The sequence below is a fragment of the Rhyacophila brunnea genome, unplaced genomic scaffold, assembly GCF_057557595.1.
Source record: "Rhyacophila brunnea isolate RB1 unplaced genomic scaffold, BYU_Rbru_1.0 scaffold_2, whole genome shotgun sequence".
In the NCBI taxonomy this organism is placed as follows: domain Eukaryota; kingdom Metazoa; phylum Arthropoda; class Insecta; order Trichoptera; family Rhyacophilidae; genus Rhyacophila; species Rhyacophila brunnea.
The window spans coordinates 42,108,721-42,180,809 of record NW_028232859.1 but is presented as its reverse complement, the minus strand read 5'-3'; the positions used below and the strand labels follow the sequence as shown (position 1 = coordinate 42,180,809).

General features: G+C 33.7%; 2 protein-coding genes across 2 annotated transcripts; one reads left to right on the top strand and one right to left on the bottom strand.

Moving 5' to 3' along the window:
• Positions 1-14,903: 14,903 nt before the first annotated feature.
• Positions 14,904-28,381, bottom strand: Tap42 (immunoglobulin binding protein Tap42). The gene is made up of 7 exons (XM_085946741.1): positions 28,232-28,381; positions 27,855-28,063; positions 26,014-26,140; positions 24,970-25,195; positions 24,421-24,586; positions 24,223-24,319; positions 14,904-16,327 (listed from the first exon to the last, which is right to left on the bottom strand). The coding sequence occupies exons 1-7, from the start codon at positions 28,352-28,354 to the stop codon at positions 16,217-16,219; spliced, it is 1,059 nt and encodes a 352-aa protein (XP_085802867.1). The 5' UTR covers positions 28,355-28,381; the 3' UTR covers positions 14,904-16,216.
• Positions 28,382-33,657: 5,276 nt separating this feature from the next.
• Positions 33,658-49,034, top strand: LOC147072336 (uncharacterized). The gene is made up of 3 exons (XM_085946473.1): positions 33,658-33,842; positions 41,447-41,935; positions 46,657-49,034. The coding sequence occupies exons 2-3, from the start codon at positions 41,538-41,540 to the stop codon at positions 48,515-48,517; spliced, it is 2,259 nt and encodes a 752-aa protein (XP_085802599.1). The 5' UTR covers positions 33,658-33,842; positions 41,447-41,537; the 3' UTR covers positions 48,518-49,034.
• The last annotated feature ends 23,055 nt before the right edge of the window (positions 49,035-72,089 follow it).

Below are 72,089 nucleotides of genomic sequence, written 5' to 3'. Positions count from 1 at the left end.
TACTAATAATTACAAGATAAAAAGAACTTTATATACCTACAACGTTTTAAAATTTTCTGTTGAATTATTATTATGCTCAACATGCTCAAACTTGTACTTGATATGAAGTAAATAAAAAACAAACAAATATAGAATACTGAAATGTCACTTTGATATTTCATATTGATTTCCATAGTAACGCACGTATATATTATTAATAATTTAGTTGCTAGGACCACCACCTTAGCAACCAATAATAGTCTTTTACTTTTTACGGATTTTTCTGAAATAACTTTCCATACAAAACAGAATTAACTGAAAATTAATTCAATTCTGCTTAAAGATGGCTAAAAGTATTAAAAGAATGCATTGGCATCGTGTTATGATATATTCTAAAAGTTTCAGAGTGTCTAGCTAGTCGGGAAGTTAGTTAAAAATCTATTGCAAGATTTGTACTGGACAAACAACCACCGGACAAACAAGAATACGAGCTAATAAAAATGTTATACTTAATAAAATGAGGATAAGTTTGTTGGTTTACGTTTAATTTAATATTTATTATTATTATTGACGTTGATTATACTTGTGATGAGAACATCTCCAATAAAATGCGTAAAACTAATTTTACGACTAATTTCGAATGAATTAATAAAATTGCTCATGGTTCAAAAAATTAAAAACTCTTGAAGTTTCAGTAATTTGTTGAAATTGATGGGCTCTGCCTACGCGTTATTAATGAGTCGCATAATGTGATTTTTTTAATTCTCGTAATTTTTCATAACCGATGACCTACGTGGGATATGTGAACAAATACCGTTGCCATTGAAGATGGAAAAAAACACGTTGACATTGGAGGATGTCAACAGAATTCCGACAATCACTAAAGAGGCGTTGTTTTGATTTTGTTCAATAAATTAGAGAAACTAAATATTGACAATATTATCGTATGATAATCAATAAAATTAATAATATCAATATATAACTATTTTGTATTTTTTTTAATGTGGCAAAGACACCATAAAATACACTACGGCTACGCCAACGAATCAATACCAAGTGCTAGAACGTACTGGTCGGCGGGCGGCGGCGCGGTGGCGTCTTGCGAAACTCAAACGTATAACCGTGTGTGAAATGTTTGTAGACAATGTCTTTTTTGGAGCATATCACACACGGTTATACGTTTGAGTTTCGCAAGACGCCGCCGCGCCGTTGCCCGCCCGTCACTGTGGCCAAGCGCTAAGGTTGTAATATTATAATAATTTTCGAAATATTTTCCAGTTTGCATTGCGTTGCGCTGTTTCCACCAAATATTTTTATTTACAAAACTCTATGTAGGTACTATACGTAATTATTAACTTTAGGTTTGTTTTAAGTAATATCATGATGGTTTCTTCACATAAAATTGCGTTCTTGTAAATTCATTAGTGTGTTTTTTTATTTACATTTCAATATTAACGCAATTCTTTTGTTTGTGCGTATTGATACAAATTAACGAAATAAATTACTAAATCCACAATCAATAATTCTGTAATCGCAATGGATAGAATTAGGAAGAGAAATATCATCTAACTTGTACCTATGTACTAATAAGAGTAATAATGGCTCAAATAGACTCTATGACAATCGGTCATATATATGCCGAAAAACCCATTTCTCATGTTGGCGTCCTGTGTCACAGAGTGTAAATACGATGTCATAGACTGTCACATATATATCAAACGATCTATGACAGCCTTCATTGTCATAGTTTTTCGGCTCAGTGTAAACACCTCGATAATTTTGTGACACTCGTTCCTTGTCACGCTTCTGTCATAGATTTTTTTGACATATATTCGCTTATGTGTAAACGGAATGGCATAGATTTGATCACATACACTAAAACGCTCTTGACATAATGTGCCCGATCGTTATAGAGTGTATTAGGTCCTTAAAGCTGTAACTTTGATTAGTGAGACGAACAAGGAATGCTATGCACAACAAAACAAAGAATTCCACGAATCATGTAATAGTGAAATAAGTATCATTGATTGACTCTGCGTGTCTGGAAGGATAAAGGATATATAGTCGGTAGTGTTAGTAGAAGTAGTGTTAAATCCGCCTAACCTATTTCGCCACCTTTTTTTTCGCACCAAAGATCGCATACCCAGTTTTAATAATAACACGTAATCCAAACGTTTTGTTAGGTACTTCAATCAATATAATTATATGTCATATCTAGTGTGAAAAGCAAAATACTGGTTTTAACTAAAGTGAAAAAAAAACCCTCCAATATAAACCCTTCATCAGTATGTTACAAATTTTTGACGTTATTTTGAAAATTAAACTGAAACTTAATGGCGCAGTTAATACACCGATACATCGGGGATGAATTTCATGCAGTCTATTGAAACCGCAAAGGGAGTAATTAATGATGACAGGCTTGAACAAAATATAAAAAAGGTAGTGCCATAATAAAATGGACCAACGTTCGCCTGGTATCCAAAATGTTCTGCAGGTTTCTGGTCCCGGAATCCTGCCCCCCCCCTCCCCTTGTGTGCGCCACCGTTGCGAGGAGTTAGTTACGCCACTGGGAATCGAAAAGAGGAAGTTATGAGGCCGTTCACTTTCCAGATGGACCATGGAGTTTGGTACGACGGAGATTATTGGCACCGTAATTTCAGGGATCATCATCCTCGGTAAAGAAGCAAAAAATGACAAGTATGAAGTGACAATAATTAATAGTTAGCCATAATAATTGGTGTGGGTATCTTATTGTATATATTGTGGTCATACCCGTTTCCTTATATAGAAGATAGCAATAGTGTTAGTAATAGGTATTACATGCAAGGTTAAAACGAGACTAGGTAGTATTATTTTTAATTATACCACCCTTTCGAAGCTGTTATGTTTTATGGACCAGACAAGTTGGTGTATCTTCCTACTGCCGAAAATTATATTGTTTCCGGGCACAATCAATAATAAAATTGACTGTACGGGTTGACGAATCCCAGAATATTGGCTGATCCCAGTGACGACAACACTGAATGCAGATGACATGGATTTATTTGAATACATAAGTACTAACATGCATTTCATTCTTGGGGATATTATTGGTGATGTATTATTCTTTTTAGCAATTTAATTTTTGGTTAAAGCTGAACTAAAATATTAGGAGACCACACAGAACAGATAATAAATAGAAAACCGATAGGCAATATTCAATACGCCGCATGGTGAAGCAAGCTTTTGAATGTGTGAGTGTCCTACGAAAATGAAGCACGTGCAATAGTGTGTGCAGTGGCGCACCCAGGATTTAATATTGGGGGGGCCAAGGAGAAGAATGTAAATTTGTCTCATAGACTCTTTTTCTTCATCACAGCATAATTTCTCGTTTATCGGTCTTTTGTCTATTGCACTCGGTGTACCTATACCATTGTCCCCACATCCTGAAACGGGCCCTCAGGCTAGGATATTTGGCGGGCCCCCTACCTACCGCTAAGATTAAATGCAGTGTGAAACACTACATTAGGGTTTTTCAAATTGTGTTTTAGTTCAAATTAAGGGTACTTATACAGTGAATTATTGGCGATTTTTAATACATCTACTTTAATAATGGAGCTGTCGAGTATCGACACATAATAATCAAAAAATATGTTGCACAATTATATAAGTAATTGAAAATATTTATGGCCATGAAGTGTAATAGCGCCGCAGGTGACTTTTTTACTATTGAAGCTAATTTATGATGTGTGTTTATCTCACTTATCTGTTCAACCCGACACGCCGGGCCCCCCACAGCCCGGGCCCCCTGGCTAGAGCCCTGTCAGCCCTCCCCAGCCATGACCTACACCACTCCAGAATTCGGGTGGACACCGAGAATTTTTTGACAGTTCCCTTAGGTATTGGGTTTCTATAAAAACCTGACATCAGTGTTTCGAAATTTTTGTGCTAGAAATTAAAATCTAAAAAAAAATTCTAAAAAGGGTGCTGGAGAATTATTACAAATCATTTTTTTGCCGTGTTTTATTGGCTTTCGATGTCAATGTTTAAAATCATTCTGATAATTTTCATGTTTGGGGGGTGCCAGGGCCCCTTGCCCCCACTTGCGCCACTGGTGTAAACCACTTCGGAATTCGGGAGGACATCGAGAATTTTTTGACATTTCCATTAGAGATTGAGTTTCTAAGGAAACCCGACATTAGTGTTTCGAAATTTTTGTGTTAGAAATTACAATCTAAGAAATTTTTCTAATGAGGGTGCTGGAGAGTTTTAAATCATTTTTTGCCGTGTTTTTATTTGTCTAATCTATTGGCTTTCAATTTCAATGTTTTGGGGGGGGGGGAAGGCCCCTTGCCCCCCCCTTGGGTGCGCCACTGAGTGTGTGTAATACACCAACATTAAATGAGCGTAAATGCATAAACCGAGAGCAGTTTTTAGTATTCGACGTAAAACGTATTCTTAACACGTGTGTAAGTTTAACCCGGATTCTTCCTTACTCGAGTCGGTTACCTGCTATCGCCTTACCCGTTGTGTATTTCAGTTCCCATTATTTCTGAGTTCCCTGGGAGACCACAATGACGCTATCTTCCTTATACGATCCTACTCATAACAAAGGCAGTGGGTATATACATACGTACAGCGCTCGAAATGGAAAATTTTACGAACTGGAGCACCCACCAATTTTACGAAAACATTAAGAGCGTACATAAATGAAACGGCAAATAATTTTCAACAGGATGTGGAAGGAAATTTCGGCTGCGTTGCAAGTCGGGGAGCGATAGTCGACCTGTTCGCACGTCAATTTGTTTTGTGATGGCGTCGGAGGAATATATTCTTAAATCGTGTAAAGATGACTAAAAAACGTTCCGCATGTAGGTACTTGAAAAAGAAAACATGTCAATGAATATACTATTATTATTACGAATATAATAATAAACATAACATTAAAAGGACTGTCATTTCCCTCCATTTTGGTAAGTGAATAACATGCTGTCACTTTTATATTGTTGTATGGTTTTTCGTCTAGATTTTAGGACTTGGAGGTGAACAAATAACACACCGGAATTGTTTTGGAAACGGCAAGGCATATTTAAGTTTATATTATATAATAGTTACATTTTTAATAATTTATTTTACGGAGGACAAAATGCGTGTGTTTACTGTTTGGCTGTTGGCAGCATATTTCCCGTCATCTTGTGTTTCGCTTTCAACAAGAAGCATTGTCGAAAAACGGCGACGTTGCAATATTTTTCAACGGTCATAATCTACAGCATTGCCGGCTCTATTATTATTATTTATTTTCGTAATCAGCGCTTTACTATTTGTTGGATTTGATACCGACTCGGGCCTCTCCAGATACATATAGACATCCCCAAATGGGGACCATACGGGGGTGTAACAGGACGCATATTGGATTTTTATGACAAAATATATTTCGTTCGGCTCGCGTCATTTGCACAATCCGCGCATCGCCTAGTCACGATCTTTTTAGACTATGCCTCAGCTTAAGTATAGCCTGAACATATTTATCTAATTTTATATTAAGATATGTTAGATATAAAAAATAAGTGTGTTAGATTTATTGTTATGACATATTATCTAGCACAGATGGTCAAATTATTTGTTCCAGGAGACGGAGCGATAATTTTGGGGACTTCTTGAACCGGAGCGGCGCTCCGGTACATTTCGAGCCCTGCATACGTATTTTTTTTATTATCACGTTAAATTTCATAAAAAAATATTCTAAGGTAGGTATTTAGTTTAGATTATAAAATAATTGACTACCGCTTTTCGAGCCATGTAGAAAATAATTATTATTTATTTTATTTTATTAGTTTATTTACATACTCGGCATTATAAATTATTATTTTATATCTACTAGTGACATCTGTAGTATGAATATAGAATTTCTAATGCATAATAACTTCTGTTTTACCGACCACACACTTTAAAATTAGTGTTGCCAAGCATACTATAATTTTGATTTCGCAAGTGTAAAATTTATACCAAATATTTAAAATTGTTAGGAAAGCCCTCAATCAAATTATCAACCAAAATAAAAGTACCTATAGTACGACAACATCTTTTTGGCTACGTGTTAAAACTGTGAACTAACATGCTCCATCCATTTTTACCCGGAATTCCATTATAAACTAACAAGCTCCTCCCATTTAGTAGACAGCAGCGCCTAGAAGCGTAGCCAAGAAGATGTTGTCGTACAATACCCAGTAATCCGAGTGAACGAACAGGAACAGACGGTAGATGAACATCTAAAGCAGGGGTTCCCAACCTTTTTGTACTCTAGAGCACATTCTAAAATATCGGTAGGGTGGCGGGCACCACCTATTTTTAATCGACAAACTCCTTCCATAACTTCTCATTTTCCCATAATTTATTTTCTTATATCATAATTTATTAATAAATAATAAACAAAAATGTTTCAAAATAATAAAACTATTATTCAAATTGCATACACACAGAGAAATGTATTTACAAAACGTAAACAAAAAACACAAATACAAAGAAAACATTTTATAAAAAAATAGAATATCAATATGTCAATGTGATCTTTGGCATTGCATATCATTGGCCAGTGCCTCATAATTAGGAGAGTATGACGATAATCCTGTTAGCAAACAATCATAAAGATGTTCATCGGTGAGTCGAGATCTATATCTTGATTTTATTAAGTTCATGTTTGAAAACAATGATTCGCATAAATATGTCGAACCGAAAAATGATTCAATTTTATATGCCGCTTTTTTCAAAAATGGGAACTTTTCTCTGTCCACTGTATTCCAAAAGTCCTCTGATATTAAGGATTTAAGCGAAATATCATTCTTAAGCTCCAAAATTTCTAACTCTAGTTCTTCTGTCTTACCTTGGACAAAATCTGCAATACATGCGGCCATTTCCATTACATTTATTTGGCAAGTAAAAGGATTGATACAGAAGGAAACAATTGGCTCGATATCTGTAAACTGCAAAAATCTCTCTTCAAATTGTTTTTTTAACACTTGAAGATGCTTAATAAATAATGCCCTGTTTAATTCATTGTTACCTAGCATTTTATTCATATGTGGGAAATGCACGAGAGAACTGATCTGCAGATGTGATATCAACAAATGCAATTTAGCTTTAAACGACTTTACAGAGCTTATCATTTCAGCTATGTTTTTGTCTTTCCCCTGCAACTCCAAATTTAAAGAATTCAATTTTTCCATGATGTCTGTGAGAAATCCCAAATCAATCAGCCAGCGAGAGTCAGCTAGTTCATCATAATTTTCCTTTTTATCGTTTATAAATGTTTTTATTTCTTCAACTAAACTCACAAATCTTGTAAGAACCTTTCCTTTACTGAGCCAACGTACTTCAGTATGCAGAATAAGATGATGTTTTTTATCTTCAGTTTCTTCTAACAGGGCCTTGAAAAGTTGGTGTTGCAAAGGAGTTGCTCGAATAGAATTGATTATTTTTGTAACTATTTTCATAACGTGTTCAAATGGCAATATTTTACAACACAGAGCTTCCTGGTGGATAATACAGTGGTAGGACATGAAGTTTGAAAATGATTCATCCTTCTTGCAGAGGGCAATAAATCCTTTGTTTTTACCTACCATTCATTGCTGGTGCCCCATCGGTGGTTATCGCAGACAGCTTGTGCAAAGGCATATTTATTGACTTGGCGTATGTTCTGAATGTATTATAAATATCCTCACCCCTTGTCTGTCCTTTCATAGGTAATATTTGCAACATATCCTCTTTTACTGTGAAGTTACTAAATACCATTCTCACCATAGCTGCTAACTGTGCGGTGTCTGATATATCTGTTGACTCGTCAAATTGTAGCGAGAACCAGTCACATATTTCCAAGGCAGTCTTTAACTGAGTTTGTATGTTTGTTGAAATTGCATGTATTCTTCTTGTGACGGTGTTATTTGACAACTGTAAGTCTTGTATTGCTGAGACAATCTCACGTTTGTTAGAAAATCCATCAAACAAGCAATCGGCACCAGTCAAAAATAGTTTTTTAAACAACTCACCATCAATGAAAGGTTTCTTCATTTTTGCGAGCATGTGAGAAATTTTGAAAGAAGCAATGGTGGCCTTTTTAGAATTTTCCATATGACTCCCAGTCAGTGTTAAAATTATAGGTTCGTTGTCTTTTACTCGGTCCACTCATTTTAAAACTATATAGAAGGAATATCAAAACTCCTAATTCGTGTTTCGTCAGACGAAGATGTCTACTAGCTAACTGTCGCGACCCGAACGGGGCAGCAATCGCAATCACAATGACAACAACGCGGTTCCAGGTGGGGAATGCTATTTGCACATCACTCCTACACGCCAAAACCCGAACTGAGCCGATGATCGCCGAAGCAATCGGGACCAAGGCCTTGATACACCCCTGTTACAGGCGGGCTTCTCCCGGTGTAAAATAATCATTTAGTAGCTCAAGTCGAAACGTAACCCTGACCTCTAGAAACGGCTTCATAAAACATCTAATCTGATTCCTTGCTCAACCACGTAAGTATTTTTTTTTTTAATTTAAAAAGTAAAAATGATGATGGATGAAAGAGATAATTTTAAGACTAAATATAAGGATTCAAAAATAATAAATTTTGCCGCGCTTGTCGGCAACGTCCAAATTTCTGCGCGCCTGCGCCGAGGTGGTCCTCGTGATTCGTCAAATCCAAAATCATGCGATAAAATTTGGCCAATCACGAGAGTCCTTTTTGTAGAATGGCGTGGGTACGCGAAGTTGAGAAAAAGAAAAAAAATTAGTAAGCGTCCCCTTTCCGATAGGATAGGACCTGCGAAACTTATTGTTAAAACAAAATATGTAAACGTTTAAAGAAAATGTAAAATATAAGAAGACCACGTTACGAGCACGAAAGACCGTGTTTTATTTACACTCCAACCGTTTGAATTTCTCTTTTTTGTGAATCCGGGGTTCGATGGACTCCTGAGCTAGCCGCTGGAACCCCGGGGATCTCAGCCTGAACAAAAACAATGCATAAGTGCGAGTGAGAAAGTATTCGGTACCCTTATAATCTCTGCAACACGCGCTAGAGTAAGATAAAAGGTTTACAGATCTGGGAGATGTTTTGCTACGGTGTAGACGGCAAATCTTCGTTTATATTTAACTAAGCGTCGTAACTAAGCGTAGAAAAGATGGTTCTGTGTGTTGTATTAAAATATGGTAGCCGTACTGATAACCAAGAAGACGGTATTACGTTTCATAGGTAAGTTGATACATGTTCGTGATAATTTATTTGTATATTATTATATATTTTAATATCAGTGACCTAGTGTTTCTTTAAAATAACTTAAATTATGGATATCTTTACCTAATGGTTGCATTTTGAGCGCTTAAAAATACTATATAACATAAAAAAATAGAAAATTATATTTTAATTCTGAGCGTCTAGTGCGAGCACTTTGGATGACCACTAGCGAAATGGTCTATGGTCTCGAACATTTGTAGACGAATGCGTTCGCTCGCCCACAAACCAAACGCACGGCACGCGGCTTCATTTAGCAATGCAACGGGTGGCGTCTAGATGTATCTATAGTCTATGATCGGGACGGTACGAGCATGTGACTACTGTCACATGCTCGACATGGGATATACCTACGACAAATATTATCCTGAACCGTAAAAAATATGTGATGAAGTGTTTAAATATTGTAAATTTACAACATACCATTGTTTGAATTATTTACCAACTCAACATTCACAAAATTTATTTACTTATTGATACTTATATAATTTTACTCATAAATAATACTTACATAAATTTAATATAGCCTCAAATCTTGATACACAACCTTTACAATGAAAAATAAATATACACTCCAATATAAATAAAGTTTTATGAATATAAATTAACAGTGTAGAACAGGGGGGGGGGGGGGCAAACTGCGGCCCACTGGGTATTTTTTTGCGGCCCGCCATTATTAATTGTACTTCTGATTACGAATAACTTTTTTACAATTTTTTAAAAAATATTGACAATAGATTAAAATTTGAAGAATTTGTTGTTTCGTAAATGTATTATCTCAGTACGTCTTCCTTGCGTCTCGTCTCACACTATGTAACCACTATGTTCTACGTTGAACATCGATTGGGATTGAATGGAAAGAAATTTCGGATTGTAATCTCGCTCTCGATGTAGATATTGTATGTAGATCAATAGATATTGATAGTGTACCGACAGAGCTACAACTTGAGATTATTGATCTGCAGTGTGACTGATTTAAGAGAATTGCATCATCGTGAAGAAATCTCCAAATTTTACAATGCCCTTAATTAAGACAAATTTGACCAACTTAAAGATTATGCAAGGAAAATGTTCGTTATTTTTGGATCAACCTAATTCTTTACGATCAAATATCTCCGATGCCCATTTAGAAGCAGTTTTGAGAATATCCACTACAAAATTAACACCTGAATTTAAAAAATGTTCAAAAATGTACAACAGTTTCATTCTTCTCATTAATTTTTTTGTAATGTTTATTTTTCGTGATAATAAATAGTGTATACCTAAAAATGGTATTTTACTTGCGGCCCGCCACTCATTTTGAATTTGCCCCTCCATCCAAAAAGTTTGCTCCCCCTTGGTGTAGAATGTTAGTCTCCAGAAATTTGTTTATAAATATATATTTTTATGGGGAATATATCTTCGCACAGTTGAATAGACTGTTTTCACAAAGCGCTGACAACATTTAAAAAGATGTTCGTCACATCGGAAATGGATGATATTCACAAATCAACTACAACTCTCAAATGATCGATTTGCACTAAGGAAAAAGTAGTCTTCACGTATCAATATACTATTGTAACTAATTAACTGTAAACGAATACTACACTAAGAAAAATAGGTTTAATGATTTTAAAAAATATTTTGGCAAAACATAAGTATGTATTAGGTACCTACTTTCAGATTCAAATAATACTATAAGTACCTATTTAAAAAGTGACGTTAATTAAAACTTAGGTAATTGTGCAGGCCGTCATGAGCTTTTATGATTTTTTTTTACGAAAACAGTTTATTCCATGTAGACAATTATAATAAATATATTCTTCTGTCGGCGCATAGGTTTTGCGATCCAATAATTATTGTTAATTTAAAATTTGACATGCTCATACATTTTGATGCATCATTATCACAAACTAAGATTATATTAGGTAATATTAGGTTGGGGTAGGTTAGGTTAGGTTGGGTTAAGTTAGATTAGGTTAGGTTAGGTTTGGTTCAAAAAAGAAAGTTATATATTCTCATGACAGCATCTGCGGCACATTTACCAAAACATATATCGATGAACCGAAAAAGATATACCTAGGTGGTGTTATTTGGTTGTAGATTTACATCAAGTAATATATGAACGATAGCAGCATGAATATATACCTATTTATATTACTGCATTTAACATTAATTATATTGACACATAAGCATCATTTTTGCGATTGCCTTCTAATCTGATAAATTGTATTGCCGCTACAATTATTACTTTGACATTTGTGAATTTCTATCTTTTCTTTGTGCGCTTTATTATTTTTCGGTGAAAAATACACTCTGATCTGTTTTCCCATACGCGCCTAAAGAAGTATAACTTCAAAAATGACATTTATTTTTATAAAATACATAAAATTTGATAACTATGTTATGTACTATCTTCAGAAAATTGTTGAGCGCTTCGGTTTGTTTGTTGAGTGCTGGTATTATAACTTATAATGGTTGAAGATTTTGTTTATGTTGACTTTTGCATTACATACATCGGAGTGTGCTACAATAAAATATGGAAAAGGAGTGACATCAAAATAGACCAAAGTCGCCTAGTCAAATCTATGATATTCTTTATCATTCTTTATGGTGGTCATACTCGCGGCTTATCAAAGATCCCCCACATCACCATATTACCTCGAGTGCACTCTACCATGGTGTGGAGTTTGTCGAGGGCTTTCCATATTTCGTATCCGAGACTGGCTGTGGGGAGGAAATACCCTGCTCCTTAACCATGTCAAGAGTCAATGTTACGATTATTTTATTTTCAATATAAGAAATTGTTATAATCTCCCACAAATATTGCAAGTTGATCAATTCTCCCATATTTAACTAAAGCATCTTTTTGAATACTGAATATACACTTAGGAATATTAAATTAAGAACATAGATATTAGAAAAATAGGTTAGACCAAGAGGGACTCGAACCTCATATCTTTCCACTGTCCCGGTGACTGTTCTATCTACTGTGTTATTGGTCTGCTTGTCGTTATTTGGTGCGTTGCTTGAGGCAAATCAATAGACAGTGAAAAGATGTGAGGTCCACTTAGTCTTCCAGGATTTTTTATAATAGGTACATATGTTTTCTAAGACATTATATAAAAATTATATACCTATTAAGAAAATGTGATCTATATTGATATTATTGTAACAGAGTAAAAAGTCGAATGTATGAAATTATTTTCCATGAAAATAATGGTGAAATGAGAATGATTCAGAAAACTCCATAAAAACAAAATGTCGCCCAATGAGTGCGTATTGGAGAAAGTTTATATTTTATCAAAATATAAACTTTCTACATCATCTTCTACCTACACTCTACAGGGATTTTATGGGAACCTAATACATTCGCCTAGTTGCCCTAGTATGAGAATATCATTATTCATTATTTAAATTTAGTAAGAATGCGAAAATTCTAAAAGGAATTACCATTACCATGTAGGTACTACGAGAGTAGTCCCAGAAGTACCCGACCTAACAAAGAAAAACCAAAAAATTTGGGAAAAAATATTTTTATTTCTCTACGTAGTCTCCATTTAGGTCGATACACTTTTCCCAGCAATGTTCAATAGCTTCGATACCCTGTTTATAGTGAGAATCGTCGAGCTCGTCAAAATAGCCATCAACCGCAGACTCCACCTCTTCATTGTTGGCAAATCTTTTTACCACCGAGCCATTTTTTCAAGTTTGGAAACAGAAAATAATCCGAGGGGACTAAATCTGGCAAATAGGGTGGGTGAGGAAGCAATTCGAACTTTAACTCATTGATTTTGGCCATCGCGATAACGGATGTGTGAACTGATGAATTGTCCTGATGAAACGAAACTTTCTTTTTCGCCAAATGCTGCTGTTTTTTCTTGATTTCATCACTCAAACGCTACAATAAGTTTGCATAATACATGCTGTTGATTGATTTTCCTTTCTGGAGATAATCAATGAAAATTACCCCACGCGCATCCCAAAAAACTGACATCATGACCTTGCCTGCAGATGGAACTGTCTTCACCTTCTTTGGAGCCGATTCTCCCCTTTCAGTCGATTGTTTTGACTATTCTTTCGTCTCAGGTATGAAGGGGTCATACCCATGTTTCATCCATGGTTATGAATAGACGCAAAAACTCTGCTTTATTGCTGTGAAACTTCGCCAAACACTCGATTGAAACATCCTCACGATGCTGTTTTTGTTCCATTGTGAGTAATCGCGGCACCCAGAACACACAGAAAGCTGTGCACCTTGCGCACAGCTTTCTCATCTCCCAATTTTCAGTCAATATGTGATGTACAGTTCTTTTTGAAATGCCTACCATGTCTACTCGCTCGCGCAATTTCAGTCGACGTTCATCCAATACCATTTTGTGGATTTTCGTCACCATTTCTGGCGTGGTTACCTCATTTGGTCGACCACTGCGATGTTGGTCTTGGCAGCTCGTTTAAACCCAGCCACCCAATATGTTACTATTGTAAACAAAGTAGCCGACATCCCCATAGTAGAATCTAGCGCCGCTTTGATATTGGTTGGACTGAAGCTTTTCAAATGAAAGTTTTGTATCACATAACTATGACCAATTTTTTCCATGTTTACAAATTCACTGAGCGTTCACTGTAGATGGCTGACAAATAATTACTGAACAACGTAGCGTCGTCAAACTTAGGCTTTATAAGGTTGGTACTTTCCATCATGGTCATTATTTTCAAACAATAACTGCTATCTATACATCAGGTCGGGTACTTCTGGGACTGCCGGTATTAAAAAATATTCAAAAACAATTTTCTTTAATTGATTATAAAGCGATATATATATATATAAGTTTATGAGTGCCTAATAGATTTTCTAGTGCATCGATAAGAATGTAGTGAATATTTGAAAACATTATGATTATTTTTTCACAAACAATCTACCTGCAAGGGGTCTATGAGAGCCCAATACATTTTTTTTAAATATCCAATATCTATATTATTTTAAGCTTAGTAAAATAGCTGAAAATTCTAGAAAGCATTGGCATTTTTCATAAACAATCTACCTGCAGGGTCTTATGAGAGCCGGATACATATATTTTTTTTAAATATGCAATATCTCTATTATTTTTAGCTTAGTAAAATAGGTGAAATTCTAGAAGGCATTGCCATTTTTCATAAACAATCTACCTGCAGGGTCTTACGAGAGCCTAATACATTTTTTTTAAAATATGCAATATCAATATTATTTTAAGCTTAGTAATAAATAGGTGAAAATTCCAGGAGGCATTGCCATTTTTCATAAACAATCTACCTGCAGGGGTCTTATGAGAGCCTAATACGTTTTTTTTTTTTTTTAATATTGTCGTTGATTCTACAATACTTGCATGAGTACAGAACCATATTGACCAGGAGACAAATAAAACTGTTTTAAATTATGTGTTACATGTCACACGCCAAAAATACACTCTGATTTGATTTTATAAATGCGCCTAAAGAAGTATAACTTCAAAAATCATTTTATTTCAAGTCACATCAAGGGTTTGTAATACATACTTGTTTGTCGCAAGTAGTTTTGCTGTTCCTCATACAAAAATAAAGTTGGAATGAATGACTAAAAAATTTCAGAAATCGGTCGGGTGCGAGTGCTGGAAATATATTAAATGTAGAAAAATATAATATATTGCAATGAAAAACCATACCTTTAGTAAATTTATCTTTATTGTGTACAATAAGAAAACATAAATAATAACAGAAACAACAAAACATTCCCTTACCCATTTTTTTTTTTAATAAAATTGACAGCAGATCGAGTGACTGGGTACATAAAAAATAATTAAAACAATATATAAAGGCAAAGACATACAGTGCTGGAAGTTACTGCTTTGATATGGATACTAGGATCCTCTTTGCATAGATAATGCAATGCACAATCAGCGCCGTGTGTCTTAGCACCAAAATGTTTGTTACTAAGAAAGTTTATTTCGCATGTAACTAGATTCAATGATATTCATGAACTAACAATTTATATTAAATTAAATAATACTGTGACACTGAATTTTGTGTTTGTCTGTTATGTTGAAACTATTGCAAATGGCACTCGGTGAAGATGTATGTCTTGTGCTATTATTTGTGAATAAGACTACATACTACCAATATAAAAAAAAACACAATGCGGCCTAGCAGATATAAATTCGACACAACCACGGATCATCAATTTAATTAGTTAACACTGACAAAACACATCATGTTACTTTATCTACTGACATAAGATACAGAGTTGACTGGAATAAAAATGGTTTTTGTTGGCAACTAAATTAGTATCGACATGGCATGTCTGTTGGTTTTGGTGAGAGTTACCGTTGCCTTCCATTTCCATAGGTCAATAGCATGACGTGCAAATTTAATAACATCCTTTTCATCAAGAGATTGAAAAGTATCAATTATAAACATTAATACAACGATACATGCACTAGACATCAATTTGATTGATAAATGCACTAGCCAGCCATCTAGCCAGTTCGAATGTGTAACAGTTATTCGAAATTGATGTGTTGACTATAGATTGAATTGCGTATGTGTGCAACATCAGGAGAGAATTTTTTCTGGCATTTTTTGGATTCAGATTATAATATGGAGGTTGCGTAAATTTTCTGCGGACCGCCTATAATTTATTAAAGTTGGGGCGGGGCAATCGTGAAAACAAAAATAACAATATGTGAACAAAGAAAAAGCAGTACGAAGTACACATTTATTGAGCAGCCATAATGATAAAGAATATGAATATGCATATCGGCAATTTCAAGAATATTATTGATATTATTAACGGAAATAATTCAATTCTTTATATTATATTATTACTATAATCCTACATTAGAGTGATTAATAAAGGGAATACGATGAACCAAAAACGCGAAGCTTGTTGATAAATTAAGTAAGCTATTGAAATAAACATAGTACAAATAAAACAAGATTCATATCACATGTAACTTTCTGGAAAGAAATAATAACACAGACTAGCTTCTGTTGTGTCGGTTTCCCCATCCTCGCTTGTGATCATCCTTGTATTCATCCATAGCACGAGCTCTCTGCAGGGCTTGTTCGTCATCTTGCTCTACCTTTTCTTCCTGTAATTTATTAAGAAACCAATAAGAAAAGGTGTGAAGAGTATACAGGTAATTCACATTCATCGCAACACAGCCAAGTTCGAATTCGTTATTTTTTGTCCTGCACTTATTTTGACAGTAAGTTGTCGACAAATTTTACACAAGTGCAGACAGGCGAAGTAGGGTAGGGTAAACTATGTAGATTCTTTCTTGCAGCGTAGAACAAAATGAATGTTATTTTTTCAGTTTATTGCAATGTTATAACGTGTGTTTTTTTTAGAGGTATAGAACTTTAAGCTGGCAGCACTTTTTTAATTGGCGGCCATTTTGTCAGCTGTTAAGTGATTTATGTTTAGTTTGGTTTGGCATTTCAACATGAATAGACTGACGCCTGAATAACGCTTCCAAATTGTGAAAATTTATTTTAAAACAAGATTGCCGTTGATCCCGATTTTCATAAGCGAATTTTGTTTAGCGATGAAGCTCACTTTTGGTTGAATGGATACGTCAATAAACAAAACTGCCATATTTGGAGTGATGATAATCCTCAAGTGTATGTTGAGACACCGTTACATCCAGAAAAATTGACTGTTTGGTGTGCTTTATGGGCTGGTGGAATAATTGGTCCGTACTTCTTTAAAAACGATGCTGGCCAGAACGTTACAGTCAATGGTGACCGCTATAGAGCCATGATTACTGACTTTTTCGTTCTTCAATTGAACAACCATGATGTGCAGGAGCTGTGGTTTCAACAAGACGGCGCAACATGTCATACAGCTCGTGCCACAATTGATTTATTGAAGGAAACGTTTGGTAACCGCATAGTTTCACGTTTCGGACCCGTGAATTGGCCTCCAAGATCGTGCGATTTAACGCCGCTTGACTATTTTCTGTGGGGATATGTGAAGTCGCTAGTCTACGCCGATAAGCCCGAAACGATTGACCACTTGGAGGACAACATTCGCCGCGTTATTGCCGATATACGGCCACAAATGTTGGAAAAAGTCATCGAAAATTGGACCTCCAGATTAGACTACGTCCGAGCCAGCCGTGGCGGTCATATGCCAGAAGTCATATTTAAATTATAATGCCAGAAGAGCATCTTTCGAATAAAGTAAATTTCATGTCAATATAAAAAGTCATCTTTGTTTTAATCCATTTCAAAGTTCTATACCTCTAAAAAAAACACCCTTTATTAATTTTATTTTATGTATGACTTTTATTTTGTTTAGCATTTTCATATTTTGAATTGTTTAGTTTATCAAATCCCTAGTTGATCCCAAAATTTCACTTATTGCGACTGTGTCCAAAACGTATCTCTCGTGAACTGCAAATTAAATTTTCTCACAAAATTCATAAAGGTCAAATCCTGCATTTGGCAAATTCACATGTGATCTTTTCAATTTTGGATCCAGAGTATGGACACAATAGGACGAGAGAATATTATGTACAATGTACATAGTTCTTAATTTACATAATTTAATAATGATGAGACCAATTCCAACGGCTTGGAATAACTTGTCAATAGGTATATTTTATATGAATATGTTGTTAAGCTGGTGCTACAGACCACTCAGGTCCATACCGTCTGCACACCCATCCTCCAGGAATCTCTATCCTGAGTTCTCTCTCTTCAGTCAGGCACTGTCTATCTGCGTCCCTCTTGACGTTATCCACTCATATACTCCGGGGCCACCCAGGGGCCGAGTACCTACAGGGGTTCCTTCATAAACTTTATGGAGAGCTCTAGATCTATCGCATTTGACGTGACCGGATCATCTGAGTATTTGCACCCTCAAGATATTGACTATTAATTTATTTATTTAGAAAAAGAGTATTACGGCATTACAGCGATTGGCCAATGTGCCATAATACATAATAAATACAAAATTATAAAAATATCTGAATTACAAATAACAACTAATATAACAAGAAAGTAGAAAAGACAGCATGTGTTTATGTAAATATTAAAGAAACAAGATAATATATACAATTATAAATTTAACCTATTTAACACATCCACAAACATTATATAGTTAATAAAAAATAAATCAACCTTTATGGTGCCATCAACTAAGTTAATCGCACGATACATAGCATCATGAAACATAACATCTGTCCTGCGACGAGGTATCTTGAAGACCGTAGAGTTACGAGTGATATTGGTGGGAACATGAAAATTAAAATTTGCCAGTATATACGGATTGTAAATGAACCCACGAAGAAGTAAAAAGAAATGCTTTAAAAGAGCAATCACTCTTTGGGTGGACAGGGATTGCATTGATAGCATACCCAGAAGAAAACGAGTCGGGAAATTCATTTTATTATCATTGTCATAAGGAAAGAACCCGTATGTTGTTAAGTAGAGAAATCTAAGAAATCTATTGGGCTTAAATTGTTTGCCAAGTTCAGTATTCATACGGATGTGCCACCTTTGGTTTAATTTAACCGGTCCAAATATTTTTCGGAGAATTTTGTTTTAGAATTTTTGGACAGCATTCTCTTGGTTCTCCATTAGGCTTCCCGTTATACAGATATGTTGTGAAAAATTCATAAAAAAAGAGCAGTAAAAGTACATTAAACAAACAACCTCCAAACATTAACTCTATCTCCTATGGCTTGTGTGCTCGTCTCATACAGCTGACTGTTCAAGGCTGTTTCCACGAGTCGCAAACAACATTTCCCGTAATTTACTTGTCGAATTATTATGTAGCGAAAGAAAATACCTATCTAACAAAGTGTTTATTTTCAACCTTATGACAGGTTTCTTCGTAATGATAGCATTTGAAATATCACATCCAATCCTTTTAGACATTACCAGAGGATGACTTTTTTGTAAAATTTTTATAATTTATAGTATATATACTACATAACACTTCTATTAACCATTTGATTTCATAATGTACAAACAAACTATAGCTAGACAACTTAAACACAGACCTGCGCAGAAGCACACTTACTTTCATGCGCATGGAGTAGGTGTGTAAATGCTGCGTCTGTGTGTGAAAAGTCTGTTTTACACGATACAATAATATATTTACAGTTTTACAATGAATACCCCATCTCGATCGGGGTATTACAAAAAACCTTTACAAAGGAGAAATTATTGATTTTAATGTGACCGAATATTTAACCTTTTTACTGCCGGTAGGTGTATGTATGCGGTACGTTGCACGCCGCGAATTTTATTGCAAAAATAAAAAAATAAAATCAATTTACGTTTCAAGTGGTAAAAACAAATTCTGTTTCAATTCTGAGTATGTGACGATATTCCCAATATATGTCATTGTGTGTTCAACATATTTGTACGTTTAAAATAATTGATTTAGTTAGTAAAATCCCGTTTAAAGCGGGACGTCCAAAGACGTCATTTTTGTATGAGCGGCGTTCCGTTTACAGAAAAGTTCGCGTCTTAAGTAAGTCGTAAGTAACATGTTAGCTTGTTCGATGATTACACTGGGCGACTTTACAGGCAGATTATAAATTCGCCAACACACAGCTCGTAAAGAAGCTCAATGTAATTGAGGCTTTAGACAATTTCGATATTGTTGTAGTGAAATGGGGTAGTGCGTTTTCCCAAATCTGTTCAAGCGAAAAATGTGAGGACTAAAATAGGATAACGTGATAACATTCCTCCTATGAGAAATGACCCATGAACAATGTGTAAAATTTTGTGGGTGTAATAAAATATTGGTCATTCTTTAGTCTATTTAGGCCAGGCAAACCAAAAATCTGATATTGCATACTATTTAGTTAAATTTAGTACATATTACTTTAAAAAATTTTGTGTGCGTTGGAAACATTTGTATGGATTTTTTTTAAATTTTTATGGAAAGATCCATAATCCCCAGCAGACATAAATGTACGAAAGTATATAAAAATATACAAGATCATCATATATATGATGATTTTGTGTCAACTAAATACAATATAATTGGAGTTCCTTATTGTTACTATCGAACTGGAAGAAATATTCATTGGAATGCTTTCATTTTCGAGTTTGAGTATATATTTTTTAATATAATTTTATGGTTTTAGTTGAAATCAAATGAATGAGAAAATGCGATACAAAGGTATTAACTTGCCAACTAAAAACAAAATAATATCATAAATAGTTCAATATGTATGATACAATAGGTATAAAGGAAACATACATTTACTTTATACTGTTTTATTGAAGTTATACTTCTTTTGGCGCGTTTGGGAAATCAGATCAGAGTGTATTTTTGGCGTGTGACAATGTTGCACGCGCCGATGTAACACATAATTTTTTTTTTACACGAAAAAAAAAACACTTAATTGGACCACCGATTGTTCGGTTATCAGCCGAACGAACTACCTTTATGCCACGGTATGGTACTGCAATGGTGACGATTATACAGTATAATATAAAAACTGCGAATTTCACAAACTGTGTATAAGTTGTGAAATAATAATTTCTGATGTCATTGGTTGTATGTGTAATCTTATTGAACATTTTAACTACCGATTTTGTACTTGAGTATATTTTCAAACTTTATAGGTTTTTAAATACTTTATCTTTATATTTAAAGCAGTTACGAAGGCGAATAAATATTTTATACGTAATGCGTCATCAAAAACTCATTTTCATGCAAGTGCAATATATAAATTAATAATAGAATCGACTTGTTTGAATACAGTTATTGCTCGCCCAATTAGCATTACCAATGACAAGTTAGTTCTACATCTTGGGAAAATTAACAACTGACGTTCCTGATTTCTAAGAAAGTTATCAGGGACATAGGTACATGTCAATAATACCAATAATTCAAATTTATTATTTACATTGCGTCGGAAAAAGTACGTAGCAAACATGATTATCATCTTGTTTCTTTTAAACAACCATATTCACAGTGTTTTTGAAAGATAGCTTGACTCGTTACCGTAAAGCAGCACTGTAAGGATGAAACGCTGAATTGGCGGCAAAGTTTAATATTTCTCGAGCCAGTTTTATTCGGATAGTGAAATCGATTTGCTAAGTGCAATCTAACTGTATAATATACTCAGATATTAAAAGCTACCAACACTATCAATGTTCTGTACATTGCTGATCGGAGGAATTCTGAATGGGGATAGATGATATTGTACATACATAAAGTTGGTTTTCTTTTCAAAACAATGCGAGACGAATTTTAATGCAGCCTGTCGATTATCTCTTTTGAATTCCCCTGATGGATTTGTCGAATAAGACAGCGTAATCGACGTACCTATTCCAAATCAGACATGTTCACCATGGGAGTGATAGTGATGCAGCCTTGCTAATGCAGTGTTTTTTTTATCAGATTTAACATCTAGCTTGCGAAATACGTATTCGGCATATGGCATTAAATCTATCATTTTTTCAACAGAACAGTTTAACTTTCATAATAAAGCTAAAATATAACACCAGTTTACTTGTAAATCATCATGCCCGTTTTTTATACCGTATCAGCTAACAACAATTTTAAATATAAATTTCGATATTTTATGTGATGGTAAAACTTATACTACTTATTGTATTTGGTAGTGTAACCGAGTGGCTTATTACAATACATATCTTGTATAGAACAATTCCCGTCATATGAAAAAGGTGGATACATCCCTGAATGGTAATTGCCACATACTAACAATACAAAGCAGACCCCTCTAAACCAACCCGCCTCGCACCACACTCGGTTTCAATCGAGCGTATCACGAGGCCCTATGTTTGGATGAGCATCAGCAGTTTTCTGCACTAGTAATGTCTTAGGAGCAGATACCCAAGACTGAGGTCGCCACGCTCTCAAGTAAGGTTTGACTAATTCTAATGATTTTACTCATAACAAAGTGCCGTGGTAGAGAAAGGCACGAAGAATTAATAATATATATAACAAAAAACGAAGCTAATCAATACGGACAGTAAAATATATGTGAAAAGATATTGACGTCCGCAGTAAGACGCTGCAATTTTTTAAAAGCATTAATATTGGCTTTTGTGGCAACCAGGTCAGACGGCCTGATGAGTCAAACAGCCCTCTCGGAGCACATACCAACAGTATGTTTGAAACCGGCTCCTATGGCAAAAATGCACGTAATTCTGGCTGAAATCGCTCCACTAGATGTCCGTAGATAGATAGTCACCGATGTACATTGCACAGCCAAAATGTGTGATGAAAGACATCTACTATATAAACATACATCGACGCTATTACGTCTAAAATCTAGAAAGAGCTGTATTAAGTCATCGAAGAAGATTTCCATGAAAGATGAAAAATGACAAGATGCACCCAGTCCTTTAATTGGTTCTTGACGAGAAGCTGCCACCAAGAGACACAAAGAACAATGAATTTAATACGAACCGGAGTAACTAGGATCAAGAAAAATATGAGGAAATGGGTATACTCAATAATGATCCTTCAAACCAAGTTCTAATCAGTTGCACCATGGCATGGTTGGGAAGAATCTAGATGCATCTTTGGCACGCATACTACAGAAGAAGAAATGTTAATACTAGTTAAGAAACAATAAATTATTCCTAAATTTTGATGTTACTTATACTTCTTTTTGGGCGTTTGGTAGTTAGTGAAATTGAGAGCTGCGCGCGCACACCGTTACGAAAGTGCGCGACAGTATGAAGTTAGCTGTGAATCGGTCAGCTGTATACAAGCGCAAGTTTGATAGTAGAATAATTGTTCCGTTGCCTAGGCAGTGAATTTATTATTGTCGGCCATTTGCAATTCCTTATGTAAACAAACGATTAAACGTCAGAGTGACAGTTGTTACTTTAAAAATAAAAACAATGAGAAATCATTATATAATTTAGTAATATAAGTTAAAGTGTATAGAAATGAACCAACGGCGTTCCAATAAGCGGTCCTTTTTCTTGAGTGTGTAAATTAACAAGATAATAATTATTAATATAATAATTAATTAATTATTAAGAGCTACTCAAAGAATCTAGTTCATCACAAGTTTTGTTTTTGTTTTGTTATATCAAAGAAGTATACCTTCTAACGCACGTACATAAGTGCACACACCGATTTTTATACTTCTGTCATTTCTTTGATATTTCCACTGAAAATATATTATTTAGTTACCATACAATGTAATATATCTATACTTGAAAACATGGCAATCACCTAGTTACTTGCATTGCATATTTCAGTTATTAAATCAGAGATGATCTACATACTACCAAATAGGTCTCAGCTAAATAGTGGCCCTACCCCATTTACCAGTGGCGAAGGGTGGAGGTAGGCTGTTAAGATTCGCTATAAATAGTGCACACTAAACTTTGTTAGTCATATGTATTTGTTTTTATTGAACTAAGACTACAATTTACAGATGGTGTTAGTTAGTTTTTAAAAATCAATTAAACCCTGCCTAAACGAAACCATAATAGTTTTGGTCTAATTTGGGCGATACGACAAAATTGTGCACACTTTTTCATTCATAGTTATTTGTTTTCGTTGGATTAAAAGTACATATTACACATATTGTTGGTTCATTTTTTTATTGCATTAAGCCCTGCCTAAACCAAACTATAATAAATGAAAAATATTATTCTATCTATAAAATATTCAAAGTTATGTATGATTTAATTGCATAATTTTAGATATTTTATAGATAGACATGTATTTTTTGACTATTATCTATTATGGCTTGGTTTCTTAGGGTTTAATTGAATTTTAAAAACTAACCAACACTTTCTGTAAATTGTAGTCTTATTTCAATGAAAACAAATATGTATGTCTGAAAAAGTTTAATGTGCACTATTTATGGCGGATCTTAACAGCCTGCCTCCACCCTTCGCCACTGCCATTTACACATCAGAAGCAAGCAGGAAGTATAAACATTTTTGGGTGAGTTTTGCTAACAAATTTCTAGCTTCACAATTGCCATCTAATAAGATTAAATTAGCAAAATAAAATAAGAACCTTTTCTTCCGCTTCATTATCGTTTACACGTTCCATATCAGCTTCTGTTGTATCTTGGAGAGATGTAGGACCCTTAGATTTTTGTGGAGCTGGGAAACTGAAAAATAAACCATAAAAGAAATATACAACTTACTGAAACTTTGTAATTAAGTTAAATGTAATAGATTTTAAATAATATTTAATAAATTGAGGACATACATTCCTTCCCTCACTCTTTGCTCATAAAACTCTTCAACTGTCAGAACTGGTAAAGAGGGGTAGCCAAGACCATAGATTGTTTTCTGGACGGCGTCTTTTGTGATTATGAACGGCTTCAATGGGGTTGGCGGTCTTTTGGGTTTTTTTATTTCCTCATGTCCACCTTCTGAAATCATATTTTGAGAATGAAGATGATGCAACCATAATAATAGTGTTATAGTATAATAATAGTTTAACCATAAATCAGAATATCGACATTTGAAACACCTACATGCCTCAGATATTATTACTTATAGCTTTGGAAAATGCAGTAAGAATGATTGACATCGATGTCAATATAATATTATATACAACCCGTCAAATATTATCATATGAGAACAACATTGATATCATAAACAGGAATGAAAGTGCTGTCAGAGAAGTGTTTATGGACGTAAGGAAAAACCTAGCCCACTAAAAATCACTGCTAATATCGAGAAAACTATATACATATTATGGATGTATCCAGAAGGCTGGACAGACTTTGACACTTTCAGAAAAATAGCATACCTTTGGTGACTTTGTCCATATAATCTAGAAGTGGTTTTTCAGATTCGATACTGTTCAGCTCATCTAACGATTGATTGACATACGATTTCACCAAGGTAAGAAAGTATTCCCTTTTTGTACCCTCATCTATGTTCGGCGATTCAACGGCGATCTTCAATTTAACTAATTGTTCTTTCATTTCTTTCTGCTCCTTGTACCGTTTTAACTTTTCTTCACGATTCATGACCTGAAATTGGGAGAAATGTTCACATTTTCATGAATAAATTCAAATTAAACTAAGATCACATCACAATAATGATTTTGCTTTTATTTATGATTTATAAAATTACGAAGCACTGCAGAAATATATTTGGACTGCAAATATTATTGATTATAATTCTTGCATTGTCCAACAATAACGGTTGTATAATATAAAGATAATGACCGAATTAACTGTACGCTTCCAATAAAACAAGTGGCGTGCCCATGTCTTGATTTTGACGTAACGCAAATTTGATCTTTAAATAATGAAGGTTGCTTGTCTTTATTCATTGTTACTACAATAATAATAATACAAAGTAAGAATAATATGCTACTAAATACAATAAGAAACTTATTATGTGTCAATAGTTTCCATTGTCATTTAAAGAACAACATATCAGGGAAGACTGTTTAGTGTTTCCATCAAGATGATCAATGGATATTTTTTGGTTTCCTTATAATTGTTAACACTAGTAACTGAGTGTATATTATGAACCAATCAAATCAAATGTCAGCACAATAGGGTTGGTAGCTGAATCATTCTGCGTAAATGCTATTTAAAGTGTGGATCGTTGGATCTGTGGGTTTGCTGGTGTAATTAGGGGTTTAGTTAATTAGTATTGGTGCCAACCTCAGTGCATTTATCATAGCATCATGGCATTTGCACAAGAGTCCATCAGAAGTAAAATAATTATCTAGTCTAGGAATTGAGGTCGAACACCTGCCTGATTTTTGGTTGTATTCGTTCTGGATAAAAATGATAACTTTACAACATGGAACTAAAAAAATATATATATTCCATACCATCGACACAAGCATCGCTTGCTCTGTTTGATTCGCCTTTACCAATTGGTTATTTTCCTTAGATTCAGATAAATCTGGAATAGACATAGTAGTTATTCCATAATCTTTGCATCTCTGAAGGAAGTCTCTGAAATAATATAATAAAAAAATATAAGTGACAACATATCTATCATTTACTTGAAACAGACATGGGCAAACTTTCACAGGCCGAGGACTACTAACATCCACTTTACTAAAAGTATGCAATTAATAAAAATGTAAATGAAATGATTGTCTGTGAAACGTTTTATTTTATTTTATTTAAAATAACGTATTTAAAAATTTAAATAGGTAAGCAGTCAGAAAACAATGTTGAATTGAAAACATTTTTTGGCCACTATTATTCAACGATTATGGTGTTTGTTAGGATGACTTCTACCATTATGTATGTTCCACATCAACAATGTCAGATTGGTAACACTTAACGTAATAATTGCTTTTATTCAATCTATTTTGACAATACAGTCGAACTTGGTTATTAGAAGTAAGATGGGACCGATTGAATTTGCTCGTTATAAGCATTACTCATTATATTGTTATATAACATTTTTGGCGCCACGTTCTATTTAAGCATAGAACATAAAAAATCTGAAAACCATCGTAAAAATCCCCGAAACAAGCATGGCATTCATAACCTACAAAAGAAGTTGTTTATTGTAATGAAGTGCGGAGCCGCCGGCGCTGGTAGGTACCTACTGACTTTACAAAGCTTGGATTTTTTACATGCAATTTCAAACATATGCGTGGATACCTTTTCAATGTTGTCAGCGAAAACTGAATAAATGTATGAAGAAAATCATAAACTAAAATGTCAACGAATGTTTTCTCATTACATCCGAGATCTCACTATTTCCGTGATCGTAATAACCAAGTTCGACTGTAATTATAATTTCATAAAATATAATATGTATCTTCATATATTTTTGAAAACCAAGTAACTTTTCTCTTAATTTATACAGTTATACCAAAATTTCTTGAAAGTGGGCGGTGATTGACATCTTGCCTAGACATGAATTTCGACAATATGTTATGGGTAAAGTTCAAATTAGATTGACAGATTCTCAGTCCAACCATCTGCCACGATCGCGAAAAGTCACTTTTGAGTCGTTCCCAGGAGTTGTGAACAAATTGGAACAATTCCTATTTTTTGGGCACGATTGCATCAATTAACCTTGAGCTTCCATGAGTGGCCGTCAGAGCTATGTGTGCGAGCGTATCCTGTCTTGTGTTTGACATAACACAAATTGGATGATTACATAATGACGGCTGCCTGTCTTTATTCATTATTTTAACAGACAATAATAAATATAACTCTTTTGTTGTCTAAATTTCCTTTGATGCTTTACTTATAATTGTTCACACTAGCAACCGAGTGTATAATAATATTATGAACCAATCCAATTAAGTGCCAACACGATTGAGTTGGTGGCTGAATCGTTCCGTGCGATTGATATTTAAAGTTGACGATTGCTCACGATCATTGAATCTGGTTGGGTCTGCGAGTCTACTGGTCTAATTAGGTCTTGAGAATCCGCAAAACTAATCATGACATTTTATTACTTGGAATTTGTGAGTGAATTTTGGAATACGAAAAAGGGTCTCAATGTCAGATAATTATAGTTTATTACATAATTTACATGATGAGTAAGAACACTGGATAAGTAATTGATATTTGCTTCCTGAAAGAGTTATGTTAGGTATTCAATAGAACCACGTATGTAATAATTATATCGCAATGAGTACATTATACCAAAGATCTTTGAAAAGTTAATTTCAACAAAAATAATAATGCACGAACTGACCTAAAGTAAATCTCCGCCACATTAATAATTTCTTTCCTAGGCTGGGTGGTCATTTTGGTACACAATGTGCCGAGCAACGCAGGAAGAAGAAGATATTGCAGAGATTCAGTGGTGAGCTCCTCAACACTTTCATTGGCACTAAAAACTGCACCTATTGACACCAATTGGGTGGAGGTTTCAAACGCACGCATGCACTTCTGAATATTGTGCTGAAATAAAAAATATATCAAATTAATAATATATACCTATTGTTAGCAGACAGGAGGGCTGAGGGCTCGTTTATATCTAATAAAATACATTTATTTTCAGTTGCGAAGTGACATTTGAGGTTACGTTACTGTGACACATCGTCTACAGGAAAATACAACATATTATACCTGAACAACAGGGCTATTAGTTGGCTCTTTCGAATTTTCAATTTCATCAAATGCTTTCATGCCATTTTTAAATATATCAGAAAGCTTTTCCTCGTTAAAACCAACATCCGAGGAGGACGCCATTTTAAATGTTATTGTTTTGTTAATATTGCCATATTATTTCAGTGTGGCTATCTTTATGTCATTTAAATTATTATTTGTTGCTTCTGCCGTTTTTTGTCAATTTTTATGGGGAATTTCAGAAATCCCAAAACAGTTTTTTAACCTCTTCCAGGAAAAAATAAATAAATATCGGTGAATTTGAAAAAATCCGTATCAAATCAAAGTAAAGGACCTTTTTTATCTCTTTCTAACAATAATAATTATAGCACAACAAAATCAAAATTAAGTAAGATAGTATTTTGGGCGTACTATAATTTTTTAATATCGTTCATGGTACGCGGATCATTTTTTGCATAAGTAGGTACCTACTAAATAAATAATAATTAATTATTACCTTCGATTAATAAAACGCATTTGTAATTTCATTGGCCATTATTACCACAACCATTCAAATTCTACTGTTGATACTAGCACGTGAATAATTTTCGTCCTTGATTCTAGAAAGTAAAAAATTCGCGGTGACGATCTACTGATGTGTAAAGATTAATATCCTACCCGTTAAAAACATTTTCAATGGGTCACCTTAAAACCGCGGTATAACTAATAACTATCAGCTAACTAACAAACAGCTCGTAAATATTGTAGGTATAGTAAGTACTATGATTTAGAGTTTATAGTCAACCGAAAAAATACACAGGTATGAATTTACTCACTCATACCAATATTATTTGATAAGATGTTATCTACTACAAGTTGAAGTACCCGGCTTCGCACAGGATCGCTTCGTGGATACATTTATCTCTGATATTAAAAAAAAAAAAAGTAATTATCTTTTTAGTATTAAAATATCTCTGTAATACAATATGGCAATACGAAAATAATTCAAATATGAGCAAATGTCAAACAAAAGAACACTAAATTAAAATCGAATCCAAAATATGCAAACGTAATAGTATTAATATGACGTAGTAAAAAAAATCAAAATTGGATGGAACAAACAAACAACAAACTTTGTATTTTATATAAGACTAATTTAGAAACCTTCGCGGGTGTGCGCACAACAACTGACAAAAGTTTCATCGCAATCGGATGAATGGTATAGTAACGCATGCGAATAGAAGAAGATGGTTTTTCTAATTCGGAAACCTTCGCGGGCGTGCGCACAACAACTCACCAAAGTTTCATTGCAATCGAATGAATGGTATAAGAACGCATACTAATAGAAGAAGATAGAATGAAGAAGAAGAAGATGGTTGTATCAGAAACCTTTGCGGGCATGAGCACGACACCTGATCAAAATTTCATTGCAATCGGATGAATGGTATAGGTATGTATACGAATAGAAGAAGATAGAATAGAAGAAGATGGTTGTACTGATTCAGAAACCTTCGCGGACGTGCGCACAACAACTGACGAAAGTTTTATTGCAATCGGATGAATGGTATAGGAATGCACACTAATAGAAGAAGGTATAATGAAGAAGAAGAAGAAAATGGTTGTACCAATTCAGAAACCTTTGCGGGCATGAACACAACACCTGATCGAAATTTCATTGCAATCGGATGAATGGTATAGGAATGTATACGAATAGAAGAAGATAGAATAGAAGAAAAAGAAGTAGAAAATGGTTGTACCAATTCAGAAACCTTTGCGGGAATGAGCACAACACCTGATCAAAAATCCACTGCAATCGGATGGATGGTATAGGAACCAACGAATAAAAGAAGATAGAATGAAGAAGAAGAAGAAGATGGTTGTATTAATTCATAAATCTTCGCGGGTGTTGGCACAACAACTGACGAAAGTTTTATTGCAATCGGATGAATGGTATAGGAACGCATACTAATAAAAGAAGATAGAATAGAAGAAGATGGTTTTACTAATAATTCAGAAACCTTGGCGGGTGTACGCATAACAACTCACCAAAGTTTTATCGCAATCGGATGAATGGTATAGGAACCATACGAATAAAAGAAGATAAAATGAAGAAGGAGAAGATGGTTGTACTATTTCACAAACCTTCGCGGGTGTTGGCACAACAACTGACGAAAGTTTTATTGCAATCGGATGAATGGTATAGGAACGCATACTAATAGAAGAAGAAGATAGTTTTACTAATTCAGAAACCTTCGGGGGTATGCGCACAACAACTCACCAAAGTTTCATCGCAATCGGATGAATGGTATAGGAACGCATACGGGACAGACAGACAGATATTCATTTTTATATATAATATAATATAATATAGCCTATAACCTTCGCGCAAGTGCAAGCAATAAGTTGACAAAGTTTTATCGGTTGAACGGTATGGCAGCGCATAAAATACGAACAAACAAACATTAATATTGATTTTTATATATTATATAATATTATTAGAAGCGGGAAATTTTTCCAAGTTCAGGTCATCTACCCTACTAATCCATCATTAATTTGTGACCGCCTCGATTAACGTCTTATTATATATTAAATAAAAACAACAATTGTTTTTATTTAATAAAACGCATTTTTTTGTAGTACTTATTCCACTTTTAATCAATAGATTAGGACCGGTTTCGTCCGCCTCAGAGGGACATTTTCAACTGAATTACTGTCTGAAGAACTGTCATAATATTATGAGTATGTAGATTTTGTTACAATAAATACTTACCTACTTTCGCATCCCGGGTTTGAAAAAAACACAAATGACGTAGGTACCTATTTTCAATGTGAGTTTGATCCAGTACAAGGACCCGATTGGTTGGGCGAATAACTGACAACATTATTATTTGAAAAATCGCTTTTTCTATTTATTAAAAATGTGTTTTTATATTATTATAATACTAGTGTGAATCCGTCTCCCTACAACATTCGCCGACCCCCGATTGAAGCTTTTTGCCCCCTGATCACCTTCTGCTACCCATCACGATCCCCCGCCAAAGCCTCTGCCCATCCTTCACTACACGGGCAAGACGACGACGAATGCAATGTTTAAAATAGACATCCATGTTTTTTACATTTTTATTATAGGGCCTAACCCGACAACAACAATCAAACAATGCTCAGAAACATGATAGGTATTTAAGTTTCATTATCTCGAAAAGTTGAGTGATGATACCCATGTTTTTTTTTACATTTCTACCTAGAAACCATCTACGAGGAATCGATAAGTGAATGTTTTTGACCGATAGAATCAATGACATTAATAAGGACTAAGCATCTGGAAAAAAAATGACACTCACTTTTTTGTCGGGTCTGCCGAATGGCATAATCTGTTCTAACGCCATTACAATAAAGGTGATATTGCTATAAATTCTCGAAGCTTCTTGTCGGGTCTGCCGAATGGTTCAGTTCGAACGGGTTCGCTCAAACGAACATTGATACTAGAAACACTGTTCTAACGCCATTACAATAAAGGTGATATTGCTATAAATTCCCGAGTGTTATATTATTATGGTAGACATAACTCGAACCCTGGACCTAACGCACTCGCATGGCAATAGCCAAGACCGACTCTGATATTGTATTATCTGTTTTATTTTCTTCTTACTGCGTATTTAATTACGAAGGCGAATATTATTAAAAAATAAATACTTAATACTCAGACTATTAATTTTAATAAAATTAATAATAAGTTCACACGATCGAGGTGTAAGTTAGTATTATAATATTATTAATTATGTAACATTGTGTAAAAAGTAGATGTCTTCAACAGGCCGGTAAAATAAGAATGAGTAGGTACCTAGTCAGGTATAGGGCCGTCATATCGAAAGAAAAAGTATTGATACTTGGTATCAGTATCGTATCGAACGAAAGTATTGATAGGATATTATAATTATCATAGAAACTTTAATTATTACAAAAATGCTGCGTTTTCTTGAAATAGTGAACATGATATTATATTAATAAACTAATATTGTAGTTATGTGGAAAGTAAATTCGAGGCTTAAAACATTAACTTGTTACAAAAAGTTTTGAAAATAGCATATGTCCAATTGTAATCTGACTTCATTTCACTATACACAATATTTATTTCATTATGCATAAAAAAATAGTTTGTGTTATTGAACACACTGCGAGGGTTGGATATTTTTGTCGCATCGACTCGAATCAACTGTTAAATTATTAACTAATTTGCTCCACCTGGGACAAAAATGTCGAAAAAACTATGCTAAATATAATGGTTAAAATATTGCAAAAAATACCTTTAACCCATCGCCAATCAGCATTTGAATATTCCAACTAGGGAAAAGTATTGAATGATTCCATATTGACAACAAAGTAAGTATCAATACTTACTTCAAAGTATTGAATCTTTAGTCTTGTGAAAATGATTAGGTATGACTTATTATTTTTTTATTTTTGAAAAAAATCTAGCATTTTTGTTTGCGATTTAGCTTCCTAACCCGATGTGGCATATTTTTGTGATTGTTGGCAGCACTGACTGCACTGCCTGACTAGGGCCGTTAAAAAAGTATGTAATGGTGCTTGTCCGCGAGGGATTTATTTATGAAAAAACGCAACATCTGAATCGCTTTCGAGAGAAAAGTTACAGCGCTCGAAATTGACCGGAACACACCGGAGCCTAGCTCCGGTTAGCGAAATTCTCGAGAATACCGTTCCGTCCCGTGAAAAATTTTAAAATGGCGCTTCGGTTCGAGAATTATCATGAAAGTCATTATAATAAGCTACATTTTTTATATAGTTTAATATGAACCTTGATGTACACACATATGTCTATATACAATATTAAGATTTTGTATTGTTTCCTTACAAAGCTTAGGCATAAGATAAACAAAAAAAATAGACATAAGATAAATTACGATTAATGAGTTTATTATAATATAGGTAAGTGCTATTCCAGGATTCATCTTACAAGACCTTCAATGTCTGTGGATATTGTATGGTATTACTATTTGAACTAATTAAACGATCATAAATAATACATTATACGGTCCGAGTGGTAGACAAACCGTGCACTGCTTATATGCGGCAGATAAAGAAAAGAAAAATAATATTTATTTGTTTAACAGCATAAATAAAAAATGTTTTTCTGCCTGTGGCACTGAAAAACGTTGTCTGTCCAAATCTTTAGTAGTAGTGCATGTAAGATGTCTAAAGACTGTTATTACATTAATTTGTCCATCTAAGGTAGGCACCTAGGTATATGACAAATAAGATATCACGCTTTAATATTTTCGGAAAATTATCGAGCGCTCCAGTTCACAAACTTTTCTATTTCGAGCGCTGAAAAAGTAGCAATGCCAAAGTATCGAAGTATTGGTGAAAAAGTATTGATACTTTAAAAGTATCGAACGTCCCTAGCATCGCAACACTCAAGTGTGTCTAGTGTTATTGTGCACGCAGTGCTCGTTAAACGATTATTTACTTAGCTACGATGAATTACCATTGTCATTGAACTGAAATTAGCAAAACTTTCGTATATTACAAACGATTCACGAAGTGCTGAATACAGATCATCTGCTGTCGACAAGATTTATAATATTGTTGTGATGCTCGAGATTGTAAGCAGGTGAGGAATACAATATAAAATTAATTTTATTACCTATGTTTTCATCACAGGGAGAATGTTACATTTTTGACACCATGTGATATTAATGTCATCAAATACAGATTTTTCTGTGTGGTTTGGTTGTCACCTATTCCCAAGATTAATAAGGATTCGTGAAGATTGTAGAGCGATGAGCATCACAAACACCCATACCTTGCGGGCTTACATTGAAGTTCAATTGATATTTTCTAAAAAAATTAGCATCTCCGAGCTTCTTAATAAATTGCTCCCTTTTTGTAATAGTTTCATATTTCCACTGTTCATGTTTAAATGTACAGAAACTCCCTAATGCATATTATTATTATTTAACAATGGTATTTTTTTATAATGTATTTTTTTAAATCTAAATAATTTTATTTGATTTTGTTTCTGAGGTTATTTCAAATTATGTAAACATGTTAATACTATTATCTAACAGTGATTTAAAACTATTGTTAATGCAATATTGAATAGGTACCCATAGTATTTCATGATTGAATAGAGTTTATTTAAATTAGGTACATATTGAAAATGTAACTGCCTCTTTACTTTTGCTCTAGGATTTGTCTTACAGATACACCATTCCAATTCAATTCCAAACAGATTTTTTCAAGGTACTTTACCTACCATATATTATTATAATAATAGTAGGCATACACTATTGTAAGAATTTAATTTTTAGATACATTGTTAATTACATAGTGTAATCATTTATATAACACGACACATTTAGCTACCAACCAACAGCTATAGGTAGGTATACGTGAAAACATTAAATACTTCGTTGATACATAGGGCGTTCATTAATTTAACTACCTCGGTATGAAAGATAATAATTGATAAATATATAAATTTGTTGGAACATAATATTGTCTTGATATGTACTAAAGTAACAGCGTTGAAAGCGAGTCGTCGTGTGAGCCTATTAAAAAATTGCTGGAATTGGAGAATCTTTACAGTGATAACATTTCTTACCAACATGTTTATAATATGTTCATAAGGAACAAGTAGTACCTACAAGCTGATTAAAGACGATCCTCATACGGGAACCCATAGAAGCAACACAAGTAGAAGTGTACAGGTACCTAGTTGAAGGTTTAAATTTGACAGAGAGACGACTGAAGAATTATCAAATAGCTGAAAAAAATAGTCATCATAGCAGGGATGATTTGGAACATAATTGAAGAACAAATGAATACATAATATGTCCAAAGTTAGTGCGAGATGAGTTCCGCGACACTATTTCAGAACACGCCAATATTGCCATGAAAATTTTCAGCTGCTGGATGAGCATCCAGTATTATATATTTTATTCTTTATATTTTGGTGACGAGATTAAACGTGGGTGTATTATAGAGATCTTTAGTCAAACATGGTGTAAGGTAAGTAAGTATATGTAGTTGAAACAATTCATCCACCTTCAAAAAGTTCAGAGTGGAAAACTATGCTAGCAAAGGTCTGAGTAGAACGACAGAAGAAGGTTTTCAAAGTGGTTACGTTGATACTGAAGTAGACGAACTTTCAAGGGACTAAGTATATGAAAAATTAAAAATAAATCATACTTAGAAAATCTAAAAAATCTTAAAAACAAATAGGTATATATTCGAAAATATCCTAGAAAAAAATGGATTAAGTAGGGTTTGAACTCACATCATTCATTATACAGGTGAGTGCTCTTTTCCCTTTAGCTACCGATCAATCCATGATTTATGCGAATCATTACTAATAAGTAAATATAAAATCTGAGGTACTTCTTTCTGCCAAATCAAAGGTGGCCAGCTTTGTAATTAAATAAGGTAAGTAGAGTCTGCCTTCAATAAGCTGGCGTGCCAGTTTCTCCCCCGCTTCAGCATCCATCTCGTTCCCTCCCATTGAAAACTTGCAACAGTTGAACGCGATGGAACAATGCTTTTCGTGTGAGGTGTACGCCAGTTTATAGAATACAGACTTTAGGTACCTGCCTACTACCTTACATAATATATTACTAATTTAATCATATTATATTGATGTCCGGTGTTAACCAAATTTTATTATTGCCGTTATTGTACTTCGGAATAAGTTGTTTTTTTTTTAATTCAATACACAATTCACACAATTAATTTATTAATGTTATTGAAAATACTTAATTTTTATTTGAATTTAAATTTAATTAAATTTAAAAAAAAATACATGATGAGGTAGATGGATTAATGAACGCCCATCGTACATTTACGTTGCTCAGTTAGGGTTGCCAACTTTTTCTAAAAAAAATTCAGGACAAGTATGAAATAATTTGAGATAGTTTTTCCACCACAAAAAATCCGTCCAGAATCCAGGTCGACAATTTCTTCTTACCAAAATAATTCTGCTCACAACACAAATAGTAATATCAGATTTTGTAAGTTCCGTCTTATTATTGAACAAAAAAAAATATTGCTATACTTACATTAATTCTTATTAGTTTTTATGAAAATATATTAATTTAACTTGATTTTGATATTAATAAAATAAAGTTAGGTTAGATTGCTTTGTTATTTAGTTTTTACTAAAGTATAATAAGTAATCCTACATGTATAAATATTGTCTAATAATCTTCTGTCGTGTCTGTGCGAGAGACACGCCTAGACTCTTCGCAACCATATATTAGCCACGGTTCTAATAATTAGGACCGCTGGTGTCCGGTTGTGTCGTCCGCGCCGCGCTATCGCGTATATTGGACATATCGCATGGATATATAAAAAAACGGTTTCAGTACATAAGCAATATTTCATTCAGCGCAATAATTTGTGATTTATTTTCGCTGTAAGGGTCCGGATCCAAGGACCAGGGTAAATGATTTACTCTGCACGAGGACCCCCCTTGTGTACGCGCCTGTATCCAAGTATGAAAGCAATGCAGAAGATCGCGTCACACGTATTATTAAATAATAAAATTGTAGGTGTGTTTTTATTCAATTGATTACACAAAGGTCGCTCTGAGGCACATTGTGATAGATAATGACCGCAATCAGACGAACGCTTCGTTCAAATTGCACACGTTTCTCGAATGACTTCAAATGCACATTTTTACTTACATATTATGACACGCATCTTGCATTTTTATAAATCTACCTACCTACTTACTATGTACCTACTCGTAGTCCATGTTTACATAGGCAAACCAAAGAAGACCTTTCATAGAATATAATATTTATATTGTGTAAACACCAGCGGTCAATTTTATTAAATGAAATTGATATTTGAACTAAATGAATTGGATAGTCTTCATTAACCTAAGCATTATATTTTATTGCTTGGGTAAAGGTAGGTTTTTTATTTGATGCATTCAATATTATGTAATGGTGTGATTTTACTTATGCAATAATCGCAGTGGTGATTTCACTTATGCGGTGATCGCATGCACAGTTCATTTGAGGACTAAAATGTTCTATTTTCGTAAAATCTTGTAATTTATTTCTTGCAGGTATATCTGCTAAACAAAATTTTCTAAAATGTGATATACCTACTAGTAATAAAAATAATGCTTGATATGTTATACCCAATGACATTAATGTGGATGAAGCATCTGGAAAAAAAAATGACACTCACTTTATTTGTCGGGTCTGCCGAATGGTATAATCTGTTCTAACGCCATTACAATAAAGGTGATATTGCTATAAATTCCCGAAACTTTTTGTCGGGTCTACCGAATGGTTCGGTTCGAACAGGTTCGCTCAAACGAACATTGATACTAGAAACACTGTTCTAACGCCATTACAATAAAGGTGATATTGCTATAAATTCCCGATGCGTGATATCGCATAATGGATATTGCGTGACGTCTACCTATGCACGTCGAATGTCACTATGGGCGAATTTACTTGCTAGCTACTGTACTGAGTGCGTCGTCCATTAATAATGTCATTGGTTATACCTATCAGAATTAATTACAAGATAAAAAGAACTTTTTATATACAACGTTTTTAAATTTTCTGTTGAATCATATAAACTTGACTTGACTAGCTTAAACGATCAAAAAAAATGTATTTGATAGAAATAATACTGAAATGTCATTTTGACATTCATATTGATGTCCATAGTAACGCACGTATATATTAATAATTTAGTTGTTAGGACCCTATCAACCAATAATAGTGGATTGGATTACGGATTTCTTCCGAAATAACTTTTCATGCAAAACAGAATTAACTGAAAATGAATTTAATTCTACTTAAAAATGGCTAAAATTATTTAAAAAATGCATTGGCATCGTGTTCCGATATATTCTAAAAGTTTCAAATGTCTAGCTAGTCGGGAAGTTAGTTAAAAATCGATTGAAAGATTTGTACCGTACAAACAACCACCGGACAAATAAGAGTACGACCTAATGAAAACGTTGTAAAATACGACATTTTTATTGACGTGCCAACATTTTACGATTTTACGAGAATGTTAAGTTATTATCTAAGTACGACTGTTTGAATTAAAATAAAAGTATAATAATAAGAGAAAAATAATTGTTCAAAAATTAAAACAATTCGAAAAGCAGTTCAGGACTCGAAATGGTCTGGAGCGCACCGGAGTGCCGTTCCGGTTCATAAAATTCTGAAGATTATCGCTTTGTCTTGTGGAAATATTAAATTGACCCTATGACCTAGATATGCCATATTATAATAAAGACCGAACACACTTATTTTTATAAAATACACACACAATTAGATAACTATGTTAATATTTTCGTAAAATTGTCGAGCGCTCCGGTTCGTAAAATTTTCTATTTCATGTGTTCATTGCATTGTCACCACTTAAGCACTAGCAAAGCTAAGAAAAAGCAAAGAAAACATAGACTTTGGTAAATAGAAACTCTGCCATTCTTAGTAGTATTGGCTTATGTCTCTATCTTAGAAATCGGGGGCTTGCGATGTTTGTTCTCCCAATGTTCTGCAACCTGCCATTAGTAATGACAATTGGGAGGGCAATAGCTTTGTTCAATCGAATCGCTTCGGATATTGATATATTCCACTTACGTGAGGGTGAGTTTAGGTGGACGCTGTTTTACAAGTATTTAAAATAGGGTCTATCGACCTAGTTCACTCATATTTACTCACTTAATGACTATTAACTCACTTTGAATATATTGGTTTATTAAAGTCTAATACCTCTATAGTCGGCAATTAGTATTGTAATCGGCAATTAGTATTGTAATCGGCAATTAGTATTAATTTACAAAATCGCTGAATCTTAATAATTCACCATAAGCCAATAAATTGCTTACTTATACCTATACTTGTTTTTAGAGTTTCTAAATGTAAACATAATATCTGTACCTCAGAGGCAGACGGATGCAAATCCAAATACCCAATTGTTCAGGAGAGTCAAAAAACAATTTTTATTTTAAACGAATGCTCATAACTTCTAAGAAAATATACATAGAATGATCATTATTTTTTTTATTCTAATTCAATTAAAGTACTTCTGGAATATGTAAGAAAGGAATAAATATAATACAATTTTATGTCTAATAAAAATAAAATAAAAAACGTAGTGTGGATTTGCATCCTTCTGCCTCTAAAGATATTTTGTTAATGTGGATTTGCATCTTATTTACCTAGCCAAAATAAAACAATTTATAAGTTAAAAAAATTTATAGGTATAAATATAACAAAGCAAAACACATTTTTTTTAAAATTTTTATTATGTCATCATCATCATCACCAGCCTGAATCTATTCACTGCTGGATGAAGGCCTTGCTAATCTCCAAGCTGATTCCACTTCTCTCGTTCCTGTGCGTTGCGTTGCCAAGTTTTTCCGCAGAACTTTATCATTTCATCGATCCAGCGGCCTCTAGGTCTACCTTGCGGATGTTTTTTACCTCTTGGATATACCACTGGATGACTAAATTTGTCCAACGATTGTCCTTTCTTCGAGCCATGTTCCAGCCCATTTCCATTTGAGGTTTTTAACAAACTCTATCACATCATTAATCCTTGTCTGTTCTCTTATCCACTCATTCCTTTTTTTGTCTTTTTGCGTTATGCCCAGCATGCACCTTTCCATACCACGTTGTGCTACTCTAAGTTTCTGGATCTCTCTTTTACTTAGACTCAATGTTTCACACGCATGTGGTTACGGTAAGTACACACTGGTTGAACACTTTGCACTTTAGGTATTTTCGAAGAAATTATTCAGGCGGCCAAAAGCACTCCAGCCTAGCTTTACTCTGCGAACAATTTCATCAAATATACATCCATCTATAGACACTTATTGTGCCAGATAGATGTAGTTTTTCACCTGTTCGAGCTGAATGCCATTGATGAGGATCTCTTCTTGGCCCGCAAAGCAGTTTAACATGACTTTATTCTTTGATACATTTATTTTCAAGCCTACTTTGTTGCTTACTCCAGCGAGTTACTGCATTCTGCTTTGGAGGCCTTCTGAGTCTTGCAAACTACTATTTATTGTTATCGGCAAAGCGTAGATGACTCACGTATTCTCCATTTATGGGGACCCGTGTCATTCCAGTCAAGTTGTCTAAATAAGTCTTCAAATGTAGCTGTAAATAGTTTAGGTGAGATTGTATCACCTTGTCGGACTTCTTTGCTGATAGGAAATGCGCGATGGTTTATGGAGTTGTTGTTGCGCTACTGTATATATTATTGAAAATATTTATATAGCGCCCGGGGATTCCTCGATTTCTGAGTGCATCGAGTATTGAAAACTTCTTTATAGAATCGAACGCTTTCTCATAGTCTATAAAACCCATGGATAGCGGCAGATTGTATTCCTGTTACCGCTCTGATTTCTCTGATGACTTAGATAATATGGTCCATAGTGCTGTATCCTCCTCTAAAGCTCGTTCTCCTGGCTGGTTCTCGTCTAGTACATATTGCAGACGGTTTGAGAGAATTTTATCTTAGTGTATTATTGGATTTGCATCCTTCTGCCTCTAAGGTAGGTATGGCACTTGCATCTTTATTCTATGTATATCTTGGACTAGGACTTTCATCTCTCTGCCACTAATAGATAAAGCCTTTAGCATGACGATTCTTAAAAAAACTCATTTTCCCCAAAATGGAGTTGCATCCGTCTGCCTCTGAGGTACAGATTATGATATGTAAAGAATATAACGTCTATTCAATTCTAAACTATCCTAAATGCCAAATCATAAAATGTGCAGGAAAGCGAAATTTAGAAATTATGAACCTATACTTAGTTCGATTTAGTTCTGTAATATCGAAATATTAAAAAATCATTTTTTGTGTTTCAAATTACAATAAATTTTGCGGAATATTTTCGAATTTCAAATTTTTGAAAAATTCAATACATTGGCAAATAATGTCACTTAGGATACTTAAGAAGTGGCATGAAAATAATTGTTTCTTAAATTCAATATAATCCTATGCATTTAGGTTTATACAGAAATGTCGGAAATTTCATAGATAATCGATTGATGTAAAAAAACGTAATTCGAAAAATTGGCGTTTAGGATGACTTAGAGACGAAAGTTTATATAATTTATTATAAAGTTTGTTCATGATAAACCTAAATACCGAGGCTTTTTGATGATTCGATAAAAATAATATTCATCGAGTAGATATTTACTAATTTATTTAATTTGATTTTTACAGATAAGGAAAAGTAAAGATATCAAAAGAATAATGAACTATCCAGAATCAGTTTAGTTGCCGAACTGGTTAAACGCAGAAGATAAATTTCAAAATGGCCAAGTCCACGTCATGGATAATTTACGAAGTTTGGATATTTATTTGCTTGAGCGGCTTCATCCACTCATTCAATGGAGACGACGTAGAGCTGGAATGTCCCGACGAATGTGACTGCCATTATTTCAGAATCAATTGGGTAACGGATTGCTCGGAGAGCAACCTCACTGAGATTCCGTACGAGGAGATCAGCCAGAATGTCTACGTCTTGGATATGAATGGCAACAACGTCTCAAAGTTAGACATTTTTCCGAAAGGTATAAAACTGAGGAGACTCCAGCTGGCGCATAACATGCTGACAAGGATCCAGAAAGCGTCTTTTCAAGGACTCGAGTATTTGATTGACGTTGATTTGTCAGCCAACAGAATAGCAACGCTTGATTCAGATGCATTTGAGTGAGTAAACAGTTGATTTTTTAAAAAAAAAATATTATCATCAGTGACGTCCCGTGGAGTTAGGCAGGCCATGCGAATGAAACAACGAGTACAAAAACTTAACAACGAGAGCAGTAGCGGTTTTCCATGAAGCAAGCGGTGTTGTTACTTCATTATAAAGTATTGTCATCATAGTTCACAAAATAAATTGAAGTAGGTATAAGAAATCCCTGACAACATCACTATTACTGTATTTTAATACCCATTATAATACATATTGTAAAGGTAGTTTATCGCAAATATATTTTTTTTACAAGGATGCCTCCAAAAATGTCAGCACCACCAGCACAACCTTCACTGTTTGAGAGTAGGTTTCGTGGAAATGCTCTAATTTTGAGTAGATGGTGTGTATATATTATGTACATCATGGCCCCCATAAGGGGGGTTGACAAGGTTAGGGGCCCAGCGTGGCAGATTGACCAGATGAGTGAGATAAACGGACAAATTTGCTTTAATATTAAAAAAGTCGCCTGCGGGGCTATTTCACTTAATGGGTTTTAAAATTTTAAAACACGTGGTTGTGCAATATAATTTTTGGTTTCTGTTTGTCGATACTCGACAACTTCAAGTGGATTTATTGAAAATACCAAAAATCTTAAAAAATACACTGAATAAATTTAATTTTATCTGGAACACCATTTGGAAAACGTTCCTGTAAACCGTCATACTACCTTTAATCAGAGCGTTTGAGCGCACCCTTTTTTAAGTTGCTCTGCTCCAGGACCTAATACTTGCTGCGGCTCCGCTCCAGGGTCTGCTCTGCTCCGGGTAAAAAGTTTTATTAAGTATTATGTATGTAAATGTTAAAATAATAAAAAATAAGTAGTTTTAAAATAATCGTCATTTTCATTATTAATTATATTAAACAAACCGACAGATTGTTTCCTTATAATTAGATTCCTTATAAAAAAATGAGGTAATTTATCACTCGGCAGTGTTGCCATATTTCAAATAATTCCAGTGTCAAAATGTAATATTTTCGTTCGATTTCAGGACGAAAATTTAATAATAAAAAAAAACATCTGGAGCAGTGGAGCACAACACATTTTCGGTGCTCCGGCTCCGCTCCTGCTCCGGGTAAAATCCCATTGCTCCGGTGCTCCGTGCTCCTGCTCCGTGCTCCTGCTCCGAGCTCCACTCCAACGCTCTGCCTTTAATCCTAGCAATAGGTAGGGGGCGCCAAAGTTCCTGGCCTGGGGGCCCGCTTCAGGATGTGGGGGGCATGATGTACATTTAAAGATTTTTTTGTGTATGTTTAAGATAGTTGAAAATAAATAAGAAAATAGGTAAGTAGGAACCTTTAAAAGACAATTTAAACAAAAAATTGAAGGGAGCAACATTCTAAATCTGCTTAAGGGACGTCACTGATTATCGTACTATTACATTTTGCGAGTAGGAGTCGGTTAGTAAGTGACAAAACGCGACGATGACATATTTTTGTTTATATCGCGTGTTACGTGGGAAAATGAATGCTACCTAAGAACTAGATTAATTCACGTAGAAATAAATACTCATAACATGTCATATTATGAAGATAGTAAATACATTACATTTTCTAGGTAATGTAACGTCTAGGCAACGAATTCAAAAATGATGAATCAATTTAAAAGTTAGTGAATTTTCTATAACCAATTATAATAGTATTGTATACACAGCAAAAATTGTTTTGGTGGGGTCCATAATATCAAAAAAAATATTTATAATAATTTTTAAGGCGGCGGGAGGGGGCAGAGTTAACAAAATTTAGCAGGCGCCACTGACTTGCTTACCCCACTTACTACGTACAGCTTCTCATCGCTTCAACTGCGGACCCCCGTACTTTTCCGGTTACATTCCTCATACCCAGACACTCCGCACTTTATGTTTAGCTATGGACACCTGATCAGCTGCTATAACTATGTGTGTTTGCCTACGAGATAATATAGCGACTTGTTGCATCCCCGTATGGTTATCGAATGCGCGTGGCCTAGCGGTCATAAGTGTCGTTTGTGTTGTTCTCGCTCTTTTGTCTTTTAAACATGCCGCATCAAACATTGGATTGGGTGCACGTGGTCACAGGCCTTGCGAGCTGTGTTGCCAACTGTTATTCTCCAAAAATATGACAGATAGGATAAGAAAATAACTAGGTAGCAGAAAAAAATGCTAGATTTAATAGAAATTCAAAAAGTGTCTAGAAACTAGTATTTCAAACAAATATGTTATAGTTGTTTTCACTAAAACAAAGATCAAAAAAGAATTTTGTGTTTATAACTAATAAAATACCATATAAAATAAATGCAGACAAGAATTTTAGCCATTATTTTGTATGTAGTATTTATTTTATTTATAAGACATATCGTACAAAAGACCATTATGAAGATCTTCAAGCAAATCTGGTATAATATTCTAGCTCTATGATGTTATATGATTTAAGCTGTATGGGGTGTCTAAATAAGCTAGATGGGAACGCTGCTTGCAATCATCAGGGTCACGATCCTCAGTTATGAGGTCATGAGTCATGACTATGTGGGAAAAAAGTAATCTTCCATTCACCTCAATAATTTGTATTTTTTCCGTATCTAGGGGGGGGGGGGGCGTCCGGACGCGAATAAAATATTATTAGAAACCTACCTATTATTAATATAAAACACATACTAATAATATATTATATAGTATATCTTTGCTGTCCAACTAGAGCACGAAAGTAATAAAGTAAAACATATGTAAACAAAATGTATTTTAAATAAAAATATATTAGGTATATTTTATCACTAACTAAGTCTTGCATACATGTTCATGGACTTGTTGACAAAAAAGTAAAAATAAAATATACACTAGATACGAGTGTCTGTCTGTGACTTCAAAATATCTGCATTTTGATTTAATTTTTAATTTGCTTAATAAAAAGTGATGTAACTTGCACAGCTTATAGTTTATTGTTGATATTCATTTGAACCTTTTTATCGAAAACTATAAAATAGTTAAGTTTTACCTTGATAGATTAGATAGGAATAACAATATTATGTTGTTTTTCAATTGGATCGAACATGGTTAAAAAAAATAAAAGTAAAATAATAATTATGTACTGGTGTGAAAATTTTTTCTGGTTCCCAAAAAAGTTAGTAGCCTTTTAACTTTTCATGTACCAGTGATATTGATTATGAATGCTGGTAGAGTATATTTAATTTATGCTGATCACAAAACAATGTTGTACTTTGTGTAGCCACATGACAAATTTCTGGTTGGATCTTTGATATTGTGCATTTTCGAACACGGTAAAAGGTACACTCATTATAGAGACAGCATTTTAAAGTAACTTGTAGGGGGTAATTTAAGTTTCACAGATCGCAGCATCACTCACCAGGGTGGTCATTTTCTCAACGTGTATTTTTGTTACACATCGTAGATGTAGAAGGTAATCAAAACATTCTTCATTCATGCGCAAATGGTTTCTTAAAAATGTATGCTCTTATGTATATTTAATGCGTTGAAAGTTTTCGTTTATGATTTTTTTTCTGTTCTAAATCGTTGATTACCTTCTCAACAAACATTCTGGCAACTATTTGACAGGTGGTATTAAGTTCTCTTTTTTTCCACCTTTTACTTGTAGTTGAAAAATGAGACTCATGAGATGAATTTAATTTCACATTGTGTAAACCTTTATTGACGTGAAAGTTCAAGTGGTGTCATTAAATCTATGCTTGTGTAAGTGCGATATTATTGTAGTCGTATGTTATAATAATTCATCGTAATAAAGTGACTGATCCAATATTAAATGTTTAACATGCGAATGTTATCGGTAAAATGTACATTTTCCATAACTCTGTTGATACTTGAGATTTCATACTAGTAGCTTATTGTTTAGGTAGGTATTACCTATTATTTATTTATAATGTATTTAAATGGTAATTTGGAATATTAGATAAAATTGTTTGAAATAAAGATAAATCAAATCATCAATTAATAGATACGCTTCTATATTGATAAATCGATATTCGCGACCGAGTCTTCAGGGATTGTGTAATCAATATGTACATATTATAATGTTATAACACGTATGGAAAATAAACGACTATGGTTTATATATTACTGTAGAACAGGGGTAGCGAAGCTATGGCACCACCAGTGGCACGCGAGATGATTTTGCATGGCACGCGTTTGAAGAGAAAAAAATACCTTTAATAATAAATGACAGATCGCAGATAAATGACAGATTTGTATTAAAAATAGCAGGCAAATACTCTTTAAGAATAAGCATTTCGATTAATGTAAATACATAATTACATAAGTCGGTTCTTAGACTTTATGCGTCACATATAATATTATCACACTAACCTCATCAAGCGGCGGGGGATGCCGCAACGCCAACCTCTAATTTTGATCGATTTACAATGCTTGAGACCACTGTAGCGAGAGAATGCCTCATTTGATCGGAGCAATTCATGAAAGCTCGGCACGTAAGATAGTAAAGTTGATGAATAATATTTTGGAAAATTTGGCACCCGTATGTACATAAAAAGGTTCGCCAACCCTGCTGTAGAATGATCATATATTGGAGAATTAATCATTTTACGTATGAATAATAAAATTATAATGTAAATTTTATTTAAAACGTCACCACCAGTCAATCGTTTACTTTTTAACAATATTTAATACCATGTTTGATGTAAAAATAATTAACACTGTCATATTTATATTTCCAGAGAAAATCCCGGTCTTCTGACGTTGGAACTGCAAGAGAATAATTTATTAGAAATCACCGAGGGACCATTTTTGATATCTCGCTCTCTGCAATATTTAGATATAAGTTATTGTAATTTATCGTCGATATCTAGTGAATTCTTTGCTAATGTTACTGCTCTGCATACGCTGGATTTGTCAGGGAATCCTTTAGTTACACTCGACCAGGAAATATTCGATCCACTGACTACATTAGAAACGTTAAAATTAAATGACTGTCAATTAACATACATAGCTGATAGTGCATTTATATTTCAAGAAGTGTTGAAGAGGCTGGAGCTCTCTGGAAATGCAATGGGAAATATCGATTTGACATTTGTAATTGGTACAATGAGTCATTTAGAATATTTGGATTTAAGAAATTCGCAAATAACCAAATTACCTGACGATTCGTTTTCGAATTCAACGTGGCTGCAAACCTTGATATTGGCTGAGAATGAATTGACCGATTTAGATGTTGCAATTATTCTTGGGAATAATTTACGACATTTAGAAACATTAGATCTATCTCAGTGCCATTTGCGAGGTCCGTTATCTGAAGATGCGTTCGCCAATGTTACGAAATTAAAAACTCTTCGTTTATCGGGCAATCCCCTGTATGCATCAGATTTACAAATGGCTTTAGGACCATTGTCAGAACTGGAAAAACTGTTTTTAAGTAATTGCAGTTTAAAACATTTGCCCAATTCCTTCAGAAAACTTATAAAGTTAGAAGAGCTTGATATTTCTCATAATCCACTAAGTGATTTATTTACAAAACTCCTTACATCGTTGGAAAAGTTAGAATACTTGAATATGGGATACAGCAATTTATCTCATATTGGCCCAGAAACATTCTCCAAAATGACTTCGATGAGAAGATTGGTTCTCTCAGGCAATGATCTAAACTCTTTAGAAACTGGCCTATTTGGGAATCTTACTCACCTTGAAAGTTTGGAATTGAATAACTGTGGTTTACGTAGACCGTTTAATACGACAGTGTTTTTCAATAACTTTTCATACACTGAGTTGAAAGAATTGAAACTTGCTGGAAATCCATTACTTATAACAAAGGATAGTTACATATTACCGAAGCAACTTTCAAGACTAAAAAGTCTTGATCTATCTAACTGTAATTTATCATTTTTTCCTGACAACGCGTTTAAACAAAATGACAATTTAATCTCACTAAATTTGGCTGGTAATATATTTAACTCTACTCCAGGAAGTTTAAAATTCTTACAACTGCTTCCAAAACTCGAGCATCTTGATTTGGGAAATAATAACATGACAACAATATCTCCACACATATTTGTAAAAAACTCAAAGATCTCTTCTCTACGTCTGGTGGGAAATCCTTGGAAATGTGACTGCCACATTGCAGAGATGTGGGATTGGGCATCTATGATAAAAGGAGATTTGAGTATTTTGGTTGGATCAAAAACTTCACCGGATGACTTCACGCTCAAAGGAGCAAAACGCAAAAAGAGTCTACTATGCAATTATGAAGACGACCGTATTAAGGAAATCAAAAGTTCAAATAGAACTGTAGCTGGTAGAAGACCATTTGTAAAACCAAGGGGAATATCCACCGCGAACAGGACTTGGGCGAAGTATGTAAGGGAATCAGGCTGCGAACTGGTGGTGAGAATTCTGACGCCGATGAATTTGGTGAGAGATGCGCCGATGGATGGAGAATTTTATATGGGACTTCCAGTTTGGGTCTTGGGGATTGTTGGAGTATCGCTTATCGTTACAACTGGTGTCGTGGCTGGATTGATGGGGTGTCGAAGAGCTAGAAGAGATAGACTTACAGTCAATTCACAAAAATGTAATATCTACTAAGAAACACCGTGTGTTATTGTGGTTATATTTTGTGATTGATATAAATTCGATGTTTACTCACAAAAAACACTCAGTGAGCGTGGATCACGAGATGATGCTACAATTATTCTTACAACGAGAAACGGTTGGCAACATCCACATACCATCATACCATTTATAATAATTATAATATTATGACCGTGAAGTCATGTGTACAAATCAACCTTTCACCTGGAATCGGCTTTAGAAATAAATCAATTACTTTATTAGATTACAATAATTATTTATTACCTTTATTAAGTCATCGTCATTCTATTTTTTCGTAGGTATAATATTATATTAGCTTGAATAATACGTGTACAAAATACACATGTACTATAATAATAATTGTAAATGTTGCTCCATCTTCGCATTAAGCGCGGCTTATTTTAAATATAGAAATGAATCTTATTTTATATATCAATGTTTTTTTGAAGAATCTATATTTTATAATATGTAATGTTGCGATTGGATTAGAATAAATTATAAATAATGGTTAATAATGTTTTTTTAAATTTACCTACAAATAATATGGTTTATATCTAAAACGCCTATCATAAAAAAATATAATATTTCAAGAGGTAATGGAGGGAAGGGGTAATTACCAATTGAAAATAACAAAAGTACTTACCTACCGAAAAACAACATCATGTATTAAAAGTATAAGATCACTGGCCTCATTGGTATAGCGGTCGTATCTGACCGTGGGAAGAGCTGGAACCGAAACCGAACCCGGGAACCTTGAGACCATCTAAATTATTTTGGAACCAGAACCCTTAGAAATTTAGAAGTAGGTACCAGAGATTTTTGAACATTGCTTACTCATGCTAGACCTAGGTATTCCATTAAATATAATTAACATTATTATAATATATTTCAACGCAAAGTTTTACTAATACGTATGGTTGAATCCTTACAAACTGTAGCATCTACTTTTTGTCTTTAAATTTAAAATAAAACATTTATAAATTAACTAGGTATACGTAGATGACACATTGATATTTTAATAAGCGGAACCGAAACTCATTCGATTTTTTTCCCTCGAACTGCACCCAGAGTCAAACCTTTTACAAAATGGCGGTTCTAAATTCTAACAGCTCTAGCTATGGTCCCATGGATTTGATCCCGCTGTTGGACCCAAAAACGCATATTATTTATGGAATAGTTTTGAATTGAAGAGGAATTGCAAAATAGTTTTGTCAGATAAGATTTTTGGAAATTTCCACACAAGAACTGAAACTTCCCATTTCAGAGCAAGAATCCCGTATTTCACAATAAGGCGAATTTTCAGGTAACCAGACAAAAACTATTGATAAACAACAATCGAACAATAAACAAAATATGTAGTAAGTATTGTACAAATACGTAAAAGTGTGAAATTTTTATTATAATTTACTAGGAGATATAATGAAATCTTAAAGTTTGTTTTTCACATAATCTGGCCATTAAATATGTTTCACTCTTATAATTCCATTCGGTCTGGAGAAATTGTTTCAGACTGATATCGAAATGAGTTGGACATTAATACATAAAATATATCTGCGGCCTAGTGCTAGAAGTGTCTGTCAGATTTTGGTTATTTTGAGTTAAGTATGAGGAAGTATTTTAAAATGTTTTTTATTTCAATGCTAAAAATACATATGTCAGCCGATGTAGAATGAATGAAATAATAGCACATTTAAAGGGTTACATGTAAGTTATACGTATGCAGTTCATCGTGGGACACTTATTCGTGCGCCGCAGTACGTGAAACATGAGTTCGTATAACATTTTATCAAATGACGGGTTCTTCGTTGAACATTTCACCGTGGAATACATTTGTACGTATCTTACAAAATGCGGCGATAGTTTGCATAGTACTGTTCCAATTAGATTAACCCTAACCTAACCTAATATAACCTAACCTAGTAAAGACATCTCATACATTCACCACATGTTGTAACATACGTACAAATATACTCCATGGTGAAATGTTCAACGTAGAACTCGTCATTTGATTAAATATTACACGAACTCATGTTTCACGTACTGCGGCGCACTAATAAGTGTCCTGCGGTGAACTGTTTACGTACAAATTTCCGGATACGCATTTAAAGTGTATGTAAAAATAATGGATCAGCATATTTTAGACCAAGAAATGCCTATAGCAAAATTATTAAAATTTTGAGATTTCCCCATTTTCCAGTATTTTCAAAAAAAAAACTATTTATCTGCCTTGAGTTTATTAATTTATATTTTTAAAACAGAGTTTCATTATGTGTATTGTAAAAGTTAATAATATTAATTGTGATGAGAAATAAACAATCACCTGTACTGAACAAATTGATATATTTGACATAGATATATAATATTAAAGTCGTGCTAGGGGGTGGGTCGTCATGGTATTTAAATCCACTAATGACAGTAACGGTAAATATTAATTTCAATACTTTATAATTATATTTGCAAGCAAATGAATGTTTATTCAAATAATTTCAATCTCTTTTTAACTATAAGTGGGCGAGTTATAAAGGAAAGCATCTACCGAACAGTTGAGTTAGAAGTAGTTAGTATTAATAAATTATATTATTTTTTTTATTACCAAAATTGACAAAACATTGACAACGGCTTCGTTTTGTCTAAGTCTAACATTCCGTGAAGTTATTTTTACGATAAAATGTAATCTACTTACTTTTTAGTAAAAAAACATCCACGAAAATAACGGGAGAAAAGTGAAATTAAATTCTTTGTGAGAAGAGTTCCGCGTTGATGTGACATTACTTATATTAAATTTAGAGTAGGTAGGTAAGTATTTTATACATCTGTTAGGCTTTTAAATATATTTAACTATGTTTTTATTAAAATTAATACAAATATATTAAATTCTTTGTTTTGCTGTAGTAAAACAAATCAAGAGTCTTTCTTAAGTATATTTCAATATTTTAAAAGCAATGGCATACTAATATTGGGTACTACAAAGACACGGATACGTATATTTTATAGATTCTATTACATTACAAACATATCGTGATGATATAGATTGATAAATGCTATGCGATATGATCACGGTGTTACCACTTTACAATATTTTTTAATGCGACCATTAGAATAAAATTTTATACTTTCAGAAATTCTTATATGCAATGGAAGCGGAAACCATATGGATATGTAGGTACTTAAATTAAGTTTTACATCCTTTCATATTGCACGTAACACTATGCGCTGCTAGAACGTGTACCGCGAATTTTCATATATTTTATTCTCGGAATGTGAGTTGTCGTTAGCTGAACAATAATTTCTCCTTTAGTGTGCTTTACTGCACAAAACATGGCTTTTTGTCTAGCAGCTTTCGGAGAGAATGGCAACTTGCTTCGTTCTCTTATTATTTTGTAAATATTGCCTCTATAATATTACACTAAAAGCAGTAAATAACTGCACTACTAAATTTACTACTTATATCCGTTTTAAATAACGGATAATAATTTGTGATTGTAATAAAATGCATACAATAATTAGAAGGCTATTAATTAGAGGTTACTTACTCAACATATTATAAATTAATATATTATTTAATAATGCAAACAGAATTTTAAGCTTTCCCAATTAAAACAGCCTCGTGTGATTAAATTACTTAGATGAAAACTTTGTGTCAATGTAAAATTTGGTTTTGGTAATCAGTGTAAATAAAATTGAATACAGACTTTTATAATGATTTATATTCATTAAACATGTAGATACAAAAAAATGACTTAAAACATATTAAACTTAAAAATAAATGCTTATTAACCTAATACATAAAACTACTATATTACAATGTTGTACCGCGCATATAATTAAACGTTTGCATAATCTAATAAACTTACGATTTGACTGATTTACTAATATACCAATTTTCTTTGTAGACTTTTTTCGTTGAAGGATGTGGTGCGGAATGTTTCGCTACTGAATCATCAGACTTTGCTCTCGAATCTTCGGCATGACTCCTAATGGGTTCGAATCCGTATTGATAGTTCGGTTTGGTTACCTCGACTTCGGATCGTGAGCTAGCTGATTCTTTTTGACGAGGTGTGCTCACTTTAGATCTGTGTTTCTTGTGAGTCGATCCGGCATGACGGTTGTCACTTTGGGACTTACGAGATGGTTTGTTCGACGACTTTTGGTACTTTGACGAATACGAAGGTCGTTTTGAAGACGATCGTTCTGATTCTTCCTTTCTGTAAGGTTTGTGGGAATCATGTGAATGTTTTGACGATTTGTGTTCACGATGACTGCTTTTGGGTTCGTGTCTCTGGTGTTTTTCAGAGTAATGGGCTTCATGATCGCTGTCGGAATGATGGCGACTTCTTCTATCATCATATTCTCTGGGTCTATGGTCACGATCTCTATGGTAGGTTTCCCTGTCTTCATCGTCGTCGTCTTGGTGACGGGATTTGTAGTGTTGGTATCTGTCATTTGATTCTGCGTGGTGTCGGTCAGGATATCCATAATCGTCGTCTCTGTCTTCTTTTTGTCCATAAGCTGGGAATCCAAGAGCTGAATTTTCATAACCTCTGTCGAATTCATCTTCGTCATTATCTTCGTGTCTTACAACTTCGCCATGAATTTCTTCTTTGATATGTCGTCTACCTTCACGATCGTCGTCTTCTTCTTCTTCTTCATCGTCTTCGTCTTTTGAAGCTTGGGTAGATTGAGGAGCAGGAGGAGCTTGAGAAGAAGAGGGAGCTTGAGGAGGGTGTGTGGGTGCCGCAGATGCTACTGGAGCAGGTACATTTGCAAGTGGGCGGGTAAAGGCATCAAACGGGCTTTTGATTCTGGGTATGAAGTGTTGTAATTGAGGCACGATTGGGTTTTCAAATACTTGTGGCTGGAAAAAGTTTGGTTCTATCGATTTGTATTGCTGTGGGATTTGTAGCGAGTGAGGGCGGCCTTGATGTTGATGATTCTGTCGTTGATGCTGCAATTGAATCGATGGATTCTGTTGAAGTTTGGCTGCCAATTTATTATATTGTTGCTGACTAATCAGATGCTGATGTGGATGTTGACCATTTCCGTACGAAAGAGGAAGATTGTACTGTTGTTTGCTTCCTTGTTGAATGTACTTCAGAGATGGAAGATTACCATTCGATTGGCCGTATATAACAGGAATAGTCGTATACGTTTCACTATATTCTGGTAATTTGATTTCAGCATTAGTTGGAAGAGTGATGAGTTTTTCAGCTCCATATAAAGTAAGAGGTCCTGTCAGTCTAGGATGTAGAGTAATCGGATAGTGAGGAGCCACTAAATGCTGATGAGGTACAATTTGCTGCTGCTCTCCACTTAATTTTTGGGGATTTGGTACACTGTAAAGCTGCTGTTGTGATGGTTGTTGCTGTTGAGTGTTACCATAGCCTGGAGACTGCTGTGTTTGATATATTTGTCCAGAAATTTTCAATTGATTTGTGTTAACATTATTTGCGTTTTTAACACTGTCCTGATGAGTAAACTGTTGGCTCTGGTACTGCTCGTTTTGAAGCTTTTCTCCATTAGAAATTTCACCGGCTGGTTTGTAAGTGATGTCTATGTGGGAATGAGATGATTCTTCAGGAGCGAAATTACGGGTTGAAGGATATCTCGCCAAATGATGGACAGGTATAATATTGTAATTCAATCCGTCGCTTAAATGATATATGCCACGTTTACTAATGTTGTCCTTGGTCACATTTTTCTCACACCTCGACTCCTCGACGAGTTGACTGCTGAGGAGCAGCACCACACTAAATATCTGAAAAAGAAATAAAATATTTTCTATTATAAACTATTTTATTTGATCATACGTATAGATTTTTCTTTAGATGTTATTCAAAATATAAATTTATGCGATATTATATTTCTTACCCGCAAGTACATGGTGCAATAGGCTTGTTACTTGGGAGAAACTAACTTGATACTGACTATAAACCGCAACGGTCGATATTTATATTCACAGTTATTTTTGTTTGAGGTAAAAAGATTGAAGTTTACATTGGTAAACTTTTTTAGTCTTGTCGGTCATGGATTCGTGGATACGCTTCGCCGGGGCATCGCTTTTCGATGACAGTTGGTCAGAGCCTCTCACTCTTCGATTCATTCGTCGTTATCCACGCCGCCGGGAGGTGTGATGTTTAGTTTTTGTTTGCGAAAATCGTGGATACCTGCTCGATTCTCCTTACTCTCACTAATATCGTTGACCGCGAGGGAAATGTCATCGTTTTGAATAATAACATTGCCAGAATTTTACGACATCTTTGGAAATTGGTCCATTGAATCTTGCGCGCGGAACTGTAGCATCACGATAAATTCTTTTGATATCCAATATAAAAAAAATCTTACCTAAATTAATTCTATTGAACCTGATAAATAAACTGTTATTTTAATATACCGTTTTAACAAAGATAATAATATATAAATAAGTAGTTTTTCTTTTGTTTTGTGCCACACTTAATCCATAAATATATACAATTGAAAAGTAAATGTAACGCCAATAAAACTTTTTGATAAAAATAATTAACGTATCGTAATAAATAACAATACATAAAGTTCTATAAAAAGAGTAATTGAGGAAACATGACATGCTACTTTATAATATTGTAGCGAGTAGTGACATGTATTATAAGTATTATTATTTTCGTTTTTTTTTGTTTTTAAAATAATCATTTATTAAACTATACTTACTATCAAAAATAATGGTCCCACAAGAAATTATAATATTCAACACAATCATTTATAGAAAACTCATTTAGTAGCAGATTCATTTATAGTACTCTTAGTCACTCTTATTATTATTATTATTAATTTGCCAATTACAAGCATAACATAAGTTTTCTTACAAACTATTGTTATTTAAATGAAAAATCATCCAAACTCACAAAGTGGGTAAGTAATTAAATCAATTCATCAATTGTTATTTTGTTTAGGAAACACGTGAAATTATTAACTTTTCTATAGTTTCTAATTGGAACATACAAAAACCGTAATTCCTATCAAATGTTGTAGTGAAAAAAGATTGTCTGAATCTCTCTTGATGGTCGAAACGCTTTGATATTATTTCTCATATAAACAGTAACCAAACAAAATATTGATTAAAATATTTTGAAGTCAAACCATTTTTTTTAAATTTAGTGGGTACTCGGGTTAATAAAGAAGTCATTTAATTGCGTCATATTGTCTTTGTAAAATATACGATATAACTGAGCAACAGTAAAAGGTTAGATATTTATTATGTACCTATGTAGTTTTTTTCTGCCATCCCTATGAGGGTATGAGGGTCAGCCATCATCGGAATAATATTCACTTTATTGACTGCTGTCCGGTACAACAGTTCAATGAAGTTACACTCGTATCAATCACGGAGATAATAAAGTCATAAAAGCTGTTGATATTATTTATTAATTGGATAATGCGGAATCAAATATTTTAGGTTAACACTACGAAGATTTCGCGGTTTAAGGATGTTACCATTTAATTAGTCATTTTGTCAATACGAGGGATTGTTAGTGTATGTCTGTACAATCACATATCCAAGTCCCTAGCTTCTTGGCATAGTGTCCATACCATCAAGTTATATAAAAATACATATGCAAAAGATTCGTAATCATAGGCTCTAGGTTGAATAACCTGCATAAGTTTAACTAAATTAAATTGAATCGGTCATTGGTGGGAATGTATGCATTTATTAATATGAAAATTGACATACATAGGATAACGTCACTCCATTAATCCTGGCGTACAATGATAAATAAGAAAAACGATAGGTAGGTACGATATTCATGCATATAGTACCAACAAGGTAGGTACAACACGTCTAAATATAGATGTAGTTGGATTGGTGATATAGTAGAGTGCATGCATAGATTCATTGCCGGGATTGTCTGTAAATTCAACTGTTGCGACAATAATAATTGTTTTCACACACATTGCTGATTGTCTCGTTAATGTAATTTTTCAAGTGTGAGCGAGACACGTTCGTAATTTTTGTGAAAATGTTGAACGAAATTCATAGCGGTTGCCGAATATTTAGTTGCCAGGATGTTAACTAATAATATTTGAATCAAACGGCGATATTATTGGTATTTGTTATAGTCAAGCAGACCGCTACTAACTTTTTTCTATCTATATATGCAGTGTTGCAACTTGCACGATATGTCTTTAAATTTTACTTTTGTTAGTTGCGATAACAAGTTAGTATTGTTGGCAGCAAATATACGTAGGTATATGTAAAGGAGCTATTATGCTAACATACGTACTTATTAATGTATTTGAGAGACCTTCATCCAGCAGTGTTCCTCTAAGGCGATGATGATGATGATGATTCATATTACGATAGTTAGAACTGGCAAATCGTTATAGTATAACCATTTTTTGCATGTCTGCATAGCTTGACTACCCATGTCATAGAAAACGAAATTACAGAGAGTTTGAACGGCTTTAAATTAGTCTTGCATTCTCGACGAAAAACGTTTGGTCGTTGTTTTTCTCGTGTAATTGATTGTTTACGGTTGGGGTCTCCTAGTACTTTTTTTTATAATAAAATATATAAATAATAAATGTAGAAGCGAAAATTAACGAAACACTGAAAGATGGCGGCGAATGGGAATATTCGGAGAATATCTCGAGCTTCGGACACGATTAGGTCTGAGTGTTTCTGACAGCGAAATTAAAGACCGATGAAGGTGTTCTACGCAGGCAGGCATGTTGTTCGTTGAACAGTTTGATAACTGGAAAATTTACGCATTTTCCGCTGATTATAACAATTGAAACTATGACATTACCGCGGATAATCATTGATTACAACATAATTTAATAGCCTGGGCACTAATTTCAGTAATTTTAATTAAATATTATACAATTACTAGCTGACCCGGCAAACGTTGTTCTGCCATATAAATTATTTCTAGTGAATATTTTGGTTGTTAAATAAAAAATAACGAATGTATCGTAAGTGTGTGGGGATGGGATCTATGACAGAAAGAGGAATAGAGCGCTGTAGACGATGACCGCCGATAAAAACAAAAAAACATCAACCATTCATTTTCTCAATTCAAAATGAGTAATGATGTTCATAATGAATGAATTACCTGTGACAGGATCTCGATGCAATATCCGTCTTGTCCCTTCCAGAAAATTAGCGGATATTGGAGAGCGTGGTATGAACGGTGTGTGTCAGCGATGAACTCCAGATTATTGTTTCTTCTTCGAATCACGATTTCTCGCGTCGATGTGCGGTCGCCAACCATGATTCCAGCAATGTCGTCAACAACAGTCGCATTGAATCGACGTACGTGCTCTCCAGCTGGTGTTTTATCAGGATTGATGACAATAGCGTGATTGTCGCTTTGCAATTCGTGCATGTGTGCTTTGAAGAATTTCAATAATTCATTGTGCTCATTCAACAGGGCGTCCAGTTCGCCGACGATGCGCCTGGCATTAGGCGAATTGAGGCTATTGTAGCCGCAACGTGCATCCACATGATTGATGTCCTCACCGCCGCGCCCATGAAGTAGATTTGTAAAAATGTATGTGGTTCGTTTGGCATTGGCAGCAATGAGCCTACTTTGTGGTATACTTGGCCTTTGATTTTGAACGTAGAACGGAATTGTTGACCATTTGCCGCAGTATTGTGAACTATTTCTGTTGCTCCGGACGAAGTCATTTGGAAGCATGAATTGAATGTGCGAATGGACTTCAGGAACAGGTTTGAATCTGGAACCGTGCCGATGAGCAAGCCGTTCAATGGTTCAGGTGGTATCTCAATTTCTGGTAGTTGCACTTTTCCTGATGCGCAACAAATCCCGGCTGACTAATGTTTGAATTTGAGCGCATGACAATGGGGACATTCTTTGTCCATAGCACCAATCAGCACTTTCGGATGAGCGGAATATTCAATATCTGGCTCGTACTCGAATGCGAGACGAAGGAATGAAGCGGATGTAAATGTTCGATGTACTTGTTGGCGTTGTCGGTCATTTGCTCTGCGTGTGTTAACTACGAACCGGCGCGCTTGGCTCCGTTCCAATTGTCGTTGTTGATTTCGTTCAGCTCGTGCCTCTTGTGATTGAGATGCACGCAATTGCGACATGCTTACACGCACGTTTTTGTTATCTTGTTGGATTTGTTCGTCTGTTCTTTCTGCTCTACTTATTCGCATGTTTGTTGCTTTATTCGTTCGACGGCCCAAATGGCCCCCCTTGCGTCTTACTGGCATTGTGCACTGTAATACACGCACATAAAAATAGATAAATTAAAATAAATCGTACAAAATTTTGCACGCACTGCGTTGTGATATGCCGAATGAAATGTCAAAATGACGCGACGCTTTTCTTGAATTCTTCTCGGACGTAGCGCCATCTGTCATTCAACAACATATTTCATACAACAACATTTCGTTCTGTTTGAAATACGAACGACGGTTAAATTTGTTCATACAAAAATAATAAAATCGCGATTAAAAAATGGGAGGGGGGGGGGTAGGAGGATGAAAATTTGGGGTTATAAGTATTTTTTTATGCCAAATAATAAAGAAAATACAAAAAAAAATTGTCAAAAAAATAAAAGAAAAATTTTCTGGATAGAGATACCCTAATCACCTAGCGGTATGAAATATACTTGTTGACCTATTCTCATACCTAACAAATATACATAAAAAAAAATCATAAAAATCGGTCGAGCCATTTCGGAGGAGTTCGACCACAAACATCGTGACACGAGATTTTTATATACGAGTATATAGAGATTTAATTAATACAATGATTGGTAATTGTGCCGCCAGAGGTGGACACGAGCTTTTATATATATATATTTTTTACGAAAACAGTTTATTCCATGTAGACAATTATAATAAATACCTTTTTCTGTCGGCGCATCGGCTTTTCGATCCAATAATCGTTAATTGAAAATTTGAAATTTTAATACCTTTTGATACACCATTATTACAAACTTTATATGAGGTGATATTAGGTTGGGGTAGGTTAGATTAGGTTAGGTTAGGTTATGTTAGGTTAGGTTAGCTTTGGTTTGGTTCGGCATATTTACCCAATGATTTTTAGTAGGTATATTTTTATTTTGGAAATATTTTCACATGTATACATGCCGGAGAATGTATTTATATATAATGGGTTTTATTATATTTTAATGCATTTCTAAATTATCAGATATTTATCCTTATTACTCATCGACATTTTTTTGAAAGATCATTTTAATTTTTTTATTCAACACATTTTATTAGATATTTTATTGTTATCAAGTACGTAATAATAATATATAAACCTAATAAATCCATATTTTTCTTATAAAATTTATTGATTTTCATTCACCTACTATATTGTTTTAAGAATTTTAATTAAATTTACGACTGAATGTTAAAAAAAATAATTACCTATACCTATGTTAATTGAGGAAAAACTCATTTAAAGACTGAACACAATAAGTAGGTACCAAAATTATTTTGAGGCCTCAAACGATAAAAAAAAACATTAATCAAACTAAAACTTGAAACGAATCTATACGTCATTCAAAAAATATTAATTTGATTTTATATAAATTATAATGGCAATATGGTTTAACCGCGTTTAATTAAATTTATTCGCGTAAACAATATAAGATTGTTATATTATACTCATAGTCATATACTCACGACTTTAGTATTTGTACGCTTTGGTTAAATTTTACAGTCAATTTGTGAGAAATAGGTACGATTTTTTTAGATGACTGGTTTCAGCATTTAGAGCTCCCCAATTGTATTTTCTCACGTATCGGTTCCATATTTTGCGTCAAAGAAAATCGCCGATAAAGAAGAAGAATATTTATGTTGCCATTTACAAAATACAATATTTTACTATATGTTAGTTATATAAATGGTAGGCCATTGCCTCTCAATAGTCCATGACTTCTCTACCTGTTTATATTTTTAAGTGATATATTTATTTCTTAAAATGTTCGTAGGCTCTGGGCGTACTCGGCCAATTAGATAAAGCGATACTGTGCACCTGTAGGGCGAAGCTACGAAACGCTAAAATGATCTAAACATACTCAAGTGGGCAAGAGAGAAAAAAGGATTCTTGCAGGTGCCGCGCCGTTTCCACGTGCTTCACGTAAGGAGTGGATATAACCAAAGGAGAATAAGCATAGGTATCTATAATTTAAATTATTGTGATAAAATACTAAGTAGAGTGACAAGTATTGAATAACTATGAATATATTTTTATTAAGTATTAAACACACAAAATATTATACCTACTCGTAAATATATAAATTTTAAATCTATTTATTTATAAATAAGAAAGGACAAAAATACTTTTTAATGTTTTACTCACAAAATATATACAAAAAAACGCTAAAAGAGAAAAGTGCGATGTATATTATTGGTTTAATATCTTACAAATATTTTTTAAAATGAGAAAATGTAATTATTAGAATTTTATTTAAAGACTTTAATATTTCAAATATTAAATTTATAGATAGGTACTTTTAAAAATTCTTAGGCGGAATGAGTTTGGCTCAGAAACTAATATTATATCAGAAAATAATAATTATTGTAAAAATGAATTATCACAAGTTTAACGGTTATTTAATGGTTATAAAATGTCTTTGTATTAAAACGCATTCTTTCTTCTGTTATGGTCGATTAATCGAGTATCAAGCCGCAAGTTTACAGCTTGAATGACTAAAAAAAATAGCGAAAATATTCCTATGAAAAATATTAACTTATTCCCGTTAAATGCGGTTGAAAAACATAAATTCAACTAATTTTATAGACGATGTTTTTGTGCGATTTAAATTATTGCCATATAACTAAATATTTTTCTAATATTACTTTGAATCAGCTCTTCTTCGTAGATATCACTCTGGAATAATGCCGGTTTTCAAATAAGGTTTCTCCATTTTTAAGGTACCTATCCATACAGTGCCGCTCTGAAGAAAATTTAGAATACCGTCAGTCGTAACAGTCTAACATCCCTACTTGGCGCAACCCTGTACATAGGTAGTTAAAAGTTAGGGGGATTTGAATGTCAAAAGTGGCAGAAATAATAAAAGAAGGGAACAAATTAAATGTTAAAATGAATTAATTTACTCTCACAATAATTAAAAACTGTTGATCCCACAGAATCATTGATACGTTTCTATGTTGTAGTAAATGAAGCGTCAAAATGTATTGAGTAAATCGCAAGGTTTTTTTTGTTCTGATTTAGGTTTTTGCTAATTTTTTTGGTAGTTGGATCTTGGATCATCGGATTTATTGGATAATGAAGAAATATTTTAAGTGTTTGGTTTCTGTGACGAAATCATCGATAATCTTAATTAACTGCCTAATTCAAACACTGTGATAGTTCCATCGTCTCTATCCACTGTGTAAATGAAAATTTGATCAGAGCTAGAATTAGAGCAATAACGTATTATGAATTTAAAATAATCTATTGTTATTATAATATGGTTTAATTTAAAATAACATGTTTTCTTATGATTAATAAAAAGAATAGTGAAATAAATATTATTGATAAACGTTAAAAAATCAGCTATTTAAAATAAACGTAAAAATAGATTTTTTGTCCATTGAACGATACAATTGTGACATTGTTATTTTATGTAAATAAATGTTCAGATAAACGTGGCTGAAAATCCATTGGTCATTATGTAGAAATATATACGGTCAAGATTGTTCTGTAGTACTAGGTACCTAATTCTACTTACGAATAAAAACAACTTTTGTTTTTAACTCATCCTAGAACAAGCATTGTGTTTTAAAGGGTGACCTTTTATTATGTAAGTATTAATGTAGGTAGCTGACAATAAGGTATTATTAAATTATATCAGCTAGCAATACCAATCAAAGACATCTGCTACAAACTAAGGTGGAAGCTATGACCCCTTCTTGGCCAAGCACCATGACTTTTCGTGCATACTATCGTCTCTTGTAGACGAATCACAAAAGCAATTGCGTCTCTCGCATTATGTAGGTTTACGAAAAATCGTTTCGGTACCCAGTTTAAGTGACTTATTATAGCAACTGAACCATGTGCGTAGAGTCATGTTAGGTGGTGATTAGTAGGATGATAATATATAGAAAGTAGAACTATGACTTTATCCAAAACCTATTGACTCAGGTAAATAAATCACTAATGAAACTGCATCATCCATGTTAGAGACGCCACGTTTTGATATTAGAAGCATATTTATTGAATCTATATTCGAACTTAAAGTTGGGTACACAGAGGAATGAAGCCCATTTGGGTCACGGTCTTCAGCCATGAAATTCCGACGGCGAAGAATAAGAATTATGCTAATACCAAAGAAACATATTTTTTTAACGAAACCTTTGGTAATAAGTTATTTGCAGCAGCAATTTTCTTTGATGCAAGTGACGCAACCGATTCATTATAAAATATAAAAGCGGGCCTCGAAACTGTTCAAACCGATAAGAAAATTTTAATTTAATAAGATTATTTTTCACAAATGTTTTATTTTATTATCAATGGTGGCGAAACCTCAAAATCAGTCAGTGCACCAGGCTTCTACGTCACTAAATGCACCATTGCTTTTATTTAAAATGAAAATTATCAATAAATTACAGTTTGAAAGTTCGCTCGCAGATGCATTACGGTCACAACTGTACATTTTTAGTTAAATACATTATATTATTGAAAACAAAAAAAAATATATCTATACTATTTATTCCTCTTTTCGATTATTAAGATCAGAACCGATTAAATATTTTAATTAAAATATCACTTATAATAACTATCAACTGAGCAAAAGTATGTTAACTACTAGTGCAATGATTCTATGGCATGTCAATCACTGGTACATTTTGAGTAGGTAGGTATATAATATGTTTCATACTTGCTAAAAAAATTGTAGAGTTTTCCATTTTTATTATATTCTGTGTAAATACATCAACGTTCAATAATATCTTCATATTTAGTACTTATCAATAAGTTTATATCAATAGGCATATCATATTATATCAATGTATTTTTGACAAAATTTGACTTAATACTGTCAACTACCCGTACCTACATCTACTCTAAAGAACATATTAATATATAAGAACTAGAAATATTATTTATTCAGTTATAAGAATAATTATTGGTCACCGGCCAGTCGCTAGTCAGGTTGGCGTAAAAGGGTGGCGTGCATTAAAAATGACCGCTTGAAGAATAAAAGCTAAGATGGCGGGTCATTAGTGCGACGTCACAGCGCCAGAGGGCGTCTCGGACAAGAGGCGGCTGTCACCCGGGAGTGCCACGAGGAAAAATGCTCCTTGAAGTAATAGGCACCTCCGCCAGGCCCCTTTGTACGCCGTATCCTGAAAAATGCATCGAAATTTGCATTTTAATTGCTAATCACATTCTCGTTTCAACAAGGATGCATACAAAGAGGAACATGAGATACCTACGATAAAAAATATTTTATCCACCTAAAGACATATGTACTAGGAAGTATCTACTGTAGATTCTACACGCTACCTAGATATATTTGTAAATAAAATATATTCCATAACTGAATGAAGAATAATAAATGAAGTACTTAAATAATATTATCGTAATAGTGTCAATTTATTGGCATTACGTCCAGTTTAAGCTCTCAACCATGATTCTAATGGGAGTAGGTATTTATTAGAGTTCTAGATAAAGTGCCGCCCTTAAACAGACTTCGAATCAGCATTTTCATGAAACCTACTCTCAAATTGTCGTGATTTTAGATCTGCTGACTGGTTTGGAGGTATCCTTGTAATTTTTTGCCTATATGATAAACGCCATTACAATTATGCGCCAGCTAGACGGCAGCGACTTGCTTGCGCGGTATAGTTTGTGTAAACTACTTATACAGCGCTTTTCGGTTTGCGCGAGCTACAGTTCTCCCGTCTATATACACGGGCTTCCCGATACAAACCTGTTTGCGCAGGTAAGCTTGTGGTAAAGCATGAGCGTCTAGCCGGCGCTTTACAGTAGTAGGTGTTACAATACAACAATGTTTATGATTTTTTATATTTTGATTATTTTTTAAAACTATGATGTCGATATTTTTTAATGAAGTGGTCGCATCGTCTGCTTCATTGAAAAACGCCACTGCTCTCAAAAATAAAAGGATTCGTTTCTTCATTCGCTATTCTTTAAAATGGACCTCCCTTATGCAACGTATGGCCTGCCTACACCCACCATTAGACATTGGAAAACATTTAACAGAGAACACCGTGCCATATGAAGTGTCTCTAATTTTAACAATAGCATACGCAACCGATCGTTGTAAGTGAGTATTGAACTATTGAGTCCGATTATATCAGATAATTTTATTATTCACAGTGAACTACAATAGAAGCCCATATGTAGGTAATTATTTTTATCGATATTATATTGAAGGTACCCTTGTAAAGTCGAAAACCAGTTGTCATATGGGTATGTTTCGGAAACCTGGTGCATGATCATACACATGATTGTGCTGTCCGGTATCTTTTCACCTGTCAATGACATACAGTGGGGGTGGAGGCGGACATACAAAAATGATCTGTGAACTTTTACGAGAGCAGTGTATTGTCCATGAAATTGGGTTAACTTAGATGGCTGGATCATATACATAGGATGGATACGCATGAACTGATATTCGGGAAACTGATTTTCTACAAGACGGAGGGATATTGTCGATTCGGATTTGATGACCTCTAGAGTATCAAACTGAATGGCAGCAGTTTGACAAGCCAGGATGGTGATAAGTAGATGCTGAAGGAGGCTAATTCTAAGAGTTTTACACCTGAAAGGAATATTAATAGTCTGATGAAACTAAATAGCATATTATGTTTAGTTATGTACGGAATTCGAAAAAAATGCAAGAAACATAAAATGCTATAAAACTTCAAGGCGAGAGCATTCACACCATTCAGTCTCACTTTTACTTAGGATATATATTTTTTAAATATGCATATTTTTGAAATTTTTCAACATTATATTTTTCAACCAATATCGATGCCTATATTGAAAAATCGAGTAGGCAAGAAGCAAAAAAGCTTCTCTGCATTTTTTCAATGCATAATGGTACAACTTTGAAATGTGAATTTTAGAGCAAATAATTTTATTAAGCTTATAATGTACCTGACTTAAAGCTCCTCGAAACTTTGTCATTATTTTATTGCACATAGGTATCTCAATGTGTAATTGACGGAGAGAAACTCTTTTTTTATTGACCTACTCAATGTCAATCGACAGGGATGTACTTTTATAATGTATCGGTTTTTATCATTATAATATCTATGTGTATTTGGTAAATCTTACATCTAGGAATGTACTTACTCTACGTACAAATTAAAATACTTAATGGCTTATGAAAGTTGCAAAATTAAATTAAACAAAACCTGATTTGAAAATTTTCACTATATTTATAAAATGGATGCGGTTGAGGTTAAGTGCTTTCGCTATTGTAGGTATTTGCGTCAATAAAAATGATTAAAAAGTAGACAAATAAGTAGATGCATGGACAAAACGCTGTGGTTGTTTGCACACGTAGATATAAAATAATATAAAAGTGCGGTAATGTTGTGCTGTGTCTGGCCGGATGGACACAGGAAAGAGTTTGCAACGCGAGTTGGTGTGACCACTGACAAACGTGACGAATCGTCCACAATGCTTTCGATAAAACGGCCGTATTTTCAAATACGCGCTCTGCAACGGTTTTGATGAAGTGTTTAATGTTTATTGTACGTATTTCCAGTGGCGTCTATTTAAATCCACGGCTGATTAATTTATTAACATCGTCTTTATATATAATAAGTCTGGAGCTTGACAAAGTACTAGATGGCACTTTGCCCAAACCGTGCTTATTAGAAAGCAAGGCAAAGGCAATTTTATAATATTTGGCAGGAAAAAACGCTAGATTTTGTAAAAATAAAATTGCAAGTAAATTTACTTATTCTACCAAAAATGAAGTCAATACATCGTCACTGTCCTCGCAGAAGACACTAATTCGAAAAAAGTATATATTGAGTTAGTTATACCAAAATGTTCCTTATTTCAAACTTTACCGTCTGGAAACCTTCTTAATAAATAAACAGTCTTTATTTTAAAGTCATCCTTTTTACGATTACTTAATAAACTCACATAATAGACCATTTCAAACATTTTAACAACTTCAAAGTCAAATTACTCAAAACTAGTATTCTCCAGTTAGTGTGTTCTGCCAGAACAGAGACGACATTTCCTTTGGTGTATCAAAAAAGATTGCAAAAATCTAAAAAATGTCTATACGTGTAAAAACTATACATTTTAACAGAAATATATACATATCTAAATTGACAACAGATGCCTATTTTATGTCTAAGGCGTTTAAATTTAATTTCATGTCATTCCAAAATGATGTCACAAATGATGCCAAATTGATGTCACATAGCTAACACACATTAAATTATATTATACCATTTCACTATATAAGGCCATGAATGCTCTTATTGTTTCAAGTGTTAAATTATATTGTTTTATACGCATGATAATAAAAATATCTATCGCATTTTCAGCGCATTTAAAGCTTTTAGAGGCATCGAAAATTTCAGTAAAAACGCCACAAGCCAGATGCTTTTTTTGCAAGCTGGATGCTTATCGAAAAATGCTAGATCTGACAAGACAAGCGCTAAATTGGCAACGCTGATCATTGGGTGACATGGCCTGTTGTGAAAATAAAAACACAGGCGGGTTTTGACCCGGTAAAGCAGAAATCTCTAAAGTGATTTATTTTTGGAAGTAATTATTGTATTTATTTTCAAAGAGTTGTGTGTGAATTAATAAAGTATATTATCCAACTACTGTACCTACACCACTGCATACAACGGAGAATATAAACAGGTGACAGTTATGTTTTTTTTTTTGAAACAGAAAGTTGTCTCAAGCGCGAGGCTATGTAGTCAAATCATCACTTACAGAAAATGTTGTCATAGTAACAGTACATAACAAGTAGACTTTTATAATAACGTATCAATGTGCGTATTCGACATGGAAACGCAATTGTGCCAATAGCAGTGATTGATTTTTTGTAGTTTTGTTTAAAATGTTACGCATAAAATGTTATTTCATCTGGGCCATCCATACAATAATAGCATTAGTTTCGACGGGTTATGTCAATGATCGTAATTTAAATAGCAATGCCGACTTCAATAGAGAGGATTATTTCTTATTGTTTAGGTGTAATGTGATATAAAATAGTAAAAAAAAATGGTACACGTTTATGAACATCATCCTCAAATTGAATAGGTACGTGCGTGAGTGCGTTGTATCCAAATTTACTACACATACATTGTCAGCCACGGTCTTAAAAATCGCGACCCACGCTAGTAGAAGCTAGTGTTCTAACGTTTATTTTGTCAGATGTTTGTGTTATTACCGTATATATACTTATATTTATATCTATTGGAATATCTGAGTACGCATGGGAGAAAAAAATTGAAAATGTGTAAGAGAAAAGCGTATTAAACATACACGTATAAATGCAAATTTTAAAATTGAAAAATCTTTTATTTAAATAGGGTCGTGAAAGAAAACAGATGTTACTCTCATAATAGTTTGATAGATGCTTATAGTGTGGTATTATGATATCGAGTACCTACATTACAATTAATTTGTGGCAGATTGACGGAAAGGTATAAAGAGATTTATTATGGTGTTGGATATGAAACACGATTTTGAAAATAATAAACTTATGTGTCTTTGAAAATGTCAATTTCTATAAGAATATACTCGATTCAAAGTTTACAGTGAATTTGCGTTTAAGTCTCTATGGTTGTGAAAAAATGACAACGAATTTATCATATTTTTAGATTTTAGTTAGTAAAATGCGTAATTTTAGTTAATTACTGTTAATATTACAAAGTAAAAGGTCGTGACATCGAAGTGAAAGTGTTATAAAATCAAGAAAGTGGCATTAATATAAGAAATTAGTTTGTTAGGTATCTAAAAGATTTACATATATTATAATAGGGACAGCCTGATAGGGTGGTATAACCTATTATTACCTTATGCAAGATACATAAGCAATAAAAAATAGAAACATAATGGATGAGGAAGAACTATCAGTTAAGAGTCGCCGCTTAGCAAATGAACGATTTCAGCGATGGCGTGTTTGGCAAAGTCACTCTATAAAGACTCCGCCAGGCTGGTGCAGCAGCTCACTGACAAAAAATTTAGTCTGAAATACCAGAAAAAAGACAGTAAGTTAGAACAGGCACGTAAAGGGAAGACGTATGAGAATATAGATAGGTGATATTGTCACCTGGTAATATTTGTAAGTTGTTTCTACTAATATAGATACAGGACAACATGATTGTCGGATAAATTCAAGTCGGACAGTATATATATACGGACTGTAATAATATATGTGCCTTTATGTGATAGAAAAATTTAAATAAATTGTGAAATAATCCGAAGTATAATTTAAAGAAATTATACTTAGTCAATGTCATAGAATTATATTGTTTTTAGGTACATATCTATTATTTAACATACCTTCATAATTTGAAAATACATCAAAGAAAAAAATAGTTTGTTAGTCTTTTTATGCTGATCGAATAAACTAGGTATATTGTGTCAAAATTAACTATAATATACTATTTGGATATCTACTATATAATTGTAAGAGAAATCAACAAAAATTGTTATCGGTTATTAGAAATTTGTGCAGTTTTGGTCTATCTTTCGTAGACATTCTCACTTTTTCAGCCATTCATCAAAGCCTTTGCTATCCAGATTTCTACTCTACCGTATAATCAAGTGGTTTTCAAATTTACGCGATTTTCCTCTGTTTTTGCCTAAGCGATGTATTATTGTAGGCATAATTTTTCTGGGTGTCTAATGTTCACCAAACATAAAGAATGCATTTTGGATAAAGGATATACTTAACAGGTTTTTTAGAACAAAAAAAAAATACATTTTGTTATCGCTCGAAGAATGTAGTCAGTGAAAAATTCATATCTATCAGTGCGTTGAATTAAGATTGTCTGGATTTTTCTTTGAATAGTCTGAATGTACAAATTTTGAATGTAGGTAGGTACATGTATATAATAAATTATTTCTTTTAATCAATGGGTAATAAGAAAAATCTTTTTTTAAAAAATACGACACCCAACGAAACTTGAACCTATAACCACTGGATTAGTGTCAATGTGGTTTACCAATAAAGCTATGGACGTCCTACCGCGACTTTACGACGAAGTTAATTAGTAGTTCTTTCATGAAATGCTTATAAAACTGCGTTGTTTATCTGTTTTTGTATTTTAAATCAATGTTTAAAAAAAATATTTTTTCTAGAGGGTATAATATCGGAGGTGTTTTAAAATTATGTGTGACCAGGTATATAATATACCAACATCACATGTCTTTTAGATTCAATCTTGTTTATTGGTGGTTCAAATGCAATGAATCACATTTTACAGCTATATATAATTGGGGCATGTAACGATATAATATATATTTTTATTATATAATGTAAGTACCGAACTGAAAATATTTTTAAATCGACGGTTTTCTATTCACAGAGAAATTGCTGACACTTCTCGTGTGAATCCGATAGAATGTCATGTTTCGTAATTAATGGAGTTTTTATGTGTAAACACGTCTTGCGTGTGAATATCGTATTCTAGGATCTCTCGAGAAGAGTGAAGTTTTTTTGCTAATGAGAATTTTAACTATGAAAAACCTTCATATTGTTCGTTAGGCAAACAAGTTTTCACACAACATGCGACATTGTCTTTATAAATAAACAACGGGATGTGCTACCTACATCATTATAGTGCATGTGTTCAAGTGCTGCTAAGCCGGCAATGTATGCATTTTGAAATATGGCAATACTGCTGATGCGATATATTGTATTTTTAGATACACAATCTCCAAATACACAATAATACCCCTACGTTAGTTGTCTCGAAATAATTAACCAAAGGTAAAGTTATTTTATTTTAAACATTCTTTTTCCACAGTGGGTCAAAACATACTTAATTAAAACCATAACACTTTTCATATAACTTTGATCAAATTACATATTATACGAGTATAATGTTATGAATATAAAAAAAAACTATAGATCTTATACCGATAAAAAAATCGTCAAATTATTTATTATATCAACCATTAAACACAGAAATACTTTGATTATATTTTTCGCATTGATAAGGATAGTTTATACCAGCGGTCGGCAACCTAATGCATTGGCGTGCCACAACACAGGTACTTAAGTAATTCAAAGAACTGGACACTCGGCGTGCCACTGAAATAAAACTAGTAAATCTATTGTAATACAATTTTATTTGACTATAATAATAGACGCTACATAAAAACACTATAAAAATTAAAATATTTAAATATTAGTGACTTCCTTGAGATTCAATTTTGGATGCTAAAACCTCAATATTTTGTTCATAGTTTTTAATTTTATGCACATCATCGGCTCGTGAAACGGCGACCAGTGTATCATCGGTCATCATTAATAGCGCCTGTACACATGCATTGAATTACTGTCGGCAATTGTGCTTATTTTAAAATGTCATGACAATAACTGTTTACACGTAAAAGTGTTGACTGTCTCTCCAATATTATTCAAGAGTAAGCGAGACGCGATGTTGTCATTTTATACTACTATCTGACAGGTCGTATTGAAAATCGGAGCTCAAAATGAGTAGTTCGTTTTTTTGCCGGCAGGTTTGCTACGATCGCTCTACTGCGCAGGCGCAGATCGAAAATAATCTTACTGTCGCATCGGAAATTCGGAATCTTCCAATCTTGTTTGATTTATGCACGCAATCTTGCTAACTGCAGGATAATACATGTTTCTCCATACATTTTCTTACTATGCACAGTACATCCATGCACGTGTAAACGGGGTATATTACGGTACAGTTTATAAAGTACCTACCGAAAATTTTAATAAATCTTCATTTTTGAAGTGTGCCACCTAGTAAGTGGCACCCGTGGCATGGGTTGCCGGGCGCTGGTTGTATACCATCTTATAATACAAGGAAATAAATTTTCTGGGAGGGGATTTTAACCCGAGACACTATAAACCGATACGTCCCGCTCCGTTATTGTGAGCATCGATATACTATGCAATCTTAAATCATGTGTCTAAATAACAATCTGATTAAATTCTCTTTAAATGTAATAATTACAAGATAAAAAGAACTTTTTACATACAACGTTTTTAAATTTTCTGTTGATTCATATAAACTTAACTTGACCAGCTTAACGATCAAAAATTTGTACTTGATAGAAATAATACTGAAATGTCGTTTTGACATTCATATTGATTTCCATAGTAACGCACGTATATATTAATAATTTAGTTGCTAGGACCCCAGACCCCTAGCAATTAATAATAGTGGATTGGATTACGGATTTCTTCCAAAATAACTTTTCATACAAAACAGAATTAACTGAAAATGAATTCAATTATACTTAAAAATGGCTAAAAGTATTAAAAAAATGCATTGGCATCGTGATCTGATATATTCTAAAAGTTTTAAATGTCTAGCTAGTCGGGAAGTTAGTTAAACATCGATTGCAAAATTTGTACCGGATAAACAACCACCGGACAAATA

Coding starts and splice junctions, on each gene's coding strand:
- Tap42 (XM_085946741.1), bottom strand. CDS start 28,354: ATGGCGTCCTCCTCGGATGTTGGTTTTAACGAGGAAAAGCTTTCTGAT. Junction 25,196..26,013: donor AAGCGATGCTTGTGTCGATG/GTATGGAATATA, acceptor TCCCAATTTCAG/GTCATGAATCGTGAAGAAAA. Junction 16,328..24,222: donor ATAATGAAGCGGAAGAAAAG/GTTCTTATTTTA, acceptor AATAAATTACAG/GAAGAAAAGGTAGAGCAAGA.
- LOC147072336 (XM_085946473.1), top strand. CDS start 41,538: ATGGCCAAGTCCACGTCATGGATAATTTACGAAGTTTGGATATTTATT. Junction 41,936..46,656: donor CTTGATTCAGATGCATTTGA/GTGAGTAAACAG, acceptor TTATATTTCCAG/AGAAAATCCCGGTCTTCTGA.